This window comes from Daphnia pulicaria, chromosome 6 (assembly GCF_021234035.1).
Source record: "Daphnia pulicaria isolate SC F1-1A chromosome 6, SC_F0-13Bv2, whole genome shotgun sequence".
NCBI lineage: Eukaryota > Metazoa > Arthropoda > Branchiopoda > Diplostraca > Daphniidae > Daphnia > Daphnia pulicaria.
In genome coordinates, this window is record NC_060918.1 from 19,819,920 (window position 1) to 19,888,755 (window position 68,836).

Below are 68,836 nucleotides of genomic sequence, written 5' to 3' on the forward strand. Positions count from 1 at the left end.
TGGGTCCCATTTCGTTGATTTCTGTTTTGAGGAAAAAAACGCTGAGTTTGACTGATATCCGATTGCAATCCACGCAATCTTCGTCATGTTTTCTTCACACAAATGGCGTGTGGTCAATAGGGCAATGGTCTTCTTACTTTCTTCAATATTATCCCAAAAGCCGATAGAAAAGATCTATAACTTGACGGCAGAGTCATCGTGTTCTTTGTGATTATTTGCCCGTCTGATACTAGTGTTCCGAGATCACTGAGCTGGGTAGCAAGTTCTTCTATAGCCGTGATGTGGCTATTGATAATTTTTCCTTGATGGAAGATTTAAATTGAGTAGGGGCAAAGCCACTTTGTCGTCGGTCATAAGAGTCCAAGGTGATGACTGTCAACAGCCGGATGGCGCAATGCAAATCCGGAATGGTGGTATTTGGAGTGTTTGGCACGACACGACCGCCAACTGCTCGGTGACTTGGTCTCAATCGATTTTCAAAAGTCTAAACCGTCAATGGGTGGCCATTGGGTAAGGCGAAAAATTCAATATTTCTCGAATCGCTGTAGTGACTCTGATAGTGGAAAAGAGTGTGATCCCAAACCGGTTCGTCTAATACTCCCAAGACATCTAAATGTTCTGTCCTGCAAGGGAACTGCTGGTTTTGGGATTGAAAACCCTGCGGTTGAGCGAGTTTGAAGGTGGCCCTTGAGAATTACATGCTAAAAATGTTCCCAGTTCCCGTTGAAATAGACGGAATTCGGCAATGTCTATTACCCTAATACGGTTAATAATGATGAAGAGTCATCAAATCCATCTAGAACTTAAATAGTGCTGTGATATTACAGTCAACTTTTCATTCAAATTTACATCTTATTCATTTACATTTCACTTTGCAAAGGTTCAACCAGACAAAAATTCACAAAAATTGTAAGGATCTAGAGTACGCAAAGAATGAGTACAATAAACATCATCAGGAGTATTTTAATATTCCTAAAAGAGTAAAAAGGGAAACAAAAATGAAGTTTTTGTGTATGAAAGCATCTTTTAAGTTCAAAGTATAAGTTCAAAGTATGAGAGCATGCTACAGTGCATGCTCTCATACTTTTACTGTATGTTCAATTACCTTTTTTTTAAATTCCAGAGATCACAGGGCCACCTTTGCAAAAAAGATTGGGTTGCAACAGGAGATCTTCGAATGCAGAAGCCAAGTAGCCGTTGCTAGCGAGGAGAACTTTTCTCTCACATTAGCTACTAATTGTATTTTTGAAGACAACTGAATATCAATAGCTTCACTGATGTGGTGGATCCCAGATTTAAACATTTTCTTCTTAGATCAAAGATCCTTTACGAATTGATGAACGAATTTGACGGATTTCGGGATAAGATTTGCACTTCTACATTTATTAGAGCTACAAGAATTTGAACATTGGAATTTCAGTTTTGATATCCTGAAGGTATTAATGAAGTCCATCATGTTGAAAAATTCAGAACTTCCCGGTTCGCTTAGGGAAAGAACCCACCTGTGACGACGATGAAACAGGGACATCGAAGAAAATTATGTGGATTAAGGCTTTGAAGAAAATCTGCTTAGAGGACTTAGAATAATTTCTGCAAACTCCACTTTAATGGCAGAATTCTCGCTCTTTTTTAAGGCATTGGCCATAATTTAAAATAATTAGACTTTTATTGTGTCCTGAGCCAGCAACTACCTCAAACTGACATCATCTGCGAAATCTGACCAAATCTACTCAACCTCTTGCTTCGTATAAAGAACGACTTTGCAACTCCTTTAATTACTAGTAAATGACATTCTTTAACTTTAAAATTCGTTATCGCAATAGATTCTTGTTTTTCAGTGTTAGCAGTAGCTTTTATGTTTTTGAGTCTGCTGAGTGTAATTTTTTAAACTGTAAAAATAAGTCTTGCAAAGTTGAAAGAGGATATTGGTCATGCTCGACAAAGCCACATCACAGATTACAGTTCCTGTTTTGAAGAGTTAAGGATAATTGGATAGCAAATTGTAATTTAATAAACATATATGTTTAGTATATAAAACGAACTAACTGAAATTCAATAATGTTGTTCCAAAGGGGAAAGTTTTTAAAATACAAGGATTATCCGGTGGTCATAAGTGCTTAAAAGGACAGTGGAAAAACAATTTCCCCATCAATCTGCAATCGCCTAAACAATTGCAATGTCCCCCCCCTCCCCCCCCCCCCCCCCCCGAAACAGAGCCAACCATCCCCGAGTTTCAAGAGAAAATTTGGCTACTGCAGGCACAATTGCAAAGTGCAAAAATTATTCTGCCTGTTACGGATAGATGTTAAATCCACTTCTTGTAGAATAAGTTCAGGAATTCTAAATATATTCATATGCATCTTTTTTGATGGCATACGTCTTTATCTTTACCCTTTCTAGTTTCTTCTTTCATTACTCTCTATTTGTATTCTCTATTCTATTTGTACAATTGATATGATATGATCATCACATATGCCTTTGCTTGAATCTCGGCTTGAGTATGCAATGAAACCAATTGCCAACAGCGTGGGGTAAACGACGGTCTCTTCGTGGTATAATAGCTCAACGAGCCGAGGGAAGACTCTTGCGTTGATAACCTATTTTATTTACTTTGGATTGGTGTCGTAGCGTTGTAATTCGTTCGTTCTTGGTTTATTCATAGTGCATTATCTTATTTATTAGCAATGGATAGTTGTCTGAATCATATGATCAGCAAATCAGCACGATTGCACCTGCAATGGAATATTCTTGTAGAGTTTGGTTGCTAGTTTGATTTACCATATTTAGGTAAACATTCCAAATTGAAACAAATTCAATCATAAAATCGAAGTCCGACCAGCTGCAAGAAAATGCAAAACTAATTGTTGCCATTCTTAAAGTTCTAATGAAAGTTCCCAAACGGACACCCAAAGCGGCGAATAGAAGATTGAACTGGAAAAGTTCATAAACATCTAAGAGATCAAAGGTATTAACCAAAGCGCAGACATTTTTTTAAGCGAAATAGATGAAATGCCTAGATTCTGTAAGAAATGCAAGTTTTTTCAAATTTTTAGAAACAGAAGTTTCAAATTTAGCACCTTATTTAAAAAAGTCACCGAAGTCTGCTTGGAAATTTCTCGTGATGAAAAGTTGCATGATGCAATTCGAAATAAAGCTCTGATTCGTATTGCCACTCTCGTGCGACTCGGGAAGCAGGTAGACTTATTGCACCTTATTGCTACTTATCGCTATTCATTGCTTCTCATTGCTACTCATTGCTACTCAGTGATAACTGAATTTTAATTTTCAGTAAATAATTGACATTGAACTCGTCATTCAAATTCTCGAATACTTTTTCCTTTGATGACTGAGGTGAAAAATGAAGAAGACCATGACGAAAATGATGAATATGATCAGGTGGAATCGAGATAACGGCTCAGACCATCGGCCGCTGCAGCCCGGACCTGATGAAGACAGCCCAGACCGACCGGAAGATATGCTCATTCTTCTCGTTTGTTCTCATTGTTCTTCGTTCTCGGTTGAAAGAATAGAGTCTCCTCGTTAATTTCGAGTATTATCCCGTGGAGAATAATTAGAATTTGTAGGTCCATCGTGTCTTTATCGTGCATAATCTTCCTGAAGAAGTTTTAAAAAAGTAAGTTCTGGTAGAAATTTGTTTTGTGCAATGTGTCTTATGTCGGGGCAATGTCATACCATGTGTGTTTTTGCTGGGCCATGTCGGTTGCACGAGGTCCACCACAATATAGTCATAGGCAATTTTTTTTACCACTCTAGTTGGAACTTCATAAGAGGTTGAACACAATTTTAAGCTAAATGGTGATTTCCTCGTAAATCTACATTTTTATGGTAATTTTGCAATTTAAAATGGTTCACACATTTTTTTCAATAATTTACATTCTTTATGGAGATGAAAAAAAAATGTTGTTTTTTTAACAAGTGAAGAATATGAACTGGCAAAAGCTAACTGTATTGATCAATATATTGCTCATCTTATAAATTCTGGATACATGACTCGGTAATTTGTTTTCAATAATTACATTTGTTGTTGAAATAATATTTTTGAATGTGCAAATTGCTGATCTGGCGATCCCATTCGTGACATCCAGATTCGGTAATTCAGTTCTTTCCCCTACCCCCCCCCCCCCCCAATCAACAGATATTTGTACAGGGTATGAATACTGACAACATGAAAATAGAATCAACTGTTACCCTTTAATAGACGTATCCAACTATCCACTTTTTCGTAGCGGAGTCTTTAAGTAAATCGTCGCGTCTCCATATCGTCTGGCGCATAGAAAAATTACAGCGAGCTCACGTAAAAAAATGTTTAAATAAATGAAGCCAAAATGGCCAGCTTATACCACCGATTTAATAACACGTTGCGGCTGCGTGCGGCTCTGTGGAAGTCTGGTTGCCATTTAATGTCCACGATCAACTGGGTAGCAGTTCGTAAAGAGCCAATTGAAAAAAAAAACGGGCGGGATAAGGCTTCGTCATGATCGATGTTCGTGAAATGTTTCAGGCCGATGCTGCCATCCGTTTCCATTGATCCATTTCGTTCTTCATGGGATGGGATGGGATTCTGATCCTCAATAATTTTGAAGTGGTTCTTCATGTCTATGTGGCAAAATATGAATATGTAATTAATGTAATAATTAGCAAGGTGTACTTTATATAGCAGCTATCAAAAGCTTTCATACCTTCCTAACTCTGTCAAGTCCATTGACAGCGCTGATGTTTTCATAGTTTAGACCTCTTCAATAGCGTTGATATCAGCAGGATTCATCACAGTGATTCATCAAACTTACAGCATACAAGGTTTCCAAGTTTGGATGCACAGAAGAAACATTGATGGAAGGACTCGACCCATGACACTGCAGATGACTAAATGTATAAAATGTGTTTCATGTTTGAAAGTTATAAACTCATTGACCTAAATCTCCAAACACAACTTTTACCTGTCAAATATTAAATAAATGAAATATGAATAAAAAAGAAATTGAAGTAGAATAAAACGATGGCTATGAAATTAACCGGTGCTGTTGTTAGAAGATGGACTAACATGTGATTATGTTGTTGACATACTCTGTGAAACCAAAAAGGAACTCGAACACAGAAGCAGAACATAATTCTTGATTTCAACGGTAATGCGTCATTAGATTTAGCTTGATGAAAAAATTATCGTTTAATCGGAGTAAATTAAACACATGATAACAAGGGAGTGTATACGCCTGTAGCCCTGTACAGGAACGGCTCGTAGTCCTCGGTTTTCTCAGAACTCAGAACTCAGAAGAGGCTTTGTTTATCGGCAGACGACAAAATCTGTCATCAATTGATCGCAGTCGTGCACTACCAATACTTATCTGTCTATAATATCTGTCATCAAGTTGTTTGTAGGAGTTGTTGACTTGAGGAAAACTATTTAATAACTATTAAATACTATTAATAAGAAGTAAGACACCGCTTTCTAGAAAGTAGAATGCAAACAAAATCAGTAAGAGTCCGCTTTCTAGAAAGTAGAAAGCGGACTCTTACTGATTTTGTCTCTTACTTCTTATTGACTATTTCTAGAAAATAGAAAGCGGTTTCATACTAGTTTTGTTCGCATTCTCAAATTGAATTAAGAGACCGCTATCTATTTTCTGAGAGCAGTCAATAAGAAGTCAGAGCGGTCTCTTGATTCAATCTTTGAATGAATATTTAATTTTAATAAGAATTTTTAATTTATTTTATTCAGGTTCAAATGGAAAAAATGAGGAAAAGACGCTATGAAGAGCGCGAAAAACGTTTGGTATTTACTAATTTCATGGAGATGGTCAAGAAGACCTTTCCGTACTCCACCACGAAGGATGTCCTAATGACCTGGGAGGAGATGAACAAAAGTTTTCTCCTGACCAAAATCCCAGAAACGACCCAGGTAAGCGACATCTATTTTTTTTAAATAAATTTTGGAGCTCTTAGGGATTTTTGCATTGCGAGGCCGAACCGTCGCAAAAAGAAAAAGGGGACCGTGGAAATCTTCGTTGAGTTCCGGGATGACGAAGAAGGGGAGAATTTTTTGGCGGAATTGAAGAAACGTCCGACTGATAAATTTGAGGCAAGTGATTACGACCATCTCATTAAACCTCTTCCACGTCATAAAAAAGGCTGCTCTAGGGTAGGTTGGTCTTCTTGTCTATCTTCTCCTTCTTCCATCTTTCTTTTGTAGTCCCACTAGGGCACCGTTGGCTGTGGATTTAGCGTAGTTAGCCAACGGTGAGTGTTACTGAGTTGTCTGTGCCTGTGACATGGGCCAGCGATTCAGTAGCTACTTTCAGTTGGTTATATTGCAGCCAGTGGTGTGTATGTGTGTGTATGTACAGTGGGTAACGAAAGTATCCGTATGGCTGAGAGGATCAGCTAATGTAGCAAGAGCATGATTTTTCCAATTGTTTATTTCACTTTAAAGTAACTAAAATTCAATTGATTCAATCATCCACTCAACCCATGCAAAAGATCACCCCACTCTCCCCTACATTTGTTGCTCCTTTCCGCTCCTTTCCGTGGCTAAATTCGAGATCTCGTTCATGTGCGCTACCCGTTACCGAAATGGAATTACGGGGCGTCATGTAACGGGTCAGTGAGTGATATAATCGATGTAAAAGATCATCGCCCTATTGGGCTCTAATTTTCTATTTCAAATATGGAAGTGTGATTGATTGAAAATTCTGTCACGCTGACTTCATGTTTGACTGTTAAGACTGTTAAACGTATAAAAGGATTAATGATTTCACATTTACGTGATCTGCAGCAATTCCCGTATTATTGGGTGGATATTTGTGATAAAGTGAATAAACTAGACTTGATGTAGAGGTTACGGAATCTGTATTTGGGACGTTACCGTCGGCCGTCGTATGCTACAAGAGACTGTGAGAGACAGAGTGAAACCGTGAGACAAAGGTGGCTTTAGGGCTGAACTAGATTCTGTAAGGGGATGGGAGCTGTGGTGCCAGATGGCGTCATCACAATCTTAACATCATCATTTTCTGTCACCACTTTTGTTATCCACCAGCTAAGTGGTTTAATGATTCTGGCTGCTTCCGTTTCGCCAAATATTCCACAAATAAAAAAACGTGTTGTCTATAAATTCCTGTACGTGGATTGCAGAAACAAAGGCTCCCATAAAAATTATCTCTTACACTTGCTATTGTACTTGAAACATGTATTAATAATTCAGAAGTATTGTTCTCTAATTTGTTGTTTCTCATTTAAAAAAGTACCTGATACTAACGAATCTGTTTCCTTTAAAAACCTGTCATGTGTTCTACCTGATTATCAACAACAAAAATATTTTTCAGTGGCTAATAATAGACTGTCAACGAGTTAATAGAGTCAACTGGATGATGGGCCTTAGCACAAACACATATGAGGAAAAATAAGCAAAAAAAAAACCGAGAAACATAAGAAAAAAAAAACATCTCGCTTACATAAAAAAAAATATATATTTATTTTCCGTTGGTCAGACAACGCTAAAGATTTAAAAAATTCCCCAAAAAAGAGTCTGCTGACAAGGAGGAGAATAAATAATCAATTCTTATAGTGCGGATCAGGGATTGGACCACCACGGTTAAAATATACCACGGTACTACCGCGCGGTAAGCGCTACCGTAATAAGTACGGTACTAACGCAATCTTTTACCACGGTATGCTCAAAATTTTAACAACTACCACAGTACCGCATGTCATGTATACTACTGCATGGTAGTTGTAGTAAAATGCCATCTATCAGCCATAAAATTAACTATATTTCAATCAACAATAGATGGTAGCACGTCATTTCCTCAGCCCCTAACGATTACAGCTATAGGGCTTTTCGACATCTTTTTGACATTTGTTGCCATCGCGGCAACGCAACATTTGAGTAAAGATGATGTCTGCTACAATTTCCCGCCCCACCTGGTCTGCAGTGTCTTGTACCGACTTTAAAAAATCGATTTTTAGTCGACTCAGGTCGACTTTTTAGGTCGACCCGAATAATCTATTACGATTCGAAAAAAACGTGGACTTTGTAGTCGACTCTTTCGCAAAAGTCGAATTTACAACTTTTCATCTTCCAAAAAAAAATTTTTGTATTTGGCTTAAAAACACCTTACAGTCTTCATAAATATAATAACAGGTAATATTATTTTAGCTAGGAAAACGTATTTTTGCTTTCCTGTGTGTGTCTAAGCATCCACTATTATTTTTATTTGGACACGCCAAGCCTTGTGTGTGAAATGGAATTGTTTTAGAAAATGCTATTTATTCCTGATCCTTAGTCTGTTTTGTTAGATTTGTCTGGCGATATTACTTAATTCTCGTGTTTTTACATATAGATTCGCTGCTAGTTCTAATGAGAACAATGTAGACTTCAAGATATATTGGCCTATGATTCTGAGTCTATTCTTGCTGTTCTTTTGAACTTCTAACAGGCTTAACAGTTGGTAATGATTATTTGTCATATGTTTAGTATATTCATTCTTTCAATTTACACATTGCTTTTAGGTCAGTATTTACAGAAAATATACATGGAAGCATAATTTTATATCGATGAGCGACATCAAGTAGTGTTACCATACTGTATTTCTGTTATTCATGTTCTAAATCAGGTAATGTTTATGCACTTGTATAAATATTCGGGATAGACACTTATGAAATTCCGTGAACGACTCAGCTTTATTGGTTACAAAACGGGTTTTTACACACAATCTTGTAACTTGACTTATAATTCGGCAATCGGAGAAATGCGGGGCAAAGTGTTTAGTTTTTGAAACAAAGTGTAAACGCGAAAGGACTCGGAGGAGACGGTTTCTCAGCTGGATGGAACCATTCGACGCGTTTTTTTTATGGTAACGACCTGCCTGTTTTGCATGAATGGTCCGAGCGACTGTAATATTTCTTTTCTCAGAAAAAAAACAAATCTTGAATGATGGAACGACGTCTCACTTTATTTTCTCGCGTAACCAAAGAAGGGAAGTTACATTAGGATAGGCTAGAAAGATCCGCGGATGCGATAGTCTATCCTAGTATTATTCTGGAGGATAGAATCTCCCATCCACCGTAATAATAACGAGAACTATTCAACCCACACAGCACAGGCCAGATAAAAAGAGAAAGGGAAGCGCAAAGGCACAGAAAGGGAGAGAGATAGTAGCAACAGCACTGAAGAAGAATATTTTATTCTTTCAGTGTGTTTTTTCTCAAAAAAGTAACGGGGGGATGTGGATGGTGACAAATCAATTGATAGGAGAGACACTATGGTGTCGTCTTATCTATTTTTTTGCCTACCTCTTTCTCTCTTTCTACTTGACTGTCAGGACTATTAGCTTGGGCTCTTGCTTGCTTTGGCTAGTTCCTTTCCATAAATCAAAAACAGTAGAGAGAGAGAGAAAAACAAATTAATCTTTCCAAAGCCATCCGGTGGATTGTGTTAATTAGACCTACGTTTTCAAAAGAAGCCAAGACAAGAAAAAAAAATGTCAATCAAGAAAACGGCAACGCCATCATTGTTCCCTTGTGTGAGTGTTGGCGCCAATAATTTAAAGAAAAAAAGATTTAAAAAAAAGTTCTTTTGGTTGCAGAAGCCTTTGCGGTCGACTTTTTTGTTTTCGGCAACTAGTCGAAAAAAAGATCTCGGGTCTTAAAAAAAAGAAAATCTTTCTCTCTTGTGTTTTAACCATCCTTCAAGTCTGGTCTCTTTGACAGTGTAAGAAATCTCTTCATCTAATTTTGTTTCTAAAGGTATTAAATTTTTTCCTCCATCAAATTCTAAATTTAATAAACCTTTTGCAGTTAAACATTTCTAGTAATATTTGCCAGTTGATTTTTCTCACATTTTGTGTGTGAGTGTGTCCCATGCCTTTATGGCTTTGGACCGAAAATTCTATGTCTTAATTCACCAACAGTGAGAGAATTCCGTTAGCCGAAAAAAAGAGAAAGAATGAGGAAGACAAATTATAATAACACGTCCGTTTCTTTTTTTTTTTAGGAAAGAAACGCACAACAGGTATGTTATATACGGGGTTGGGGAGGGTGATGACTAGGTTGGATGGGACAAATCATTTCGGATGTTATAGACCATTGTTGATTATTCAAACGCGATACGGGAATTATATCCTCTTTTACGATTTTGGCCTTATTTTTTGGTTTTTTTCTCCTTTTTCTATTAGAATTTCGTTTCTCTCCCTTGATGGCCATCGCAATTATGCTATGTTAATGTCATCCGTTCAATCAATAAGGGTGCAATTTTTCAATTTGCCTCCACCCCACATCTAACGGAAAAAAGATTCACAGCGGCGCGTCATATCGGCAATATCGATTCGTTTTTACTTCACGCTTTTCCCCAAGAAAATCTGACGAACGAATCTCTCACCTAAAAATAGACTCGACTCAAAATACTACATTCAAGGCGTATGTAGGATAAATGGAAATGAATAATGCAAACATTCGCTCGATGTGTGAACGTGGCCATCTCTTTCCACCAATAAGAGGTTAAAGGCGCGGGTAAAATTTTTCTACCTTTTATGTCAGTGCTTTTAGTGCCTGCGATGAAAGGAGTAGAATGCGTTATTTATAAATCAAAATATAAAAGCGCCATACACGGAAAACTCTTACAAAGGAGGATGAAACTCTTTTTCGCTTTTTTTGTTCGTCTTACCACGGCATTACAGAAGATTCTTGAACATAAACAAAATAAAAGTACGGAAACCCTGATTTGCGTTGTCACTTACCGAACTAAGGTCTCTATGATGACGGCTTATCTCGCAACGCAGCATCTAGCCTACCCTAACCTATTAGATGTTTCCAACAGAGTAAAGAGAGGCTAACTCCCTTGCGTGGTCGTCCTAGGCGTCGTCCGAGGTTTGTCGTACTAAGAGCCTCCTAGCTATGGAAAACAAAATAAATGACTTTTAGGTTTTTTATACGAAAAAGTTTTCTTCGCCTTGCGTGGTCGACTTGAGCTTCATCTAGGTTTTGTTTAAGTAATAAGATCCTGTTCTCTGTGGGACCTAACATAAATGGTTATTAATTGCCTAAACATAAATAGCGCCGAACACAAGAAAAGAGAACGAAAGAGAAAACGACGGAATTTGTACTGTTGTATACATGGCAACGTCACATAAACAAAGCTCAAGCCAAATTTAAACGATCAATTTGATTTAAGCATTATTATGACTTGGCAACTTTGCCCCTTTCTTCTTAGAGAATGAGTAGTGCAGTTGGTCTTGAATTTTTGATCAAGCAAGTACACAATTTATGTTGTTCTTAAAAGAGTTCAATCTAACTTCATTCAAAGCATTTTCCAAGCAATAAAATATGGACAGAATGGACCAGTGTTTTATAATATCAAAATCTTTTATGGAAAGGTTATAAAAATAATTAGATTAAGTTTGGGTTTATTCAAGAGAGAAATGCAATGAGGGAATTCTTCAATCTTTTAATTTCTATCTACCAAGGCGTGAGTAACATCAATCCAGTAAACATCAGCTCTTTGAATTTTCTGTTCACCTGACTGATCCTGGGGGGACTGACGGCTGGATGGATTGAAATTAAAATTGTCAAAAGTGGTCCGCCGTGATTCTACTGGTTAAACTCGTAGCCGATGGGCAACATTGAAATATTCAGCGCAAACGTGCCCTCGATGTATTTGCATTTGAAAAATTCAGGTCAAATTTGAATTCACTTGCTTCTATAAGGAAAAGAATAATAAACCTTGCTCCACATGCAGACGACTTGAAACGGGATTTTAAAACCGCCCAGCCAGTGCCTCTCGTAGCGCTGGTGGACGCTGACATCCCTTTGACGGCCATCGTCCAAAATATCGAGCACAACCTTTTCCATAAATTAAGCATGTTTATCGATGTTTATCTCTTGTTGAATTTGACCATTTTTAATTTTGTTTTAAAAGTAACCTCGTCAAAAAGTTGAATAAACAAATCGTACCGGATTGATTGTAAACAAACGAATTCATTCCGCAAAACTATCAAATTCGATTTGTTGTATCAATTAGATTTAAGGAATTTTAAAAGTGAACATTTTTTTTAGACTTGGTTCCAGGTGGGACTGGTAAATGTCCTCACATTCTAGCCGTTTCGTTGGCATTGATGTTTTCTTGTGGAGATCCACAAAAAGAGGTGAGTAGAGGTCATTCAGAAGAGTTTTCGTGACAGCTTTCTCTGGATTTGTGTCCCCTTTTCTTTGAACCTTTACCGCCCTGAGATGTTTAATGACAGCATTGGTTATGAGGAATGCATCCTAAATAAACGAGTTGATTAAATTAGGTTAACAAATTTTTTTTATAAATTTAGACATCTCACCTTCAATGCCTTTAAGCCATTTTTCTCACCATTTTGAATTTCCGTTTCAGCCCTTGCAATCTCTTCTCGCAAGAAATTTTCAAAATCCAGGCGCTGAACGGTAACGCGTACGGAGCGCATCACGGGGAACGCATCGTGGATGTCAGCAGCGGCGGAAGGATCTTCATCAGAAGAAGATTCAGACGTAGATGATAACAACAATCTCTTGGCTGGAAGCTTTCTGCGTACTTTTGGAGAATCACAATCATCGTTATTTGCCTGTACGGAACAAACAATAAATAGTATTAGGAAAACACTGGGACGTGTAAATTATGTATATATGTATACATTGCACATTACCTCGGTGGAAGACGATTCAGGGGAAGGTACATTTACGGTGGAACAAAGCTCGGTGGAATCAGTTCTGCGACGCCATCTTCACTGCTACTTTCCTACATTTTTAAACAATACATTAAATTAAAAACCAAAATTTTAAAAGTATAAATACAGTACACATATGTCGGTTGCATACCAAACAATCCATTATGGTCGAAACAGTTTTGTCCAATCTCGTTGTTCCACTGTCGTCATCTTCATCGCTCTCATCCTACATTCAACAAATGACAAATCGAAATACAAATGTAGTTTCACACATATATAATTGTTGTCGCAAAACATGTCATACCGTTAATATGGCTTCCATTCTCGACGCAGACAAAATTGGAGGACCACTGCAATCATCGTCGTCGCTATTCTACATTCAATTGAAAATAATCAACTAAGAAATATTAATTTAACATGTATATGTAGCCAGTGGTGTGCTATACCTCGACGTCAGTTTCCAGTTTGGTTGGTGAGTCGCCATTTCCAAATTCAAGGGGGACACGTTGTGGTGGTGGAATAGGATCAACATCCATCGCGTTACCCTCGTTGTTGTCCGTGACGATGATGACTGCTGGTTGTGTTGGTTCCTCGACAACATCCTTCGATCAATACATGTAATAATACATAAGAATGAACAACAAATGTATACAACAAGCCTTACGGGAATGACTTAAACACTTACCATGTCTTCTTCTTCATCAGTGGTAGATTCCACATCCATAAAGTAAAGTCGAGATAAGCAGGCTTGGAAGTGAGCATGAACATCTTTTGAATGACTATTTTGTGCCATCTACCAAATTTAACACGAGAATGCATTTGAAAATCTATTTCAATTATAAAAGAATGAAAACGAAAATTTTACCTTATGATTTGGTGCAACAGGATCAAATTTAACTTTGACTTTCGACTATGTTAACAGCAATACTGTAGCAAACGTATACAAAAAAAAATGTTTGCGAGCCCTAACGGTGAAGGAAAAAAGTAAGCTCTACTAACGCAGCTGCTGGTTGGGTATCAAGCAGACGGCTGTCATTGATATCAGTTGAAGAACAAAAGAGTTATCTGCAACGATTATCTATTAATCACAGTTCATTAATGATGGAAATGGATAAGGAAACTCAACCCGTGTCGCAAAAAAAATAGAAGAAGCAGAAAATGTAACGACGACAGATTCCACCATATGAGGATTGTTAATTTGGGCATCTTCTCGCAATTTCGATGCTACTAGGCTCACGTATGTACTGTATTGTTATTGTGGTGTATTGTCAATTGATTTGAAACTTGTTGTTTTCACCAGGCAAGACAAAGATTTGTATACTGTTGGTCGTGGTACAAGTTGCGACATTGTAATCCAACAGGATATGACCAAACAAGGTGGACAATCTCAGTCGGCTACACTGTGATTTCAAAAGAGTGCAGGAGTCGACAGACATGAGTCGGATTTACCTAGAAGATTACTCATCAAATGGAACATTTGTTAACGGTGCCTTGGTTGGAAAAGGAAATAAAAAAATCCTCAGCAACGGTGATAAAATATACATGGCCTGTGAAAAAGGCAAGTTGTTTACCTATCTCGACCCACAGCAGCCCAAGACTGGATTTCCGTCAAAATCGAACATTTAATTTTCTTCTTTAAGCAAATCATTATTGAAAGGCCAATTCCACATGTTCTCAACCCCCACCCCATTGGCTAACTAGTAGGACTTTGCGTTTTGAAGGTTTTCATTGTCATCATTGTAATTTTTTTTTTAATTTTTTGCTGCTACAAGTGAAAGAATAATTCAAAAAAATTAACACAAACAAACCTTTTTTGATAACAAAATTTATTCTCCCATCATGCCATGAAATACTCAAAAATAAATACGAAAACGTAGTACCAAGAATAGGCTTCATTACATAGAGGCTAGTATAGTGCTTTAAAATTCGTTCAATGTTCGAGATCAACAGACTACTGTGTTTCATTTGATTTTACTATTTCGCCTCGTACGACTTGTGCATTTTTAAAGCAAATATTTAAAATTTCGTACTGTACCCATTTGGTAAACATTCCTGACTGGCTAGTAGTAGCTTTCTGCTGCAAGCTTCATACTGCTTGTGGAAAAAGCAACTTTGAGTGAACGACTTCATCTTATTTGCACATCTCGTCACATTTCTGGATTAGATTACTTTCCACACAACGACTTCAAGCTGGTTCCACTACAAGAATTGCACAGAGAAACTATCAGCTGGCTCATTGGGTAAGTTAACGTTTTTTTTGTTGACTATGTGTGCGTCAATCATGGCAGATGGCACACATCGCTCCCATGTCTTTTCATGTGCCAAGGAACGATGGCAATTTCAGATATAAAGGCCTAGCCGTTATTCGTCATGTTCAGCTTCTTTAATCATATTTCGAGTGTTTTTTCTTGCCCGATGACAAGGCAATACAAGTTTATTATTGGCAAATCTTTGTCTCTCTGAAACTTGCACACACATATGCGGGGGATTTTTTTGTTCCCGGTTTTGAATTAGTTGACAAATGCCCGAAAAACTTTTGTTTCACCATTCCCCCTTTCTTTGTTTCCCTCCATACCTTCGGGCTATGCCGCGGGTAGGGAAACGCTGAGCTACATTTCTCGTAGATGAGCCAATAATTGATGTCTAGCAAATATCTCCTTAAACCCGTGAATAATATTACAAAAAAATCAGAAAAATAAAGAAGAGTTCTTTATCTTTCTGATGAAAAAAAACCCGATGGCTCTACGATAAAAATAAGTATTTAAAAAAAATTCCCGTGCGAAACACTGTAGGCCCTATCTCGCACGGGTTAAAACACCACAATTGGCATGGGGTGAGCCAATATTTGTGGTGGGTACTGTACATAAAATAAATACGATTTCATTTCAACCGGACCAAAAACTTCAATCGATTCAATTGTTCATTGAAACTGATAAGTTACTTTATTTTTAATTATAACTATCTCATTTTTTGCTAACTACTCCCAATAGATAACCATCACCTATTTCAAAAAACGGTAATGTGGCAGGATGTCCTGTTTTGCTAGTGATCGTTTTAATTTCTATGTGCAATATCGGCTTGACTTCTCGTCGGAGTTGCGCATCGTTTGTGTTATCTCAGTGCAATAGAGAAAATTCAGATTTGGCTGAGGGTTTAAGCGACGATGAAATTGACAAAATCCTCAGTCAAATAGACCTCACTGTCTTCATCGCCCCTCCTAGCACGCCAAGCGCCTCCACTCCACCTTTTTTTACAAAATGATTGAAACATTTTTAGATGTGATTAGAAGAAGATCGCAAGCCTGGTTCACATTTCACTTTTTTTTAATTAAATTTAAAAAAAAGGCACAGAGCAAACGATGGTTTTATACTACCGATCTCAACATTCCCTGCTTGTAGGAAGTTGTCAAGAGTCATTTGGAGCATTTTGGTCCACTGGGATGAGGACAAAAATTACTAGTGGATTCGAATTCAACTAAGTTCGATTCATCGACTATGGAAACAGTAACAATGCAAAAATGCGAAGCCCGGCTCCGTTTGCGTAGTATGAAGAATACAACAAATGTCAATGCGGACAAATTCTTGTGAAAGAGTAAGGTAAAAAAATATTTTAAACAATTTAATTTGGTTTTATCTTTTATCGATCCTTCCAAGTCTTCTCTTCTAAAACATCGAATCATTTGATATTTCTACATTTCTTACTTTTTATTCGTACCGTTACGCCAAACAAATATTTACCTAATATCCTATCTTAGCATATCAAGTTACCTAGCCGCATAGACTTTTCTTCATTTCTATTTCACTTAGTTAAACTTGTGAGATAACACACGAAATAGATCCTGGAATTTGACGTGTTCGCTTCCACGACAGGACTGTACTTTAATGCAAATTTCTTTCCCTTGATTTACGTTATCTGATTTATTGACATTTGTCTCTTTTGAAACCCAACCAACGCTCTGCAACTCTTTTTTTAGATGGCGTTACTGGTCATGGCAGTGCTGCTTGTTCAAGTGGCCGTCATTAATTTGATTGTTTTGACGTCTTGGAAGTCGGATAATTAAAAAGTTATCGTATTAAAAGTCATCGTCTTGGAAGTCTTAATGTAAAATTCAGTAATTGTCCAGGAGGTCAAGTTATTTTTTGGTAGTCTTGTAAGACTGTTAATGCAACATTCAGTCATCGCTTTGGAAGTTTAGTAAAAAATGCTGGAAGTCATGTTTTGGAAGTCTTGTGTCTTATGGATGTCTTATTGTCTAAGAAGACTGTTAATGCAAAATTCAGTCATCGTCATCGAAATTTTTCAAGAATGTGAAGTTATGTTAGGAAGTCTTGTCGTCTGCCTCACAAGCATGTGTCAAATTGAAGAAGCTCTACTTCATTACCCCCGGATTTGTTCAACAGTTACTCCTTTTTTTCCCATGCTGATGGTTGAAGTGATGAAAGTTCCTGAATGGGTTCTCCCTAATGAATTTTCCATTTTTTGATGGCTTATGCGGATTAAAATACAAATTTTGGCAAGCTGTTAAAACTACTGCTCTATGCCTCAGTTAAAAAGCAGTGCTATCAAATTTCACAGGCAGAGGTCAACAGGGTGGCAGAAAAATTCACTATACCATAGTCACCAAATGAACATTCATTAAAATCAACACAGTCATATCCTAGATTCTCCTATACCACCGAAAGTCACATTGTCTTTAGAAATTTTAGAAGAAAAATTATTTCTTCCATCCAACAACAGTTGAGGAGGAGCATGTATCACTGCACAACGAGAAGATGAAGTATTTGGATCTTCGGTTTGATTTATCGTCAAACCCATTTATATGGTGCATTATGAGTCAAACTTGATGTTATTCATGTAATTTCTCCCAAAGCCGTAGATTAGTCAAATGTTTTATTTTGGAAGCTCTAATTTGCATATGTTTAGTTCAAACTTCTTTCATAGTAGAAAAGTTCAATCCGAAAAATTAAAAGATGGCGACATCTTCTGGTAAAATATCAGTTTCTGCTATATGATAGAGATCTTTAAATGAAAAATCTCTTCCAGGGTTTCTCATGTAATGTGGCCATCTTATTATGGGAAATTCAATGGGCAAGAAGCTAATAATGGATGATCAATAATTTTTCCTAGGGAAGAGCCCAAATTTACATGTTAGGACTGAACTTGACATTTAAACAGGGGCACAGCCGGTGCAAGTGGCCGTCATTATTTTGATTTCTAACTCACACATCTAATGTACATAATTTGTTTTTCATGTGAACAGTTAAAATCAATGAAAACAATTTCTAATACCTTTTGCTAGTAAATCAATGCTGTCAGCTTACACGTTTTGTTGGAAAGCAAAATGTAATGATTTGAATTCTTTAAATTTAAGCTTGGCCCAACTCTTAAGTGTTCCCGACAGACATCATTTCAATTAGAAAGGAAATAATCTCAGTCATTAAAACCTCCAATATTCCAAAGTCGTCTTTGACAAGTTGCAAAAGTCTATACTGAATCAATGTAAAGTGTGTCATTAAAATGTCATATTTTGTATTTTTAGCCAAAGGAATGCAAAAAACACACGAACGAGAGAAATAGAGAAGAAGTAACTCCTATATTAACCAAGTTTATGTCGTTTTGGCTTGGAATATCCCATGTAGCCTAGTAAATTGAGTTCCATCGAAATTTCTTAATTGCTTTATAGCATGCAAAGGGCCATTCTAATTCCTTAACAAATTTTGAGCAATTATGATATATTCGTTTACGGTATGGTTAAATCTGGGCCTATAACATGCAAGAATAATATAACGAGTTAACATTAAATTTAAAACTCAAGTAGAGTCTGTATTTTATTTGTCCTGGTTACCATAGGATTGACAATTCTTAATATTACTAACCAATGAGGAGATTTTTTGGATTTGACAAACAGTAATTCAAACACTTCTACTCCCTACTAGAAAACACACAGATGAAGGAATCTATGTCAAAGCCGATGTCAAGTTCCATACAGTAAAACTAGCGTCATATCTGTTCAACGTTGAGTACCTTCCGAGAAATCCTTACAATGCCATGTAGTGCTGAATATACGAACCACAAACATAAACACTTGTAACTAAGATACTTACACTAAGGTATTTCTACTGTTTTCTAACAAAATGTCAAATGTGGCAAACAAATACTCAGACATTGGATGGTGGAATATTTCATAGTCCGCATGAGTTCTTGTTCTATTATGACGTCAGATGACAATCCAGACAGTATCGATCTGATATTCGAATAACATGAAATTCACTTTGAATATTTCATGCACTGATGGATTTCAATTCCTTAAGTCTAACATGTCTTGAAGGTAGACGTAGATAGATTTTAGGTAATTGATGTTGTGCGTTGCATGAATCCATGCCATCCAGGTCTGGGTTGTTTAAACAAAAGTGATGAAAACCATAGCAAATCAAAATGTTTACTAGCATCCTCTGCATTGACAGGTAGATTTACTGTAAGTTATTGAAGATAAAATTTTCTGATCTATTTCGTTATGATGAATTTTTATCTGACTATGGTTTAGTATTTCAAAGTCACTCACCTAAAAAAATCGAGCATGATAATCAAATTTATTGTTCTCTCTTTAAAAAATGGTTATAACATATACTTTTCTTCATTGAAAAACGTAATAGCTACTTATTCGGTGGTGATGGTGTTTTACAACATTATTGTTTCCTTACTAGGCCTACCAGCAAGTCAAAGCAAGAAGCCTTCACACTTTCAACGATACTTTTCCAACATTGCAGTTTCCTTACTTCAAGCAAGTCAGTCCTGTTTAACAATGCAATGGTAAATGTTTAACAATACCGAGGAATTATATTGCAAAGAGAGTTAAGCCATCGGAAGAATCATTACACGGAGCGATTTCCAATGTTTTGAGTGGAAAATCTGCAATGGGGAAATCAGCGGATAAATTTAACCTAAGACTATCTACACTTGCATTTTATACAAACGATTCTCCTCAAGTGGGCTGTTTCCTCCTGCACAAATCAAACGTAAAAATCCTTCGCAGATTCCTTTTTCTTCTGAAATGGAATCTCAGTTGGCAGAATACTTGAAAAAGTGCACTCTTATTAATCACGGACTATCACCAAAGGAAACAAGAGTTATTGCTTCATCATTTGCTATCGCTAATGGCACACGAATTCCACCTTAATGGCATAAAAATGGACAACCTCAGAAGATTGGCTAAGAGACTTCCTGAAACGCAATCAGAGTTTATCAATAAAAAACACGAAGCAACGAGTCAACACGGGCAGCTGGGTTTAATAAGCCTGTTGTGGAAAATATTTATGGCACGTATGGCGGCTTACTTGTGAAACACAAATTCAAAGCCTATCAAGTGTTTAATTGCGACGAGACAAACAACTCAACTGTAATGCAACCACCAAACGTGATAGCACCAAAAGGAACTAAACAAGTATGCCCCTAACATTTGAAATCTTCATTGTCTTTCTATTAAACTAATTTCTTTTACACATTCTTGATTAGTTTCAGCAAACCGTATCTGCTGAAAAAGGCACAAATGTTACCATACTGGCATTTGTAAATGAGGCTTGTGGTTCTGTGCCCCCAGTATTTGATCTTCCAAAGAAAAAAAGTACTGCCAGTAATGTTTGAAAAAGGGCCTTCTGGATGCATAGGACTCGCCCATGAATCTGGGTGGATGACTGAGTCCAATTTTTTTAAATCCCTACAACATTTCCAATAATTTGTGAAATGTTCAAAAAGCAATCCTGTATTGCTTTTCTTAGATAATCACTCGAGTCACCTTGACTATCAGGCGGTATCCGTTGCGAAAGAAAATGGAATAATTTTGCTTACATTCCCTCCCCACTGCTCTCATGCTTTGCAGCCCTTGGATGTAAGTGTGTTTGGCCCATTCAAACGGGCATGCAAGAAAAGCCAAAATTATTGGTTAAATCGCAATCCAGATCAACGGATTTCTGTTAAGGAAATTTAAAAATTGTCGAATGGGCCACACCAAGAAACTATAACTAAAACAAATATCATTGCTGGATTCCAACCAACAGAAATTTTTCCTTTTAATCGGATCATGATAAACCCTTCCAGGTTTGCTCCCTCATTTGTAACCGATAGACAATGTAAGCCTTTATGTATCTTCTGCTATTTTATGTTGTCACTTTAATTATCTTTGTTAACGATTGAGTCCCGGTTGATTGTGCTACGACTTTTCCGAACGCTTCCGCTACTTCAGATCTGGATTCTTTATTGAATCCTTCAAGTTCTGCTCCTGCTTCATCATTGGATCCTTCAAGTTCTGCTCAAGCATCATCATTGAATCCTTCAAGTTCTGCTCCTGCTTCATCATTGGATCCTTCAAGTTCTGCTCTTGCTTCTTCATTGGATCCTTCAAGTTCTGCTCCGGCGTCATCATTGAATCCTTCAAGTTCTGCTCCTGCTTCATCATTGGATCCTTCAAGTTCTGCTCCGGCGTCATCATTGAATCCTTTTAGTTCTGCACCTGCTTCTTCATTGAATCACGCTAGTTCTCCTTCGTTGTGTTCTCCATTGGAATCCGTTGTTGGTGCTACTTCGTCATTGAATGACGCTACTACAGCTCCGTCTTATTTATTGCATTCCGGGATGGCCCCACAAATCGGTTGTGGAACCATTTGTGTTTCATTGGAGGAAATCAGACCGTTGACCCAAGTTAACCAAAACACCCCATTGGTCAAACGACCCCGGGCCAATAATCGTGCAGGTAGCACAAGGATTCTAACCGATATCCCAGAGAAGATGAAAATTGACGAAGACAATAGACGAAAAGAGAAAGACATAAAAAAGAAAAAACGAGAGCAAAAAAAGTTAGCATCGAAGAACATTTTCAAGCAAGTAGAAAAAAAGAATTGAGAAAAAGGCAAGAAAATAAAAAAGAAATGAAAACGAAGAAGAAACGATCAATTTCAACGAAGAAGATGACATAAAAACTGTAATACTCAACAACAAACTGTTACTCAAATAACACGTACTTGTTATTGTTAAAAAAAGAGCAATTACTAACCTATAGCTCGATGTTCCTTTCAATTTATTGTGTTTAGTTAGTGTATTTTCATTTTAAGTCAACTTAGTTCATGCACAATTGTAATTCTAAATCACTGTTTTGTACGGTGATGTTCATTAACAAGCGATCCACGAATCAAGTAGACCAAAATCCCGGAGCGGCTTTCCAGATCTAAATCCGGAAAAGGCCTTAAAAATATAAAAAAAATATAATCATGTTCGTCTCTGCACGCCGGATTTACCTGCGTTTGCAGAAAGACGAAATTCCCGCCCGTTTACGAGATATTAAGCGTTAAAGTGTGGGTTTTTTGAATTTTGTCAGAAATGGGGGGTGCTTTTACATCGCTTTTCTGAAAAGCGAAGGAGCTATAGAAAAAACTAATTGTATAAAAAGGTTTATTGCTATCTCAACTAACAAAATCCAAAAGGAATTTTCTTTCCGGATTTTATTGGTTGAGATATGGCAAATTTACTGAGAGGCTCATTTTTCCCTTTTCCCTCTCTGTCTGGCAGCCATTTTTTTGTACTCTCCGCCGCGCTCCTTGCGGAAGCAAGCAGAAGGTTTTATCTGTTAGCCTTCATTTTAGACCCATAGAAGTCATATCGGCCTTCATATTTAGTGGAACCAAGCTGGCTTCCGCAAGGGGCGCGGAGGAGAGTACAATAAAAATGGCTGCCTGACAGAGAGGGAAAAGGGAAAAATGAGCCTCTCAGGAAATTAGTCATAACTCAACCAATAAAATCCGGAAAGAAAATTCCTTTTGGATTTTGGTGGTTGACATAGCAATAAACCTTTCTATAAAATTAGTTTTTACTCTAGCTCCCTTGCTTTTCCGAAAAGCGATGTAAAAGCACCCCCCATTTCTGACAAAATTCAAAAAACCCACACTTTAACGCTTAATATCTCGTAAACGGGCGGGAATTTCGTCTTTCTGCAAACGCAGGTAAATCCGGCGTGCAGAGACGAACATGACTATATTTTTTTTATATTTTTAAGGGCGTTTCCGGATTTAGATCTGGAAAGCCGCTCCGGGATTTTGGTCTACTTGATTCGTGGATCGCTTGTTAAAATTACAACTTAACGTTGCCGTCCAGTCAAAAGAGAAACCTAGAAGATCCAATCTAATTGTGTTTTTTTGTGTGTTGTGTTGTGCGTAAATATTAAATTTAAATCAAATGTCAAACGGAGTAATGTTCCAGTTCAGGTGTCTTAAACCAGTTCAACCAGAAATAAAATGCATCGTTAATTCAACAAAATCTTAATCTTAATTAATTGTTATGAAAACGCACAGAGAAACATAAAAATTAAAAGTTATTGGCTATCTATCGTAGTCGCTTTGTCGTCGTAGCGCTACGTATCTGTTAGTCAACTGGAATTTTGAATTTCGTGCGTTAAATAAGCTCCTCTCTTTCCACGTCCATTGCTGTCCGATTTCACCCAAGTTAATCGTCCAACATTCCCCAAAAATAGCCTATTCCGGTAGAAGCGTAATAACTATCACAGTAAATCACATAATTTTTTTTCTTTTTTACAGCGTGTAAAGGAATGGCTACCAAACACATCCATGCACGTATTTTCATTTTCCAATACTAAATGAAAGAGTTAACTCAATAAATTGAACGAAAAAATTTGTAAATTTTGAGTGTTTTTTTTTATTTTGTATAATAACTCATAAAATAATATACATAAATGCATGAAAATTTAAACACATGAAGAATGCATAAAAACTAACATTTTGTTTACCCTACACACATATACATATACTACAACACATATACCTCAAAGTTTTCCACTTCAAAATTTGGCGAAATTGGGCGCCCTCTGCTGGCGAAAGTGCAAGTTTGTTGAAAAAAGTACAAATTTTGAAGTGGAAAACTTTGAGGTATAGGGAAGGGTTCTCTGAGTTGGTTTGATTGTAAATTATTCTTTATATTCGTATAGAGTGAAGAATTCTGCATCTTTTGGCACAAAGAAAAAGATTTTAGCTTGATTTTTAGTATTTTTTGTAAATTTTGGAAAACGCCGTATTTAACACGGCGCATATGGGGAGAAAACGGGTGTACCTAATAAACTGAACGATACCGTAGCGCCGTGGGGGTTAATCCTACGACAACTTCATGTGTAGAAAAAATGTAGATCATCATTAGATCTACTCAGGGCCAAAAGGAAAAAAATCTAGCCCAAGCGGTTCAAGAGTTATTGCATTTTTTCTAGGACACGTAGTGCCATAAGAATGCATTGAAAATAGGGGGGTGTACCTAATAGTTTGGTGGGTACTGTAAGTAGTAGAGTCGACCGACCATCCAACACGAACAATGTGGCGATTCGGCTCTGATACTTCTAGATGATAATCTTCAAAATTTTCCGTTATCTGGAAATAATAAACAAATAGTCGTACATGCATAACGAATGTTTTCAAAATATCCTGAATTTTACCTTTACTTCATAGCAAACTTTTTCCGTTATGAAAGCTATAGGTTGCGAGAGCACCAGCCGACATGTAAGCAAATCCAGTTTCAGTTAGCGGAGCGCCACCAACGAAATCATTGGCGTCTATGGTTAAGTTGAGATCTGAATTATACCAATCAAGCAAGACCAAACTTTCATCAAATTCGGGCTCATCTTCTGTAACATCATTTACATTGGCTGGATTTGGTGATCTACAAATAAGAACATTACAAATAATTATGCAATACATAAATTTAAAAAAGGCACAAAAAAATCACAGTTACCTGTCTCTTTGCCTTTTGTCTCCTCTGCCAGTCGTGTCTTGTGATGTTGCATCCTCTGCCGGGTTTTCCTGAACTACTTCAACTACTGCTATATCCACTCTATCTGCTACTTCAGCGTAATTATCTTCCAGTCCCTTTTATCCCAGTCCCAGTTCACGTCTCCTCCTTTCCTGCACTCTCTGTTCCTGCTCCGCGGAAAATGGCTTTGTCACTCTAAGTGGCACGGGTTCCCCTTTAAACCTGTAAAATTAAACTATGAATTAAACTAACGAATTTCTACATTATTTTAAAGCTAACTTACCCATCCAAAAATTCCTTGATACGATCGGGACACCCATCACAATCACGATCGTATACCCAGGTTGTTTGTTTATAACCCTTCCACTCTACTAAATACCAAGTATCCCCGGCTGGACTTTTTCTAAAACATAAAAATAAAGAATTACATTTTCTAAATAATTACAAAAATTAAAACAAACTTACCCAACGTTAAGAATTTTCTTAACGAGATACCTTTTCCGGTCATCCATGAGGAATTACGTTTAAGAGCTATCAAGAATATAAAGAAAAAAGAAAATATAAAAGAAGTTAATGAAACGAAATACCATTAGCAACTTGTGAGATTCACATTCATTTTCAAATTCTCCCCACTTCTGTCTCGAAATAATTTAAATAATTTTCAAAAAAAAGTAATTTCTTTATTTGAAAAAAAAATTGGATGATTTACGCGAATTCCCGCCGAGCGTACATCAAAAATCATCCGGAAATTCATATTCCTTTTTCTGATGATTTTTGATTGAAACACGGTATAAGTATGGAGAATCAAGAGAGGAAGAAGAAATGTCTCTATATTTATAGTATATTGGTATACACACAGACACAAGTCGCATGGATGGAATCTGTGGCGTACTTTATGTCTGTGTGTGCGAGTTGGTAACTCTGTACGCGCGCGCAGACCTCTCTCTCTCTCTCTCGGCCCAGCTCGCCCAAGCCGCGACTCTTCGTTCACCAAGGCGGCAAGGATTTATCGTTGCGTTACGTTGAAGGTTCACCAATAGCTCACCGGCCCCGGGCAACAAGACATACGGTTGACAATCAAAGATAAATTATCGTGCGAAAATAAAAAAAGAAGAAGAAGAAAAAATAAACCATCGCCGGCTTGTTATAGATATCTTCATAGACGCTGGTGCTCGCATATGGACTAGCCGACGATGAGGAACGATCCGGAGCTAAAGAATCCGCAGGTTGCGACAGATTCAATGCAAATTTTGACCCAAACTATCTCCCCACCCCCTCCGCCTTTTCATTCTTCTTCCTCGCTGAAATGGTCGCATATTGACAATTTTTCATACATTTTTCACGATTGAGGTACAAGAAAGAGTTCTCATCGACAATTTATGAATTCATGTTAGAACGTTTCGCTGAAACCAGAGTGTGTCATCGGATCGTTTTATTTTTATTTCCCCTTTTTATCTATTTTTTATTTTTCAAGGGGCCAATTTACTTGTGCCGCTGTAAATTCAACTACAGTTATTAGACAGCCGCTATCTCGAAACCGGTTCTGTACACACAAGTCTACTATTTTCAAAAAAAGAAAACAAAAAACAAAATTAATACACATTTTTTTGTTTTTTGTTCCCTTGTGTAAGGGGTCTCTCTCTCTCTCCGAGGAGATAGAAAAGGTGGAAAATGCCCCCCCCCCCCCCCCGCCGCGGAAAAGGGTTGTGTGTGTGTGTAGCATAATGGGAGTTAAAGGTACCGTACACAAACATACGTCCTACATTTCGTCACGACGCTGGCCCACCAGGAGGAGGATATCAATGCCCGCAGCTCATACATACACACAACACGGCGAGTTTTGAATAGCAGATTTTTTTTGGGTTATTTGGTATTTTATTTCAAATAGGCGCAAAAATAAACCGCACCGTCTGGGACGCACTGGTCCGGCAGCAGGCGTCTGAGAAAGTGTGCGACAGACACGATGACGCCCTAACGTCACCAGTCGCCCCCTTGTCGTCCTCATTCATTTTTTCTTCTCCATTTTTGAATGGGACAGAATAATAATAATAAAAAATTGTTCAAATGGTGTGGAAGCGACAACACCATGTTTTCCAGTTGCCATGGCGACGACGACGCCAAAGCGTCAAGAGAGATTAGGAATCTTTACGAGAGAAAAAAAGGGAGTGGCTGGTTATTCGTAGGTCCTTAAACGGCCGAGAAAAATGTCGATACGATTAGCGCTCCCTAAACAACCGGGAAAAAAAAGGATGGCCACCAAAATAAAAATTACTTTTTTTTCCACCGCAGGGAGATAAAAATAGAAAGGAGAAAGAGAAGAGAAGATTCACCTGTGTCTTTTTGATTATCTCCTCGGTTACGTCATAATAAAAACCGACCAACAACAACAAGAACACAACAACCCAAAAAACGTTTTCTAGGACCAATTTCTGTTTTGGAGAGTTTTGGTTGTGTTTGTTTTTTATCGGGTTCCCCGCTAATTGATTGATCGCCCACCGATAGAAAAACCGCGCCGGAGGCAAATAGGATAAAAGCGAACGAAACGATCAAACTGTTCCGAAAACGGCGAGATGGCTACTCAAATATAAATCAATGAATAGTATACATCCATCCAGCAACATGACGATGGCCAGAGAATATTTTCAGCTAGTTACGTCACCCATCAAACTAGCACCAATAGTCAACAAACAAAAAACAACAAAAAATCCCGACCTATTTCGTTCGAAATTCACCCGTGTCGTGTCTTGCCTTGGCATAAAAATAAATCAAAAATTTTCGGAGGTCGGAGGTGGGGCACTGGTTCGACATTTGTGCAATGACACATGGGAAACGTACAAACGTACAACACGACGCCAGAAAGAATCGTCAATAAATAACAAGAGTAGCCGAGTTGTGTGTGTAGTTGGTCTTACCTGTTGCAATCAATGCCATCGACGAAGGGAAGAGAAGAAGAAGAAGTGGTCGGTTGATTCCGGCGGAAGTAGATTCGGTCCTCCTTGTCAAAGAGACTGGAATTCCTGACCTTCACTTGAGTCCGACGTTGGGAACTGGTCGCACCTGAAAAGTATGAACGACAGACATTTGAATAACAGAGAGGGCAAAAGACAATTATGACAATGATGATCAAATAATACACAATCAATGGGAGAAGAAGAATACAATTTAAACCGTGAAAAAAGTTAGATAAATAGGTTATGATAAAACTTACCAAGATGATAAAGAAAACTAGATGGATAGCCCTGGATCAACCCCAACAGCAATATCCGGCACGCAATTCACAGTACACAGTTCACAAAAATCACAATCCAGCGTCCAGTCAACAACAACAACAAACAAACTCGAAAAACTAATCAAAGTGTCTGAACTTGAACTTAAACTCTGAACTTGAAGACCAGATGTTTGCAGAACCCGGCATCCCCGGATCATGGCAGCATCTCTCAACATCTGATCACCGACCAAATTATCTTGCATTTCAGAAAGTCAACAGCTTGAAGAATAATTACTGATTGAAGATCTTTTTTAGTTGTATGTTCTTTGTTTGTTTCTTCTAAACACCCCAAACTGGCCTCGTTAGTATCGGAAATTTTTATGTCAGTAGGTGAGATTGGTTTTAGGCTGCTGTTTTTTCAGAATTCACATTAATACATTACTCCATTTCAGGTCAATTTGAAAAAAGAGACTTGCAAACGGAATTTGATAAAGTCAAACGCAATATTGATGATGCAAAATTCCAGGTTTCCAAATTTGTTGTACCGCACTATCTGGATTTCGATACTTTGCATGTTCACTCAAGAGAATTAGTCAAAACATCATCCAAACTCAGCGAATAAGTAGAGGAACTAGTTGCCAAGTCAGAGACTGAAGTAAGTCCAAATTGCATAAACTTTATCATAATTTGAAGAATCTGTCCATTCAACAAACCTTTTCCGATTTATATTTGCAGCTCAAGTTTCAAATTGACAAGCTCAACAAATGAGTTCAATTCCATCGGCAGTTAAATTAATGCTGCCAAGCTTCAAGTGCAGCTATGAAACACTGCAGCATGAAACTGTTGATTGAGTAACAGTGATGAATAACAAATCGATTCGCCTTTTTTTAGTGCCGCCTAGTAGTCCCACCACCCCTCCTCATAACATGCAGCAGCAGCAGCAGGTACAACAACAGCAAGTGCAGCAACAGCAAGTGCAACAACAACAACACAGCATTCCCACACCTACTCCGCAAGGGAATGCTTCATCAAACGATCATCACCAAGTCTTTTTCGGAAATGACATGCCTCCAAGTAAAAAACAAAACAAAACCTTTTGGCTTTACAGGAAAAAACGTTTATGCGATGCTAACTTTCGTTTGTTTCTTTAGGTTCAGGGAATTTGATTCCCATGTCACCTCACAATCTCCAGCAAAACGGGTTCCCAACCGCTGACTACACAATACTCAGTTGGTTAGAAACAGAGTTATGTTCCACAGCAAAGTGTGCATCTCAATTTAATTTCAATTTTAATAATGTCGTTAGAACGGACTACTCTCGTCGATGTCAAACTTGATTCACTGTCAACGGAGTGTCAGTTTGCAGCGAATTTTAGACTGGATAACAACGAGTTCCCAAACAACTGTGAAAACATGCTTGTACCTTTCTCCCTCGAGGTAAGTGATTTATTGACATTTTCAAAGGGAAATTTCAACAAAACTATTTGTATTTAATAGAAGCTGAAAAAGCTAACTCGTGCAATTTCTAATGGAAGTAATAAACCAGACCCAACAGACAGATCCACACACTTGTTGAAGTCAAAGAAATTGTGGCCAATTAGTGGACAAGAACTGTTAACAGAACATGGATTCACTGCTCTTGCTGAACAGTATTCTGAGACTTTGCCAGCATTAACCAACAAAATGTTACGTCTAATGGGTCTGGACCCTTTTGCGTTCAAAGTGAAATCAAACCTTGTTAGTGTCATCATTTGTGGAACTGGTCATTCACAAGACAACTGGTCAGGCACTCTAAAGTGGGCCTTTGTTAATAACGAAGGTACAATTTTTCAAATCTTTCCATAATTTACTGTCCAAAACAAATAATTAATTTTCTCTTTAGCTAGAGGATCATTCATGAAAATGGTATTACAAATACCAGTTGAAGGTGGCCACGAAGGAGGTCGAAGCAAAGTGGAACTCGATGATCAAATTCGTTTGTTCAACGTTTGCGATGGAAGTGATCGTGATTACCACCTGACTACTTTTTACTCTGATTGCCATCATACGTTTGAAGAGGTCAAGTTTGGCTACCGATTGACCATGCAATTCGAGTTGGAACTCGAAACAACCCCTCTCCTGTCCTCCCTGTTGCCGTCTGTGGATCTCAACACCTTTCTAACGTTCAACGATGTTCAGAAGACTCTTTCCCACTGGGCCCCAACGGAGAGTAACCAGCCTAATATGCTGGTCCTACTCCTCGAGCATCGCTACGCCCCGTCTGAGCTTAATTTTTGCCGCCTGAAAGGTAAAGATCGCCTTCTGGCTCGGCTCCTTCTCTCCGTTGGCACTGTCGACATGTATCTGGCCCAATTACGGAAAACTGTCTTCGAACCGTATAACAAGACTCTCTCGGAAGAGGAGAGCGTGGAAACTGACGAGGAGAATTCGGTGGAAACCGACGAGGAGAATTCGGAGACGGAGCACCCCATTGCCAACTGTTTGTGCTGCATATAAAAACGTTGCAAATGTCTACAGCCAGAAACACAAACAATCTCTGACGTTGTCTCCCGAAATTGGAGTCTCTGTCGAGATTGCGTGTCTGACGTGTCTCGACGGTCGAATCGTCAAATGCAGACCCCCCCTAAAGGTCGATATCGATACAAATATCATCCCTTTCAATCACGGTATCTACACGCTCGAATATGATTGCCTGGAAATGGATGGTGACAGTCTCGACCAGAGTTACTTGCGCAATGCATTACATCCTCGATCTGTGCTTGTGATTAGCCCCAAAAATTCCTTGGAGCTGATGTTCAGTTGCAATTTAACTGCTGCGCTGGACCAACTGGAGGCCAACCCGAACACCAAAGCCTTGAATCGAGTGACAACATTCTGCCAGGATTTTCCAGACAAAGTTTGGCTGGAGGCCGTCGACCGAGAAGAGAGAACACGGCGTCTGGTGCCCATTTGCCTTCAACTCATTGCCAAATACAACAATTTGAAGTTACTACATTTGCTGTCCGACAACTTCCCCGGACATCCTATCCACCAGTACGAAGGGTTGAGGAGCAAAGCGATTGCCATCGGAGTGGCCCGTCTGATAAAAAAGGTTGGAGTGACCACTTCGAATTTTATGAGGGATCTGTCTGTGAGCGTCGGGCCGGTGAGCAAATCGAAAATTTCGCCCACTTGGTCATGGAACTTTATAACGTCGACTTGAAAGACGTTGCAGAAAACATCGGCAGCAAATGTGTCACTTTTCTCTACTCCAAGTCTAAAAATTTGATGCCCAGCTTGTCCGTCTCCACCCTCGTCACCTGTGCCGCCATGGTCTTCCGCATGTACGAGGAGAATCCCCAGGTCAGAGGCTTAGTTACGCTGCATACATTGATTACATTCGGCGATGACCTCGAGTTGCTTTCTCTGCCTATGCTCTTCTCTGTCATCGAGGGAATCCAGACGACTTGCCGATCCCAACTTGACAACATCCAAGAATGCCAGAAAATGCAACAGGGTCTGCACAGGAAGCTGCTCTCCTACTTTATCCCGAAAGCTTTGGCTGAAGAGGTCATGTTCTTTTACCTCAAACTGGACGACGCCATTTTACTCAAGAAATTTACTCAAGAACTTGTCAACCAGAGCAACTTTGACGCCATCAAAATGATTGTCGCTTCTGCCGACGGCTGGTACCAGGCCTTGACCACCATGGGCGGGAAATGGGCGCTCAACTTGCTGGTCTCTACTCGCATCAATCATCTCGAGTGGATGCGCCTACCCGTGTTCAGCTGGATCCAGGGCACCGCCGTTTTCGATGATTACGAGTTGAAGAAGTTTATTCATTCCTCTGAGGCCAGAGCAACTTTCCCCGGATTCCACAGCCAACAAGCGGCGGAGACTTGGTGCGAGAAATACTTTGGTCCCGATCAGCTGGACAGCGGATACATCGCCAAAACGGAAATCGAAGGAGAAATTGGGAAATATCATCATGGTTTTTTTTTTTAAATCGCGTAATTGCAAACACTTTGGAGCCACGAATTGATGAAAGTCATGACAAAGAAAATGGATTGGCCGATTATACCGGTTTATACTAAACCGACTCGAACTTCCACCTCGTGTTCCAGCTCATCTCGTAAAACTCCGCCTCTGGAACCTTCTCCTACAGCTGTTGACAAACAAGAGGATTCTACTCCGCCTCTGGAACCTTCTCCTACTGCGTTTGACAAGCAAGAGGATTCTACTCCGCCTCTGGAACCCTCTCCTACTGGAGTTGACAAGCAAGAGGATTCTCCGGCGATCCGCGGAAAGTTAAGTATAATATTCCTATTATACTTTTTATTCCGGTATGTCAGCTCAGTTCCTGCCATAGCCCTATTGATGACTGGGTGGTGGAACGCATGGTGGCCGTCTATTTCCAGCAATGGTAATGGTGGTCGCCAATGTTCTCACCACCCTATTGTTGACTGGGTGGCGGGATAAAGGGTTGACTGCCAATTTCGAGGTTTCCGATACTTTGAAAAAATAGTAACCCTGCTGTTTACCTGTTACTAATTTTTTTTTTTTCTTAGGCACCTGTCACGAGTCAAGCCACTGAAGCCACTGAAGCCAAGAAGATACTGGTTTTTTCTAAATTGTTATTTTTTCTTGAGCAAAAATTTCTCTCAGCCAATTTTGTTGTGTCAAAACATTTCATTATCCTATTTATACTCAGTTTGGGGTACTTTTCCGCCCATCACATTTTCTAATGGTGAAATCTCATCGTTGGTTTGCTAATTCCGGATGGCGGTCAAGCGTAGACGAATAGACAATATTTTATCTTATCTTTCTTTTGGGGCGTCTCAAACAGAATTCGTCAGTAGATGGATTGAATAACACACAATAAGTCGTAGTCGCAACACATCCAAATTATCGCAGAAATCTTCCTTATATTCAGTTAGAACGGAATTATAATACAGTTGGAGATCGTGAAGTGTTTTTCTAGGCGGCCGAACACAAATACGAGTCGATTAAAAGCATCAACGTGGTCTTGGATAACATATTTCGCCAATTGCGCCATCAGGTTGAACTTGTCAGTTCGTGTCAGGAATATTTTGGAATTGTTGGTGTAATTGCTTTTTGGCCCGATGATTACGAGATAAACCTAATCGAATTCCTGTCGCAGGAGAATTTCTATTTGACAAAATTCCACCGCCGAAGGCAGTACCTATAAAATATAAATTTAAAAACTTGGAAAACAATCGATTGTATCTTGATTAATTTACCTGGTGGTTTCCATTTTACTGGAAATGTTGTTGGAATAACTGGTTGTTTGAAGGTTAAAACAGCATCTTGTGTAACTTTTCTTTTCTCGGTAGATATCAATTTCAATCTTTTCTTCTTTTGAAGACAGTTCCACCACAGAGGAAAGAACTAATTTTTGGTATTTTGTGGAACCTTATTGTAGTAGTATATATATGTCTTACGATTTGATACTTGCTTTGTTGGGATCAAACTAGGAATCTTCTTTAACTTTTCTGGTAAACTGGGATACGATTCATCAGTGTCTGAAGAGTCACTCAGTTCATGGAGAGAAAGACAATCACACTCACTTGTGATATTAGTTTCTTGTGACCAAATTCTATGTGGTACCACAATAGGTTCTGCTATGAAAGAATTAATCACTTTCACAACTTTTGAATCCGCACTTATTGAAACAGGATTTGCCTTAGAAAAAAAGCAATGTAAAGTATACGATGTCATACTTAGAAAAAGAAAATTTAGATTCAAACCTTTGATTGTCGATCTGAAATGGTTTTTTGTTCAATAAGTTTTGATTTCTTAGACAACTTAATATCAATTAGTATACCTGGCTTACTCGATTTGGTAGATGTAAGTCTAGTGGGTTTTACTAGCTTATTGTTAACAAAATCGTTGTCACTAGCACCTGACGATGTATTGCCATCAATGGCAGCATAATTTATCAACTTCCGAGTTCCTCTAAAAGATATAACATTAACACATAAAAAGAAATTACTTTATTCATTAAGCATTACCTGGTTTTTCGTTTATGAACTTCCATTTCAATAACATCGAAAAATTTAACCATTAAACAATCAGAAAAATCAAAGAAAAACTTATCTTTTAAGAACTAAACTGACTAGATGAAGGGCGGAGCCTAATGCAGCATTGCCAGATGATTTAATATTCCTACTTTGGAATCGCAATGCAGTTGAATGGATGAAACAGGGAATGGGTAGGGAAAAATACCCCCAATTGAATTTCTGGTGGAGATTAGAACATCATACTTGTAGGTGGCTCGAACGACATCACATGTTTGCCACTCGTTGATACCTTCTTCTGATACAAGAATGAGAACTAAAGGAATGAATTCGACAGTTGTGCCTCCTAAAGGTAAGCCAATAGTTTGTAATCTTTGTTTATGGTGATCTGTAATGATTTATCATTTTTAAAAATTATTTATTTAAGAACCCGTTGTGTGGAGGCAAAATAGGAAACAGCCAATTGGATATATGGAAACAATCCAACATCGTGGTGGTTATGACTATGTTGCTTACAAAATGTAAGTTATAATTTTTTTTAATAGAAATGTTTGTTACAGAAAGACATCCACAATATAAATATTTATATGAAATGAAGAGAAAAAGGAGGAATAGGGTCTTTGCATGAAATTTCGATTTGTTTTTAACATACTTCATGAGAATCAGTTTTTCACGCTGATTCTCATGGTATTTTTTATTTATTTTTTTAAATCAATCGAAGTGTGTGTTTTTCTAGTTCAAAGTTCGAATAAGCGCCTCCCATTTCAAAACGGGGTCTCAGCCATTTTTGATGGGCGGTGCTTAATTTGTGATGAATTTGTAGACGACGCTCACCAAAATCACCCTTTTCGTATTTCGCCTTAAGGCCCTAAGGGCGAAAGAGGGTTGTATTCAGCCGTAGGCAGTACGAAAAGGGTGATTTTGGTGAGCGTCGTCTACAAATTCATCACAAATTAAGCACCGCCCATCAAAAATGGCTGAGACCCCGTTTTGAAATGGGAGGCGCTTATTCGAACTTTGAACTAGAAAAACACACACTTCGATTGATTTAAAAAAAAAATAAAAAATACCATGAAAATCAGCGTGAAAAACTGATTTTCATGAAGTATGTTAAAAACAAATCGAAATTTCATGCAAAGACCCTATTGGCCCAGTAGGGTAATTTATACTGATTTTTTTTTAATTTATAGGATACATGGAAGTGTGAAAGTATTGCGTAATTTAGCAGAAGTAAAGAGACATTTAGCACAACATCCTGATCCAGAAGTCGACATCAATACATTTAACAACCTGAAACAATATAGGTTAGAAACTGGACGACTTAAACTGGAAGAAAAACGTAGATTGCAAAACATTCAAAAAAAAACATGGAATGCAACCGTTGTTGAATATTCAAAACGATGCAGAAAAAATCGAACCAGATCAATCCTTTTCCATACAATTACAAATTGGATCGGGTGCCATTCGCGAAAAAGTTATCAAATCTACAAATAATCAATACCTAAACTTGATGGAAGCACCTAAAGTGTCGAAATGTGATGCGTTAGAGGTAAGCTACAAAACAATTTTCTTTTGGTTGAGGTTTTATGTTTTAGGGGTTTTACTTTTTAACCCCAGTTCAGTTCACCACTTTTCCCACAAACAACACTTTTTCCCTATATCTCTTTTTAAACAAACTAGCCACACGAAAATTTTCAAAATTCATTCTTTATCTATTAAAAGGTTTTTTAGGATGGAAATAAAAAACTTGATGCAGAGTTGATTAATCCGTGTGTGAAGACAATGAACGCAAACAAATTGAATTTCAAAAAATGGATAACTACACGCGATTCGTCGTCGTCCACATTGAACTGTAAGAAGTTATAATTAAAAATTATCTTTTTTCTACAAATTACGTTTTTATTTTCTAGCAATTGCATTGGAAGATGACAAGGAAATGGAAAAGTGGAAAAAAAAATTAGTTCTTTAAATATTGACATCGTAGACAAGCCAGAACTAATTCCTCCAGGAAACGTTAAATGCGAGGGAAACAAGGCATTCAAATGCAACTTGGGTTACCATACTAGTACGAAATGTTCCTATTGTTCGGAAAAATGTATTGCCATCCACAATGGACTTACAAATCACTCCAATCATCATGAATCAGTGCAAAAGCTTCTAAATGAGACAAATTGGTAAATCTTTTTTATTATCATCAAGACCTTTGTTTGTCTAAAATTATGAATATTTCTTGAAATTTGTTGATAATTAATTTCGTTCTCCTTTATTTTGATTTTCAATTATTTCAGGCAAGTTTCCGAAAGCGTCGGTGTTGGCGAAATTCTCTCTTCACCGAATGAGGTTGCAAATGAGCCGTACATTGAAATAAACCGACTAATTTGCTCTAAATGTGCTCGGAAAGTTTCACTGTTATTATCCGTTGATCCGAAAATTTGTATTGATTGCAAAAATTCAATTGTGTCGATATACCGAGATATTACAGACATCAACTATTTAAACTATCCCTTGAATGAAGTAATTTCGGGACAACGTGCAAAAACACTACTTTTTCTATGTGCTCGGAAATCAAACACAAGTCAACCTATTAAAGAAGGATACTTTGAAACACTTTTCGATTCTGTCATCAACAGTGGAATGTACAGTATCCTCAAAAAAAATACCAATGGATTTTCTTTCAAAAAGCCCCCTATCCATATTGCGGGGAACTGCGTTGGGCTTTTAACCCAAATTTAGGGGGTAAGGAACAAAGCGAAAGGTGGAAATAAAGAACCCTTTCCCCCTTCCAAAAAAAAATAGGGAACAGCCTTAGGCCCACTGTCCATTTTTTGAACAAGTGACGAGAAACCCCAAAAGCTTCCAAATCTTCCATCACAAACCGGGGAAAACTGGAAAAACTCAAAGGAATCGCTTTAAGTCGGTTCAATCAGTTTTTCGCGCCATGAAAATTCCAGACAGTCTGTCTGATTTCATTCATATTTAGGGGGGAAGGGAGGGGGAAGACATGGCCAGTGGCTAATTCATTCTTTTCCTTTCTTCCCACCTTTCGCTTTCTTTCTAGCCCCCCCCCCCCCCAAATTTGGGCTAAAAGCCCAACACAGTTCCCTGCAAAATGGATAGGGGGCTTTTTGACAATAAATCGCATTCGGATTTTTTTTTGAGGATACTGTACATATATTTTTATAATTTTTATTTAGTACATTAATTTTAATTCGATAAAACATATTTAGGAAAAATGGAAGATTTGGTGGACGCAATCGTCCTGGTTATCCAAGGAAGGTTGAGTTGGTGGGAAAATTTGCGAGTGCAGGAAGCGCAACAAGTCCTATTTCTTCTATGAACCATCCAACTTGTAAACAAGAAAAAGATGTATATACACTCAATGTTCATGCTACAAGATTCCACAATAAATGCCTACCGGCCGGGTCACATTATTCTGATAGCTATGAGCCAACCAGCCAATTTTTGTGTTTGTCACAGGGATTTGGTACTTATTTTTATTGTCTCCCATAAATATGTCATTTTAAATGTTTTATTTATCTAATGTAGGAAACTTTCATTAGAGAGCTTTTTGAAAGAGGCATTCCACAGGAGGCTCTCTTTATCTATTGTTACGGGCTGGATACTTCAACTGCAAAAACACTTAGCTACGAAACCATTGTTTTGGCAGCCGATTTACGGAATGCAATTTTGGCCAACTTACCACGATATGGGATTAGACCTGCAATTTCTGGCTATCTCTATGCTTGCAATAAAGGTGAGTTCTTTAGTTTTTATATGTTTATGAAATTTCTTCAACCTGCGTTCGATTTTCGTAGCATTTAACAAGAATTTTGATTTCATTTGCATGTAATTATTAGCTGAAAACCAGCGTTTTAATACACCAGAGAGAGGACGTTACACATACGAAGAAAAGGACACAACAACAACATCTCAGTGTTTGATACAGGTAAAAACATAAAATGTATTTTAAGAAATTACTCGTTAAAACATGTAAAAAAATTTCTATTTCGTGCAGAACAACATGAATTTAGCTTCTTCACAGTTAAGGTGTCAATTCCCAAATTGCAAACAAAAAATTTGATGTCAATTTGCCGTCAGCTGTGGTAAATGCTGTGGATGGTTCCATGGAAATTGCATTCAATTTTCCAAGAAAATGTCCTTAATTGTTGATGAAAATAACAAGGAATGGATCTGCGCAATGTGTGTAGGAATGTCTTTGTAATTCAATTTCATCTGCTTTCCACTTCAAACTTTTGTTGTCCCATTTCATGTCCTTTGTTACTGATTTTTCAGAGGAAGGAATGATCATGTCTCATAGTCTTTCGGTGTCTGTCACATCGTTTTGGACTTGGCAATAAACATCTTAACAAACACTTTTTTCCTATACAGAAATATCAAAATTTATTATATTACTATTCATTAGCGTAATAGCTACTTCATTTGAATAAATGCTTGTAAATTGTAATTTAAAGGCATGTTTTAAGTAATTTAGAAGCAAAAATATTTTCCAACTATCAATTGTCATGTAAATAGTATATCTAAGTTTCGGTGTAGCATAGTTTTTTTTTAAATTTATTTTTATTTATTTTTATTCCCCATAGCATAAGTCACATAGTACAAAAAACATACTGAAAGCAAACATACATATCTACTTTTATACAAACGGTGAAACGCCACAGGTTTTCAAATAATAAATCATCACTAAAACTTTTTCATTCAAAAACGCCCTTCTCGCTAGACTGATAACTGCTGAGTCTGTTCTGGAATCTACAAATAAGAACATTACAAATAATTATGCAATACATAAATTTAAAAGAGGCACAAAAAAATCACAGTTACCTGTCTCTTTGCCTTTTGTCTCCTCTGCTAGTCGTGTCTTGTGATGTTGCATCCTCTGCCGGGTTTTCCTGAACTACTTCAACTACTGCTATATCCTCTCTATCTGCTACTTCAGCGTAATTATCTTCCAGTCCCTTTTCTCCCAGTCCCAGTTCACGTCTCCTCCTTTCCTGCACTCTCTGTTCCTGCTCCGCGGAAAATGGCTTTGTCACTCTAAGTGGCACGGGTTCCCCTTTAAACCTGTAAAATTAAACTATGAATTAAACTAACGAATTTCTACATTATTTTAAAGCTAACTTACCCATCCAAAAATTCCTTGATACGATCGGGACACCCATCACAATCACGATCGTATACCCAGGTTGTTTGTTTATAACCCTTCCACTCTACTAAATACCAAGTATCCCCGGCTGGACTTTTTCTAAAACATAAAAATAAAGAATTACATTTTCTAAATAATTACAAAAATTAAAACAAACTTACCCAACGTTAAGAATTTTCTTAACGAGATACCTTTTCCGGTCATCCATGAGGAATTACGTTTAAGAGCTATCAAGAATATAAAGAAAAAAGAAAATATAAAAGAAGTTAATGAAACGAAATACCATTAGCAACTTGTGAGATTCACATTCATTTTCAAATTCCCCCCGCTTCTGTCTCGAAATAATTTAAATAATTTTCAAAAAAAAAGTAATTTCTTTATTTGAAAAAAAAATTGGATGATTTACGCGAATTCCCGCCGAGCGTACATCAAAAATCATCCGGAAATTCATATTCCTTTTTCTGATGATTTTTGATTGAAACACGGTATAAGTATGGAGAATCAAGAGAGGAAGAAGAAATGTCTCTATATTTATAGTATATTGGTATACACACAGACACAAGTCGCATGGATGGAATCTGTGGCGTACTTTATTTGTCTGTGTGTGCGAGTTGGTAACTCTGTACGCGCGCGCAGACCTCTCTCTCTCTCTCTCGGCCCAGCTCGCCCAAGCCGCGACTCTTCGTTCACCAAGGCGGCAAGGATTTATCGTTGCGTTACGTTGAAGGTTCACCAATAGCTCACCGGCCCCGGGCAACAAGACATACGGTTGACAATCAAAGATAAATTATCGTGCGAAAATAAAAAAAGAAGAAGAAGAAAAAATAAACCATCGCCGGCTTGTTATAGATATCTTCATAGACGCTGGTGCTCGCATATGGACTAGCCGACGATGAGGAACGATCCGGAGCTAAAGAATCCGCAGGTTGCGACAGATTCAATGCAAATTTTGACCCAAACTATCTCCCCACCCCCTCCGCCTTTTCATTCTTCTTCCTCGCTGAAATGGTCGCATATTGACAATTTTTCATACATTTTTCACGATTGAGGTACAAGAAAGAGTTCTCATCGACAATTTATGAATTCATGTTAGAACGTTTCGCTGAAACCAGAGTGTGTCATCGGATCGTTTTATTTTTATTTCCCCTTTTTATCTATTTTTTATTTTTCAAGGGGCCAATTTACTTGTGCCGCTGTAAATTCAACTACAGTTATTAGACAGCCGCTATCTCGAAACCGGTTCTGTACACACAAGTCTACTATTTTCAAAAAAAGAAAACAAAAAACAAAATTAATACACATTTTTTTGTTTTTTGTTCCCTTGTGTAAGGGGTCTCTCTCTCTCTCCGAGGAGATAGAAAAGGTGGAAAATGTCCCCCCTACCTAACCTATTCTAGACCTATTCTAAGCTAGGGTATTCGAAGCTGGAATATCCGTCGTAGAGGGTTAGAATATCCCCTGAAAACTGAGAGTGTACGAATAAAGAAAAATGTCTTATATAATTATAAAATTCATTTTTCTATGAATATTAGATTATTAATTATAGATTTTGTTTAACCTGTAACGGCAGTCCGGCGACAGCAGCATAGGCAATTCCCTGCGGAATGGTGGTGAGACCGACGGTGATTCCGGCAATGATAGCCTATCATAGACAGCAAAATCCCAATTGTAGCTTGGTAACCACTTGAGAATGGGGAACCTCCGTCTTAGTAATTCAACGGTGCAAGCTCCCTTGACTTTTGATCTTGCCTTACGCTTCCATTCATAACAAGTTCCCATCGATTTCAAATTATTGATTTATTTTGTTTTCTTCGATGGTCTCAAAGTGGAGTCTCCGGAGTCTCCATTATTGGAGTGTTCAACAGCTCTTTTCATTTCCCTAATATCGCAATGGTTTATGGAGATGAAAATCAGCTCTCGGCGAATAAGAGATTTTTCCCGGAAAAGACACAATCACTTAGGTGAATTAGGTTTCACGACCAAGTCCAAAGACCCACAATTGAGAATATGAACTGAAGGGAAAATTACGTATCGTCAGTTCGAAATAAATTTAGTGAGTGCTGGTTTTCTATTTTAAAATTATAGAGATGGAAGTGTCCGTGCTGGAGTCAGGGGGTCTAGCAAACACCGAATGATTTGTGTCCGGTACGGCGCTGGATTCTGTATTTATATCAGTTTCGGAATACGACAGTACGTGATTTTGAACTTAATCAGGGCATCGGGATTTTTAAATCATGCATAGATCAGCACTTTTGGTTTCTAATCGGTTGCATTGGCATTCATCAGTTCGTCTACAAGAGGTTTACATTCTGATTCCAGTCAATCGGTACGAATCTATTATCGGAACGACGGCCGAGAGTAATTTAAAGATTCTAAAGTTATACGTTTCAATACTATGTAGGCCTATTCTGGTGACGATCTCGTCAACAGAATTTCCATTAAAAGTTGTTTAGACAGAAAAAAATCTACTGTTAGCTGGCTCACTGTAACAGTCACTCTACGTGGCGAATATTTGAGGGTAATTTGGTACATTGTCAGATTTTCTCGATTAAAATGTTAAGAAAACTACTATAATCTACTTTGTCGTGTTATCACGGTGTTATTATTCCGGCTTTATTTATGATATAGGCTTAGAAATTACGAAGGCGGCTCTCAAGGCCAAAGAGTTTAATTAACTCAATGCACGCGGTGATATTCCTTGTATGTCCCGCAGTATCTTCTACTTTTTTTACGTTATCATTTAACCCCGTTTCTGATGTTTTATTATTGATCTTCCTTGTTATGTTATAAAGAAGCAGATTTTAGCCTGGACTGTCAATGTGACTAACAAAAAGAAAGTGTACTCCATATATACATACTCCCAGCATACTCCCATTCACTCTGAATTGAAACGCTCAGTTTTTAGACCAATATAGTGATAGTCCCAGTATATTTAATCAGAGGACTTCCCGACTTCATAGAAACGCGAGTGTAGTGGCCGCGTCTATCCTCCCACACTTGAATTCGATCCCGACAATAAAGATGTGACAAGAATTAAGCCAACAGAAACGATGCCATCAAACCGACCCGTTAGCAGGACAGAATGTTATGTAATTTGTAGAGTAAAATGTCTTTTCCGTCCTTCCGTTCTGGCATTCGTTGTTATTTAGACATTGTGAGCATCTCTTTGATTCTCTTTTCCTTTGCTTGTTTTAAATTTTATTTATCTTTTTTTTCCTAACTTTATCTTGAAAAAATCGTGCTGAGGCATTGCATAACAAGGAAAAGAAGGTAGATATTAATGAGGGCAGGATTCTCCCACAAATCTGCTTCAGGCCAAGTGAAAAACCTTTCTTTTTCAACCTAAAACAGGCAATGCTGTCACGCGGAAGAATCCATTGCAATGGAGATGAGTGCGCACAAAGAATTCATAAAAATAAACCTAATGTAAAAAACAAATGTTTTAATTTCTCACGTGAAAAATGCATCTGCCAGAAACCCACCCATCGGTCATCACGATGCATAATATATGTTCGTAAAATATCCCTGAAGAATAAATCAAAGTAAATTAATTCGAAACTTTGGACCCTGTTAGCGCCTTCCGCCGTTGTTATTCAATTATTCTTTCAGCCATGGCAGAAAGACGACAGCCAAAACCGCTCCGAGTCGGATGTTTCTTGTCTAACGTATTAATCTCAAGGAGACAAATCCAGAGCCAACCTGCTTCCGAGCTGTCATATGCTGATTAGTGTGCAGACAGCAGAATTTTAAGATTCGACCGTCACAACCGAGTTGTTCGTCTAGTCTCATGCGTCACAATTTTAAGCTTGACCATTTTATATATAACAGCTCTCAAATCGCAGCAACAATCATCTCATCAACTTTGTATTGAACAGATCATTTACATTTTTTACTAGATATAATTATGATTTCCAAACGATATCCTCATCGTTTATCGGCACCGCCATCACCATCAATATTTTTCTTGATTATTATCAGTTTCAATCAATCATCGTTACATCACGTTTTAATGACCCTCGCAGCGGAAAAACAGCACGGACCTACAGGATTGCTGATTATGCGTTATACGTTGCGTCCACTTGTGAAAATAAATTTCCTTTGGCGTGGAGGCCGTTGCCAGGTTTTGCAATTGGATTTAGATGATTTCCATAAAATCAATTTCCTGGAAAACTTGTTGACTGAATAAGTGTAAGATCAACAGTCGAAGTTCGCTCCTAATAACGGATCGATGCGCAGACCATCACCCTACAGGACTGTTTCCATTTCAGGAATTTCGTCCAATGGTTGGCTGTTTCATATTTATAAAAAAGTAACTCATTAGAATTGGTGCATACTCTACACGAATGACCATACAATTACTTAAGCGACGTATATAACAATTATGCAACACCAAAAAATATTTAGAAAAAATAACATAACCGCATCGTCGCTGGACATTCCATTGCGTTTCTTTCCTCGGCGATCGCCCGATGCTTATCATTCCCATTTCCACTTCCAGTATATTTACCCTCGTTTGACAGCTTAGATTCCGGCTTTGATTTCGTTGAGATTGTAGTTGCGCATGTGGTAGTGCATCTCCTTGTAGTGCCGGAGAATGTTCGCCTCCGTGTGAGTGTTGGACAATGGACACGGTGCCAAAGCGGAACGGCGGCTCGTGACTCTTGGGGCTCATCAGCTGTCGGCGCGGACACAAACACACACAATAGGGGAGCCGATGCAGAAAAAAATATCTCTCTGAATTTCCATTCCTAAATTCAAAAATACTAATACTACCCGCGGGTCTTCGACGCCACTCAGGTCGTAGAACTCTTCGCGAGTGATCATAAAGGCCACCAGATTGGCAGTGTAAATGGCCAGAAACACGACGGCGAATGTGGCCCAGACGTTGGAAATGAATCTGCGCCCAAAATAATCCAATATTTGCAAAGTCTGAAGCACACTGTATATAGTGTACATGGGGCGCATGCAAATCAGCTTTCAGGTCTGAGTCTGAGTCACCAGGTCTGTTTTCAACCTCGATGTGAACCCCTTTGGACAGTCGATGTTGACAGATGCCTGGAAAAGAATGGCCCAGACGAGCCAGTAGGTCCGGAAAAGCGAGAAACGCTGATTGGTCGGAGCGGATAACTGTGTATAGATGTATAGCATCAGCATCACAAGAAATGTCAATACTTTCCAAAGGGTAAGAGAGTCAACTATATAACTTGACTATACAACGTATAGCGGTATATAATACACGTAACTTTATCCAGAACTAGACACTCACCTGCATGTTGTATCCGGACGGAGAGAGCCACTCGAAGAGGAAGATGGCCAGGCTACGATACCAGGCTACTTGAATGGCAACGACGCCGACGAGAAGCCAAGACGCCGTATCGAACGGCTCTGTGTGGCCCAACCGAAAAACAACATCGAATTGTATAAACATCAAACATATACTCTGACATTTACTTTTGGTTGGCAACGTTGCACACAGTTATTATGACCTTTCGGGTTACTGTATATGTTTAGCTAGAAATGCAGTTGGCGAAATGATGCCGGTCCTCTTGGCCACCAAAATAGCGATGCCCGTCTCCATGAAAGGAATTGTGAAATCAGCGACGTGCTTCCCGCTCGGCGTTGACTGTCAGAGAAAGGAAAACGTTGACGAAGGAAACCGATGCAGCGCCAATAATAAGCCAGCAACTGCACCGAATGTTCTCTGAACTGATTTAAGCCCAAACCCCAGAACAAGAAATGAAAATCGACAACTGAAATGATGTCACAAAAACAGAAAGAAAACTGACGTTTTTTTCATTCTAAATGTTGTTGAAATATTTTACCAGGACATGAAAAATAACAAAAATAAATACTGTATTTTCATTCAGCCATTTCTTTGTTTGTTTGTTTTTTCTTTGAATTCTTAATAATGTTGATCGCGCTTCGTTCGGCTCGTCGATGCTATTCCCGAACCCAAAGCCCTGCCATTTCTAGGATATATTATCGAATTGAATTTTGATCACGATAGTATTCTATTTGCAATTAACGGGATGATTTTTTTGTTTTCTAAATCGTCAAAGAATTATTAATACAAGCATAGCTGCAAATGGGTTAAACAGCACGGAGGCATTTACTGAGTCTGAGTCACCCTCCACCCACTAGTATAGCCATTGCTGAACCCAAATTAATGGTATTACATGCCCACGGAAAACAATCCTAAAACAAAATATTTTTAAGTTGACCAAAATTACCCGTCCATTACCACATGACCACATTTGAAAAGCGATAGAATCATCAACAACAGGGTTGAGTACGAATCCTTCTATTCTATTCTTGGCCGTTGCAAATGGTGACACGTTTTACTTGCTCAACACTGTCCGCAAAGACGTTCGATTACATCTCTTCTTCTCACTTTCTTTTATCACACAGCTACAACTACAACTACAAAGATAAAAAAACAGAAACTCAAAACCTCATTTGCATAATTGAAAGGACCGGGACGAGGTGGTACAAACTGCGATCCAAGAAAATGTCGGCATTGTATTGGTGAATGAAGAGACAAGCTTTGGAAATTGTGAACATGACGCCGGGAGGAGAGAGGAAAAGAAAAGAAAACAACAAGGCGAACGTGTGCTTGTGTTAGACTCTGGGAGGGAACTTGAAAGGATTTACGCCGGTTTGATCGCAGTAAACTTTCATGATTCCATCGAGATCCCCCGATTGGACTAGAGTTCTGAGCTTCTCTTCTTCGGTCCATTCTGTGCGTCACTGCAGCCCAAAAAGAAAACAAAAAATAAATAAATAAAAAAAAACTATTATAGAACGAGAAATAAAAATCAACAACAACCAAAGTAAAGGAAGGAAACAGTGATTAACACTTTCGGAAATAAACGGGGTGGGTGGAGATATGGTTACAAATTTCTTTCAGTCGTCGCATAATGAAACTGTTATGAATGCTAATAATTTAAAGGAGAGCCGAATTTGTGATTGTACGGCAGCACGGAATCGAGTGAAAGTTGAATGCTCAATCAATTTTACCTTCTCTCTGAGTAGTTGGTTCTTTTCATCCCGCTGGATCGGCTGGACGACTTCGGCCAGTTTCGCCGTCTTACGCAACAGTTCTTGAGACGTCGAGGCCCTGAGTTCGTCAAACATTTCCATCAGTTTCAAAGCACTTTGCGGGTTCAGTTGCGGAGGAATGTTGCCCAGAAGAAAACGAAGATTAACTTTCATTCTGGTAAAAAAAAACTGAAATGTGTGATGTCACCTCTGAGAGTGACGACAGGTACAGGTAAATTGCTTTGTAGTCCACACCACCACAGGAGCTTGGTTTGGGGTGCTCCTCAAACAGGGCAATCCACTTGAGCATCACAGAGGGGATGAACTCAGATTGTTGGACTTCAACAGATTCCCTTAAAGCAGAGATCCATTCATCAATGGGAGAACGTGTAAGGTCGCTGCGCCTTTTCTCAACACTGCACCAACAAGCACAAAAATTAGAACAGTGTCACTTACACATTGATACAAATAAAGAATAACCTTTCGTTGGGATCCTCTTTCCCAGGTTCAGCCCATGTGCTCATCTTCATGAAAATTTGTTGCAGGCCAACTTCTGAAATCGCATTGATAGGGAACATTTTCAGTACTTCCTCATACTCTCCATGGAATCCATTTATTTGCACGTAATCAATGATTTTGCTCAAATTCGCTTCAGTCCAAAAGTTGGTCATGTTTTCGCATTTCGTGTTCCTTAATGTGGCTGGTGTTGTGACTGGAGCTTTTTCAATTACAGCAGAACGGCGAGAGACTGAAGAATCACTTTCCGAAGATGACGAAGTTGAACTATCTGACGGCATGACCGTTTTGCGTTAGAGCCGAAAAGCGTCTGATGATAAAGGGGGCGTTGAGGTCCTGAGGCGGACCATATCGTTATTCTTTTTTTTGTGTGTGCGTTGAAAGGGCTAAATACAGCGTAACATTTTGCGAAACAAAAAGTTTTCCTTTTCCCCACAGAGGTCCAAATTGACGGAGATTGCCACCATTTTTCATTGTCTCCCGCTATGATGAGGCATTAAAGGAGGAAGGGGGCAATCAAATTCGATTTCTGCGGCCACTACCCCTGTATGTTTTAATGCGCATTTTACGATTAAACTAATGAAAGACATAGAGCAGCATGGTATGGTGATATTTGTAAATAATAATATATTAGATAATGGCACAGGGATTACTATACATAACATTACATTAGATCAACTAGTAGGCTACGTGCACAAAGAAAGAATCGGCAATTACAGCATGAGTACCTTAATGAATCAAGCTAAAAATCAAAGCTCCCATGTTCTGAATCAAGCTAAAATTTAATCGGCTAAAACTTTCCTTAAAATTATGAATGTGAATTTGGAATCTGATTGTTACATGAAAACGAGAAGTTCCATTAATTTTTTATACCAATCTTCTAATTATGGTATTCCGTATTCATGGTCAACACACAAATAGACCAGCCGTAACCCGTAAGGTGCGCGAAACTCGAAAAATTGAAACTCTAACTATTTGTTTGTTGATGACGTCTATAGTCGTCTGCTACCAAGACGTTTATTACACTACGAAATTTCGCACACACCGATTTCGCAGTTTAGTACGGACCCAATGATTACAATGCAAAACAGGGTCTCAACTTTTGAGGCCGTTTCGCACTTTAGGGACGCCCTTCGATTACATCTCTTCTTCTCACTTTCGTTTATCACACAGCTGAGCAGTGGAAGAATAATCAACCTCTCTTCAATCCGGCATTCAGAGTTACAGCAGATACATGGACGCATTTAACGACAGTTGTTAGGATCAGACATTTATAAGAACTGAAGACATGGCTTACTAGCTAAATGCTAAGTAAATGTTGACGAGTAGTGAATTCACAGAAGGTGTATTCGGTTATCGGAGATGTGGTGCCGACATTGCAAAGCATAAAAAGTTATTTTAATAGGCTTTAGCTTCTTGACGTTGAGTACCAATAGGACGATGGTTCTTCATCAAGTAGTCGCTGTGTTCCTGGTACGGGGAGCTATTGAAAACAGTTTCGGTCCACAAATCGGGAGTCAAGTAGGCGTACGTCTTGGCAATGGCGGCGTAAGTTGCCTTAGCTGGAAAGGAGATATCAGAACGGTTAACGGCTGATCGCAATACATTCATGGAATATCTAACATACCGAAATTGCCAAGGGTGCCAGTGCTACCACGAGCAGCGGTGTAGCAATCCTCAATACCAGCCATTTGCAACAGCTTCTTGGGGACAGGTGCTGAGACGATACCGGTACCGCGAGGGCCAGGGATCAAACGCACCAAGACGGAGCCGCACTTGCCGGTAACTTTGCAAGGGACGGTATGGGGTTTACCGATCTTGTTACCCCAGTAGCCACGACGAACGGGTACGACAGAAAGCTTGGCCATGATGATTGCTCCACGAATGGCAGTGGCAACTTCCTTTGAGCACTTGACTCCAAGACCAATGTGACCATTGTAGTCACCAATAGCTATGGAAAAATAAACATGAAATACTTGTCGAACAAATTGTTAAATCAATGATCTTACCAACAAAGGCCTTAAAGCGAGTACGCTGACCAGCTCTAGTTTGCTTCTGGACAGGCATGATCTTCAAAACCTCATCCTTGAGAGCGGTTCCAAGGAAGAAATCGATGATTTCAAACTCCTGTGTTAACATAATATCCATTAATATGGATTCTAACTTATCACAAGTTTATTTGCTTGCCTTGATGGGGAGAGAGAAAAGGTAGATCTCTTCGAGGGTGCGAATCTTTCCATCACGGACTAAACGGCCAAGCTTGGTGACAGGAACCCACTCCTTCTCTCCTTCCTTTCCACGTCCGCGGCCACGGCCTGGACCACCGCGTCCACGACCACGACCACCTCGTCCTCCGCGTCCACCACGTCCACGATCACCAAAACCTCCACGACCACGGGCTGGAGCTGCATCCGCCATTGCTGAAATCACAGAAGTCAAGTCGTGTTACTTCAGTCAAACTGGCATTAAGTCTACATTATTGACTTCAACAAAATTAATTTAAGTAAATCTTTCGTGAAAACTTGACCAATAACAAGCTAAGGACTTTTACACATGTAAAACTGATATTCTAATGCAAATAAAATATAAAATAACGCAGATGTTTAACGATGAAATAAAATGTAGTTGCTCTCACCTGTGGTTTGAAATGTATACTGAAGCTGTTGAACTAAGCGAGGTACTTGGTAAAGAATCCCAGGGTTGCCATGTTTAAACTCTTAGTCAAATCATGTCAAACGCTGTTTATTAGTTTATTTTAATTTGTAATTTTGCTGAATTTTTCAAATGTGAAACCACTATTGTACTTGAAAAAATGTGTGAGATGCAACAAAAGGTAAAATGCTTTATTGAAAAGAAAGGAAAATTCTAAAAAAAAAAAAAATCTTTTTTGAACGACGTACGGGCCTTAAACGCACGGGCCTGGGCCCGTATGCCGTACGTCGGACACCCTTAAACATCAATTGACCGCTTAATTGATTTCAGAATGCGGTACTTTTTGTCATCTTCTGTTTGTTTTTTTGTTTTACTTTTCTTTATCTGCAACTGTGCGCACGGGTGTTTTCATGTGTGTACATTCCATCTGACTGTCTAGGAGTGCGATGTTTTGTACAATGAATGAGTGGAGACCTTCTTCAATGCCTTCACAAACTGTCACTGTATTTCGCGCGTTAGTTTATTTCCCCTTGATTGTAATCTTAGTGTTAACTAATGAAAATACACTTTGTAAATTCGATTATAGTATCTATTTATTTATAAAGCTTGACTTTTACAGCAATGCGACACGTTTTACAGACTGACAAGCGTCCTTTAACGTGTTGACTAAGTCTTCCAATTCCGCATGAGATGCAGTGAATGACAATAGTTCGCGGCGACCTTTATCCTCCAGAATCAAGTCTATGAAATAAATCAGTTTTTGAACAGGTCCTCTAGTGTTGGTCTTTCAAAAAGGAACAATTTTTAATTAATTGTCTTCCGATTGTAAAAAAAAAAGTAAATGTAATACCTCTACTTGATAATCAAGTCTCCAGTTTACATCAACTAGCTTTGGAGGGCTTGGCCCATACAGCTTGAGAATTGCTTGTATTTTACTTTGGTTGGTTGAGAACATTTTAAGAAGCCTAGTAATTTGTTCAACAGAACAATTTAGTGTTTTCAGTTTTGCTTCCAATTGGTTGGTTGAGACTTTTTCAGATGCAGCTTTGATAAATAGTGATGAAAGGCTTGTGTACAACTGTATTTTCTGTCGGCCTAATTTTTCTAAGGATTTATTCATTTATTAGAGATAATGAAATCAGAAATGAGATATTGCTCTTAGTTTGATAATATTTGAATGTTACCTTCCAACTTCTTGATTACATTAATTGATTGATGTGTGTTTGGAATTTCTGTTAAAGTATCACACACAATTTGTAATAGTACGTCAAATTCATCTAACGAAACAGGTGTCTTGGCATCGTTAAGCGATAAAAGGTCATTTTGAACAACACTCGAGAGTTCAAAAACTGAAATCTCATCCATTCTTTCTGACAGGCCAATTAGTTTCAAGTACAGAGCTACAGCCTATAGACAGTTAGAATTACCAACATTTAGACTGTGAACGCAAATGTATTGCAATTTGTAAATACTAAATACCAGTAAATATTAAGGCAGACGATATTTTGACATTTAAAGCAAGACATTCACTTGCGGCAATGCATGATATGTGATAATTGTGATATGGAAAAAACGGAAAGATTAATTCTTTTCTCTGACTCTGACCGTCTGACGTTGAAACTGTAGATTTTAAATTTTTTTTATTCTTTTCTTATTTATTTTTTTAATTCAACGTTTTTTTTTGCTTTCGTGGAGAAATTTTTATTCCTATTAATCGACTTGACGACGCCCATCCTTGTAAATGTGTACATACACGGACACACCAACTTGGCCGAAACAGCTGACCATGATTTCTTTGTTTTTTGTTTTATAAATAATTGACAGTTGGTTTGAAATATTAATTAAGAAATCCATAGGCCACATCTCTTCTTCTCCCATTAAATATCTATGATAAATGTGGTTTTGAAATTTTGGTATGGCTCAAATTTTTACAAATTCCAATATTTTTTTCAAAATATTTTTTTCTTTTCTAGTCGGTTGTATTTGCATTGTTGTATGAAATGGATCCTTTAAAAATACCAGATTCTATTCATAAAAGGATTCAATACCTTTTCACTAAACTGAGCTCTAGTCATTCATCAGTCTGCTATCGGGCATTGACAGAACTCAGAACTGAGTTTATCCCCAAACCTCAGTTTTTGACCATTTTTATTCAAGCTGGAGGTTTAAAACACATTGTTACACAGTTGGAAAAGTCCAACAGGAAGATTGTTGATGTCAGTCTCAGTATTTTAGGTCATTGTGTTTTGGAACAAGAACCTAGAATCATCGTAAGTTCAAGTTCAAAATATTTTATTGTTACGATTGCACAACTTTAAAGGTTTATTTGAATTTTAATAATTAAAAAAATCTTTTTTCGTTAATAGTTCCGCAAGGAAGGAGGCCTGCCCGTTCTTGTTCGAGTTTTACATTCGTTTGAAGACGATACTGCCATTCTTAGTAGGGGTTGTCGAGTCATCGGCACGCTTGCTCATGAGAAATATATTGCTGCTATATTGGTGATAGAGTTCTCAGTTTATCATACTGTAGGACAAATAATGGATCGTTCGGTTGACGAAGAAATTTTGAGCATGGCAATTCGAGCGATTCATAACCTTTCTGATTCCAAAGAAAACGTTGAAATTCTTGGAAAAAATTACATCTATCCGAAGCTTTCAAATTTGTTAATGAAAACAGAAAGCTTGAATATTCAAAAGAAACTGTTTTCTACTCTCTCGCACGTATATAGCTACATGAAGCGCTTCTCCGAAACTGCTGCTCACTACTGGACTGGATCTGAAAATGGAGGAAAACTAATTGCCAAGTATAAATCTTAAAAAAAATAAAAGTGGTTTTGGTTTTAAATGAAAATATTTAACATTTTGTCGTACAGATTCGTAGAATTAAGACTCAGCACTTCAGACGTTATTGCAACCAAGGCACCTCAGCTTTTATATCAGTTGGTTCAAGATAAAAATGTGCGGCCAAAATTAGCATCAAAAGATGCTTTTGAAGCTCTTATTCCGATTGTAAAAGAAGAAAAAGAATTGGGGAAATGTGGTAAGTACAAGAACAAAATGAACTATTCCCTTGAAAATAAAAATTTACTTGCCTCTAATTGAAACACAGGAACGACGGTTTATCTCAGCAGTCTTTTATTACTATGCCGAGAAGATCCACACATATTTTCTGAAGTCGGTGGTATCAAGATCCTTCTTGGATTGATTCGTGAATCTGATCCATTTTACGCAGGGGCAGAAGTATCATCACCTTTGCATTCTCAGCGGTTTCGATCCCAGCACAACAACATCTTTAGTACTTTACTGGCCTTTAAATACGATACGAGTGCTCTGGCAGAACTGGTTGAGGAAGGATTGGTGGATATTCTCACTTTAAGAATTATTAGGTGGTTAATTTCTATTTGATTTCCAGTTTTTTATTGTTGACTAATATTCTGTACATGTATTTTCAGATATACTGATATGTGTCGATCCGGCAAAGTTGAACATACATTATCCCGAAATCGCTCACAATCAATAGAAGATGAAATAAATCCTTCGCCCTTAGAAGTCACTTTTGAAGAGTCTGCAGTCTCTCGCCAGAGTCCTGGTCATCCCGGATGCAAAATGCGATGCCGATCAAGAAAGCAGTATCGCACCACTAGTCCCAGTTATCAAGCGGTCGAAATGGAGTATGACCAGTTTTTTCGGTTCAGAGAGTCAAATCAGGAAAATCCGGCTGCGCTCAACATTTTTGGGTGGAATCCTGATAGACCGATTGACAATGAAACCATAAGCCCATCTTCCAGTCCTAGATCCCAAAGCATTTCTTCATCCCCGACTCATTCTCTCTCAACGTGGTCAGATTCCGGGTCAGACTGCGATGGTGGCTCCGATTATTCATCGGGTAATGCCTCTCCAGCTTTCAGCTCTGGTTATCCAGCGAGTCCCGTCTCAGACAACTCCATCAGTCCAGTTGGTTCACCTCCTTCTGATTTTATGAGTCCACTTCGTCCTCCGACACTGCCTTCTTCGTCAGATTTTGAACAGTCAGACGAAGAAGAATTGGAAGATCAAGCAATTTGTTATTCTCCGGCCAATGTAGACTTCGAAATTGATTCCGAGAGCGATGTTGGTGCTCTTCCCTCTAGTCCCACATTGTTGCCGTGCAAGAAGCGAGCCAAACTTTGCCAAAGCGAGTCGACTGATCGGAGATATTGCTGCGATAAAGATCTTAAGATGTTGTGGCTAAAATTAGGACTAGCAGACAACAAAGATTTTTACGAAAATTGGCCAGATTTCGTGGGCCGGCAGTCGCATAATTTACACCAACAAGAAGTGGCCTTATATCTTTTACTCAAACTCAGCTGGCTGAAAAAAACACCAAAACAATTGACCAATCGGAAGACCGTCAAAGCAATCATTGATTATTTAGTAGAAACTCCAAGACCTACGTTTCGAGCCTGTCAAATCCTTTTCCGTCTAGCCAGGTAATATACAATTATTGAATTATACTTTTATAACATGTACATTTTCAAATGAGTAATTTTATAATTATTATAGCTGCCACAGCTTATTTGTGGATCTTCTTTTGCGGTCCCATTTCCCGCTAGAAATCTATCTAGGTACATATTTCTCACAAACATGAAACACTGCCCTTATTTTAAATTAATATTTGCTCAATTGGAAACAGGATTGAACCGACGACTTACTACAGTCCATTGCTGCCCACTACATTCGAGTCTTCGCAGAGTGGCTGAGCAGATCCTTGATCAAATGGCAGCTATTGTTGCACAGTTTGGTCGCGGTGAAATCGAGCATATTTTAATCAAGCGTGCGGACGATCTAGAATCATCTGGAGTTGTGGCCATGGCCGCTCCTTTGATTGTGAAATCTAGGTGTCTGTTGCGACGATATGTGAACGATCTCCAAATCCTTGATACCATTGGCAAGCAGTTGCGCTCACCTGATTCTAGAGCTTATGCAGCCGCTTCCCTTTCTTCCCTCGGTTCATTTCTTAAAATGGACGATTTTCTCAGTCCTCGCACTGTCCTCGGCGATCTTTTTAGCCATGAGCCTTGTCAAGTAGCCGATGCAAAAGAGGATGTTTTCTTTCTAATATCCTGCCAACAGATTGGTGGAATCAAGAGTCGCTTACAAGGTGCTAGTTTTTTCGAAGCTATGTTCCGTGGAGGATTCCAGGAATCTCAAACTAACGTTGTACCACTTGTTGACATACAAGCACCAGTGCTCAAGGTAATTTCTATCAAATACTACTTACATTATTCTTTTTTTACCTAATATTACTTCAAATTTTGTTTAGGTTATACTGCATCTTATTTACGGGTGTGGCTGCCAATGCAGTATTATACGAAGCATTGAGCGTTTGGTGAATTCTGACCGGTTGGCGTTAAGTCTTTTGGAATCCCTTGATCGTTTTCTGTTGCTTGAACAATTAGAAGGTATCAGCAATCTTATTGCCAGTCAGGATTGGATCAGTTCTCCAAACAATTTCATTGCCCTATGGACGTCGTTGGACAGCGGCTTCGCGTTCCTTGCGAAATTAAAAAATCACTTGCAATATTTTCCGTTTTCTAACGCGGCTGACTTTGATTCCCGATTTCAGTTAATTGATGCAATTCTTCAAACGGAAACAGCTGACGAAACCATCGGAATTTGGAAAAAAATGTTTCTTTCTAGAATCGAAGATAAATGAATTTGTCTGACAAGAATTCGCTATTATTCCTCACCAACAATTTCGGTCGTTTAAATCCGTGATTGTAATCTAATCTAATAATCTTGTTTTCTGTATGATACATAAAATAGACTGTTTCACAAAAAAAAAAAAAAAAAAAAATCCTAACCCTGGCACAAAATTGTATTTTTTATCTTGTATAATTGAAATTTATTTCACTAGATGGAACTATTCAACAAGCAGAAGACGAAAAGGCCTAAAATATTTCTGACACCGGCTAGTGGCGTTGCTACGTAAACAGAGGGGTAACGATCCCGAGTTAGGTAATAAACCGTAGTAAGTGATAAGCTTGGTACCTTGCCTTTTGATTGTTCAAATGGCCACTCCCTCGTCGTAAACGAGTGACTCATCAACGTGTGCTAATACTAATAGTGGTCTCATACATTTTAGGGGGCTTAAACTTCTCATTAGTCATTAGTCTCTAACATTTCTGACATTTCAGAGGTTTCAAGCATGGTCGTCCAATGGGATCTATACGAAATGTATCTTGCCTTGTTACAAGTAAGTGTTCTAATTGTTTATAATTGGAGTATTAAAAAGTTAAAAAGTCGTTCAGTGAATGTTTACTCATTTATATTTTTAAACAGGCTCCTTTGTATCACTTAATAATAGAAGGGCTTCTAATGGTTTGGGTTGCTTGGCTTCTCCTCAGGAAACCAAAGATTCGTAAACCCAAATTAACTGAGAAGGTTAACTACTTTACTTATTTTTTACATTTCAAATGGAATATAGAATTTGAAATTCATCACAGGAACAAGAAGAGCTTATATCAGAATGGCAACCTGAACCTCTTGTTCCAGATACACCTGAAGACCATCCTGCTCTTGATCCCTTTGTTGTGGAAGGGAAAGTATGGCTTTTGTAAAATAAACTCCAGTATTATGAAAATATTACCTATAAACATTTTTCCAGGTTGGAAAATATGTTTGTGTAAATGGCAGGGATTGCCTTAACCTTGCTACACATAACTACCTTGGACTGGTTGAAGATAAAACTATGGAAGACAGTGCAGTAGAGTGTATAAAAAAATATGGGTAAGAATATTTTATCTAAAATTAATTATTATCAAGAAAGGGACTTGAAGCATATTTAATTATTTATATTTTGTTTTTCCTTAGAGTGGGATCCTGTGGTCCTAGAGGCTTTTATGGAACTGTTGGCAAGTATTTCATTGGTGAACAGCAAAAATAAATTACTAACTTTGTTCACATTAGATGTACACTTGAATCTGGAAACACGGCTGGCTCAATTTATGGAACTCGAGGAGGCGCTCATATACTCTTACGGGTTTTCAACAATTGCAAGTGCTATTCCTGCGTACGCGAAGCGAGGCGACGTCATATTTGCGTTAGTGAAATTTTATTATAAAAACTATACAAAAAAGTATGTAACATTAAATATATATTTGATTTGTGAAACACAGTGACGAAGGAGTCAATTTCGCTGTGCAAAAAGGACTTGAAGCTTCCCGCAGCGATGTTCGATTTTTCAAGCACAACGACATGAAAGATTTAGAGCGGCTATTGGAGGCTCAGCGATCAAAAGAACTTAAGGTAGTGAGACTTTTCTTTGGAATATTAACAGTTTAATCACCTTTTGAATGTCTTATCAGAATCCTAAAAACGGGAAAAATGTCAGGAAATTTTTAGTAATAGAGGGAGTTTACATGAACAGTGGAGATATTTGTCCCCTGCCAGAGATTGTCGAGTTGAAATCAAAATACAAGGTTCGTTTATTCGTTGATGAGAGCATATCATTCGGCACTTTGGGACGCCACGGTAAAGGAATTACGGAATACTATGGTATCCCAGTAAGTATAAATAAAAAAAGTTGCGTTAATTAAACAATCGTTATTTAACAATAAAAACCTTTCAACAGACGGATCACATTGATTTAATCATGGGAAGCCTTGAATATGCCATTCCGTCAGTCGGTGGGTTCTGTGTGGGAACATCCTATGTGGTTGATCATCAGCGCCTTTCTGGACTAGGTAACCTGCCATCATTATGTAAAACGATTATCTTAGCAGTGCTGATTGATTCATTTTACTCCCCAGGCTATTGCTTTTCTGCCTCTCTACCTCCCATGCTTGCAGCGGCAGCAATTACTGCTATAGATAGCATGGAGAAAAATCCAGACATGTTTCTGGACTTAAACAACGTGTGTCGTCAATTACACAGTGCATTGTCTTCACTCCATCAACTACGCCTTGGTGGTCATAGAGATGCCCCAGTCAAGCATTTACGCCTTGCAAAGTCAACGGGGTGTAATAATCATGATGGTCAATTACTTCGACAAATAGCAAATGAAGTACAAAAGCTATATATGTATATTTTTTTTTTATCAGCAAGGATGATTTGTTAACATTTGCTTATTTTTCTCTTCATTAGTCAATGAAAAGGGGTTTAGCTGTTATTGTAGCCTCATACTTGGATCAGTCAGAACGCTTCTTACCGCAACCCAGTCTGCGATTGGCGGCCAACCGGCTGCTCACTGAAAACGATTTAGATAAAGTGATCAAAATTCTCGAGGATTCTTGTACTGCTATTCTTAGTTGAAATATAATGAAGTTGCCTTTGCATTCCAAGTGCTCTCCAGAGTCTAGAAGCCAATAAACAAATGTAATGGAGTCATTGAGCAATGAACTGATTTTTTTTGTTTTTTTTTTATAGACAAGTTCGGGATGCTGAGTTGCACAACCGCTAAATTAGGATCGTGCGCCAACGGGTCCTTTTAACGTTGTGGGGATAGTAGAAAGCGGGTTTTTTATTATTTAAGCATAGAATTACTTATCTAATCTTAGAAATGTTCAGGATTATCATTGTTTAGAACATTCTGCTTTTTATAGAGTAATTTGAAATGTACAATTCAGCTTAGTTTACCCATTAAAATTAAAGAAAGTCCAAGCCTGGGATGCTGTTTAGTCTTTTCTTGTGTTTTTTGACAGATCTGCTGACAAGTGACAAGCTCAAACACACAAGAGAGGAGAGGAGAGGAGAACCGACTGCTTGTCGAACAAAGGATCTTGAAGTACGCTAAGTGTCAAGCGTAATAAAAAGTTTAGTTATGCTATCTGCCGCTGTGGTGCGCATCGGCGTAAACTGCGCACGATTTTTTGGCATGTCTACTACTTTTTCATTGGTATAACATCTATAGATAGAAAAGCATAGAATAATCGCATACGCAGAAAAAAAAAGCCATGTCACTTTGTATGTATGTATGTATGTATGTATGTATGTCCCGCTCCATAACTCGGGTGTTTCACGACAGATTTCGAACTTTTTGGTCTTAAAAATTACAAAAAAAATATGCGGTGCGACCAGAACAAAAATAATTTTATTTACTTAATTAGTTCTCCCGTAATTAATGAAAAACTGTTAAAATAATTGTTTAACGACTGGTGACATCTTGCGGTGGCGACTACAACTTTTTCACTAATGACTGGTGACATCTTGCGATGGCGACTACAACTTTTTTACCTTAGGTTTAAATTCCACTTTCAATACTTAACGTGCTTGTCATTTACTTAACGTGTTAAGTTTAAAATAACATGTTAAGTTTAAAATTAATTCTTTCTTGTCGAATATTTTTTATTGAAATATATTCGTTATGGATGGCAAACATGGTTATTTTTAAAATTCAATCATTGAACTTTATGTGTAAAAATAGGAAAATATGACTTGAGCAAACTAGACGTAAATAACTTGCAAGGATATTTAACTGTGACAGAAAAATCCCGTTTTAAGACCAAAAAGTCTGTGAAGAAAAGTGTGAATTGTGAATAAGTCCGACTTAACAATATGCAACGAAATTTGTCATTTAAGACAGTTTTCAACTGACCATTGGTCATTGGGAACCACCTCTCCATACTACTGCCAGTGAATAGTGATGATGATTTCATTTCAATAGGGCTGTTCGACATCTTTTTTGACATTTGTTGCCATCGCGGCAACGCAGCATTTTAGTCAAAATGATGTCTGCTACAATAGCCCGCCCCGCCCATTACTAATTGACGTAGGCCCGTAGGGCACATGACGTCAGATTTTGTCCGACTAATTGTAGAATGTAGCCACACTGTGGCTCCACCTTTTTTTCGTAAAAAGCATTCTTGCACCGTGTTCCCGCAATAAAAAATTCAAAATTTTGCTTGACAATTAATTGTGCCGTGCCACGCAAATCACTGTAGTCCAAGAGCCTGCGTGGTTTTGGCAATGTTTTAAACATTTGGCAGACCCCGAAAAATATTTTAGTTAGAATATTTATCGTGGGAAATGAAAGTCTGCTGTAGCGCAAAGGGTTTATCTGGGCGGTACCGGCTCACGAAGTCGGCAGAAATTCTCCAAAGGGTAAAATTTTAACAGGGATAAACTTAACATCAATAAAAATAGCGTAAAAAGTTATTTAAATTCCCTCCAGACCAGACAAACAAATCGGGTTCCCAATAACGACCAGAAACACACAGAAAGAGGTATGTAACGATTTTTATCCTGTCAAATACCTCTATCAACCATGGCAACGCCGCATTTAAGCCGCCATAAATTAAATTTTTAATCCGTTTTTGTAACTAGCAGATTTAATTTCTATTAACAATGCGTCCACAACTCAACCAGGCTAGATTTGGGGGTTTGCATTTTTTGGAAATCGCGACTAGGAATCTGAGCCAATCGCAATGTAGACTATTCGAAACGGAATTCATCGGAAAATCATATGGCGTATAAACGGCGTTTTCTTAGCTGCTATTTTTTTAAAAAATATAAATGAAAACTAACCAGTGATAGCCGAAAATCGTGAATTTTTTTGTTTTGTTTTGTACAGCAGTTTTCTGCCAAACAAGACCAATAGAAAAAAATTAATTTCCTACAAATGTAGATCTAGTTCCCCTCTACAGTTACCTAAAACCGTTTGATTATCTGTGGCTTATTGCCGAGATATTTACGGTTTTTCTTGTGTTTGTGTTTTCTATTTTTTTCGTGTTTCAAATTGAATTGAACTACTGCGAGAAAGATGGCCGCCGCCATATTGGATGGTACCTAGATGAGAAAAACTACGAATCTTGGAAATTTTGAATGAAGTTAGCACTGCAAAGTGATGAGCTCTGGGGAGTGGTACGGGACTGAAGAAAAACCTGGTGTGATAAGTAATTGTTGATTTATCGGTTTTCTTACTGTGTACCTGTTAGAAAAATTTGTGTTCGGTAAGGCCATCATGCAGTCATGCTGTCAGTATGTGTACTTAGTGTTTCTGCTTGATAGTGAGCATCTAAAAGAAAGCTGATTGTTTTTCCATATTGTGATAATGTCAGGGGGATTCCACATTGAGATAATAAGAGACCGTCATGGACACCAGACAACTAACCAGCCTTCTATTCTTTAATTCAACCCAGAGACGAAATGCTGACCAGGAAATCGCGAATTTAGCTGATAAAAATAAACAATTTGGACAAGAGAAACACCAGGGCGATGCAAAATATGTTTGGAGCTATCAAATAAGAGCAATCAAGAATCCTGATGACTTGCAACACAGTCCGAGAGACGATGTGGGTAAAATTGGAAACCGAGTATGAGGAAGCTGCTGCTGATAGCGTACCTTTATTTTAGACCTAATTCTATGGGTGTATATTTTGGCAATGCCAAGGTGTTTCTCAAGCTTCTTGACCAAGTTGATCAGATTGCTTTCCACCTGAGAAGCCTCAACACAATCATTGATGATGTTTGATTAATGGCAAATGTCCTCATGTCAATCCCTCCAAAATTCCGTGTCTTTAGTTTTGCGTGGGAAAGTACACCCATCACTGAGAAGGCTCTCGAAAAGCTAACTAGCTGTCTCATTACACTGGACGAGCATGCGCAACGATGAAGAAAACCGATCAACTCCTGATGCTGCTTTCTTAGTCAGAACACAAAAAGGGCTGACACGCACTCTGAAGAGTCAAAAGAGCATGCACTACCTGCCCAGCATGATCGGGGGAAAGGAGGAGGCTCTTCTTCTCATCAATACTCTGGTGAACGCAAAGAATACTGGGAGTGTGGAACAACTATACACATCTCAGAGCTCAATGTCTTCAATGTAAACGCCGTCACGGAAAAAGAAGAAGATGAATCAGTTTGAAAAAGGAAGCGTTACGATCGATACGAGATGATGATCGTAGAAGAGATCGACGAAGAGTTGACAACGGTCATCGCTATTAAAGTGATAGATATCAAAAGGAGCACCAGAGAGAACGAAAGGGGTACAGCCATAAATCCTTAATGGATCTAGAAGCCAAGAAACCTGCAAGATGTACGCTGATTCTGGGGCTACCCAGCATATGACGTTCAACAAGTTATTTCTCACCTACTTTGTAACTACTGGACCAGAGAGATGGTCGGTATCCAAAATTGGAGAAGCAAGCCAATCAGTAGCAGGGCAAGGGGATGTTGTTCTTACTGCTACTGTAAATGGAGAACGTCTACATAGAACGATGAGAGGTGTGCTCTATGCCCCTGGACTGGGTATCAACCTTTCCTCGATTGGTGCCACAACGGACGCAGGCCTCAAAGCAGTCTTTACCGACGAGAATGTCTCATTCTCTCAAGAAGATGTTGTCATAAAAGAAGGAAAGAAAGCTGGAAAGTTGAAAGAAGACTATATAATCTCAAAATCTAAGCAAAAGAACACCAATCTACAGTTTCGAGGACACTGTCTGCTGCTCAAGTTTAAACTCTCTCTTTATGGCATAAACGTTTAACCACAAAACCGTCTTAAGGATGCTAACGTTGGGGAGTGTCTTCAGCCTCACTTTTTTCAATGACAAACTTACTGTCTTCACTCACTGTCGAGGACTCTGTTCTGAGGAAGATGCCACGCAACTTTTTTCAGTCTACTTACACCAGAGGGACTCACGTTGGAGATATCGTCCACTCTGATGTGTGTGGTCCTATATTCATATATGCACACCAAGCGAAATCTAATTGATGAAGCCAAAGTCTGAAGTGTCTGAAGCCTTTAAGAGTTAAATGCCAAGATGAAAACTGAGACTGGACAAAAAACTAAGATCTTGAAATCTGATGAAGATTTTGAAGATTGGCTGGTCAAAGATGGGATTGATCACCAAGTCACTCCACCGTATACCACTCAAATAAACGGAGTAGCTGAAAGAGTAAATAGGACGGTGGTTGAGTCTGCACGTAGCCAGATGTACGAAAGGAAAGTTCCCCTGGGTTGAGACTGTCAGTTCTATCTTTGCACTCTTCGGATTATACTTGCTCGGGGGCCCTCGTGATCTCGCCTTCATCCAACTAGATGTGAAGACGGTATTTCTTTACGGGTGTCTTGAAGATGAAGTTTACATGCGCCTGCCAGAAGGCGGTCTCTGGTCGCGAAAATGTTTTATGCTGCTTGATCAAAATTATCTATGTGCTTAAGCAGGCGCCACGTCTGCTTTTATGTGGAAAATGGAGCTTAATGATGCTATAATCAAGTTTGGCCTCACTCACTCTGAGCATGACCCTCGTCTATTTTTCCGTCTTCAAGGGTAGGTATGGGTTGTATTTCTTTTCTTCGTTGATGACGCTATTGTGTGCGGAACCAGCAGCAAAGCACTGGAGGACTTTGTGATTTATCTTTAGAAAATGTTCTGGCTGCGGACTCTTCTGCAAGCTGATTCCTGGGCCTCATAATTAAGCGTAACAGAAGCAAAAGCATGCTGAGTCTTTCCCAGCTGGATTTTTGGGACAGTATAGTGAAAAATTTCAAAATAAAGAGCTGTCATCCTAATGTGATTCCTGCTGAGCCTGGTCTGCAACTCAGTTGTTCCATGGCGCATAAAACTAAATGGAGGAAGCCAATATGAAGGAAGTAACGTATCAAAGCGCAGTTGGAGCTCTACTGTACCTCTCAACCATAATACGCGCTGATATTGCTTATGCATGTGAGCAAAGTAGCACGATTTAATCAAAATACAGGGGCCCAACACTGGATTGCTGTCAAACGCATCATCCGCTATATAACTGGAACCAGGGAGTATGTTATCTCCAACAAAAGAAGAAGGAGCGCATGGATTCACTGATGCTGACTATAGCGGAGATCTTGACAACAGGAAGCCAACATCAAGATGTATCTTTCTACTTCAAGGTGGACCTATCTGGTGGTTCGGAAGCAGGAATGCACAACTACTTTTACGATCAAGGCGGAATTTGTAGCCAAGAGTGAAGCCTCCAAGGAGGGAACAGGAATCAAGTCACTGCTGGAGGAAATTGGGCAAGAAACATCTGATCCTATCTAATTATTCTGTGACCATGAAGGGACAACCAAATTTTACAACCAGGAAATGCAACGGAGGTTAGTTGTTGGTGAAAAATATCGCCATCTGATACTGCTACATAAGAGAAGCCCAAACCAGCCGATTGATACAAAATACCAGCAATGTGAGCTCCTAGGAGCAACTAGCAGATACCTCCACGAAGCCTCTTCCTGCTCAACATTTCAAGTATCTTCGTGACCAGAATGGTGTTCGTGGTGTAAGCGATCTGTTATTGGGGCAGATTTCTTGTGATTAGCTCATAATCGTAAGGAGTGTGGGACATACGCATTTTCCTTATTTGTGAGTGTAATATGCTGCTTACTTGTATCGTATGTTTGTATGTCCTGATATGCTACTTTTGTTGTTGTGTTGTTCATCAGTTTGAGGGGAGAACAAACCGAGAATGTGTCAACGCGGACTTCTAGGTGGAAGGGAGGGAAAAAACCAGAAGGGAATTAAGAGAAGAAGAAACTGATATTCTGACTGTACACCGAATGAAGATTACACAGTGATTAAGTTAGAAAGATTGTCTGAAGGTTACTAAACCTGCAGGATCCGCCTTACTCCCCTGTTAAACGGCTCGCCGCCGATTATGTGAATTGGAGAGCTTTGATTGAGTTAAACAACGTTATTTCATCTGGAGACTTCGAGGTAGACGATGGCATGTTCATGAAAAATGTTGACAAAACCATCAGTTTGTTTTCCTGCGTTGTAAGTACTGGGACCCATTTTCCATTTTTGACAACAAAAAAGGTGAAATATAGTCCTGTGTCATACCGTTAGTGAATACCAGCAGCGAAAGTAAAGTTGTAAGCAGTTTTTAAATTAGCCCCAACTGTTTATCACATTACTTGGTTTTAAAAAATATTGTAGTATTTCTAGGTGAAGGTGAATTCAGTAAAAGCTCCCTTTTAAAAAATAGATTTGTCTGATCTCGAGTTCCAAATTTCCCCCAAAATCTGTTGAGAATTTGGGAATTGAATTTTTTCCTTAAAAAAGTGGAAATTGTGGTAGTGCTATTATATTGGACGTTGGTTCTTCAGATTTGAATGATTTAAAACTAGTTGGAATTGCCATATGAAGTTTCTTTAGATACTTTTACTGTTATTGGTTTTGTTACATACCTACATATTCTAGAAAATTAATTATAATTATATTTCATGCTTGAAATAAATTTTTGTATTGGAATCGTTTAAATTGCTTCAGTTCATACAGGGTCAGTCCACATGAAACCAACCAATCAAAGTGACTGCCATCTCACTGATTTTTTTTATTTTTAATGTTTTTTTTATATAACTCCTCACAAAAGTTGCTGAGAAGAAATCAGTTGGTTTTTCACAAAATCCTTCCTCTATCATACCGGCTATTTTGGTTGCTACTTCACCGCCTATTATGAGTGCTACCCTGCCCCTTATGCCCCTATGGCTCCCACTCCGCCACCAGATTTTGATTCTGTATCAATAGCTGACACTTCACAAGAAAAAGTTCATCCATGTTCTCGCAACATTTCACAGACTACAAATGTCGAGAAGAAATAAAATTTTTCTTCATGAAATCCGGCTTCCAGCCTGTCTGCTTTTTTGCTGTTGCTCCGCAGCTTATCATGGCTCCTTCTTCGCCGTCTAAAGTGGCTCCACTCCACCACCAGGTTTCGATTCTGTTTCATTACAGATGACAACGTCAATAAGAAGAAGTCCCATGTGCTCAAAATACTGTTGGATCTTTGAGCGGTAAGAAGAAAATATGCGTAAGAGGAAATCTTCTGCATCGTCACCAATTTCGGCTTCCATTTCACCGCCAAAAATTGAAAAATCGACTGGAAGATCAAAGGAGAAATTGAAATATGAAATATGATGGTGAAAGTAAGAATAGGGAGCAATATCAAACGCTACCGTGCAAATTGATAATGTGAAAATAATAGATTTGTTAATTGAACTATTCTTCATTGTTTATTATTTATATTAGCCGAAGGAAACAAAAACATGGGTGCAATTTCGAACCTTATTGTGAAATGCGGTTGTATATTCGGTTGGGGAATAGTTAAAAAATGTTCGATGGTTTTTCTAATCTAATTTTTTTTCTTTAGTTTTCAGGTGTTTGGGCTTGAGCAGCCAGATGAAGGTCAGATGAACTAATTGATTGCCAACCTATCGAGCAACCTCCAGAAAGCAATTTAGTATGTATTGCATCTACCTGTTATCCAATTGTCCGTAATTATGTTTTAGAGCTGTGATACTGCACTTAAAAATGTGAGAAGAGCTGTGGAGACCACTAACATAGACACGGACATGGAAGCTGTTAATCAGTGCAGAGGAGAGAGACAGAAAAAATCCCCACAACAAAATGATCCATCTACTCTTGTTGGGCCACCACAGGAGTCTTCGGACAGCGATGATGAAAAAGAAGCAAGCATGCTTCTTAAACGTTCTTTGTTACCTTGTCTTCTTATCCTTCTTTTCATTCGACATTGGGTACATTTCAAGTAAAGATGTTCAGCGATAATTTTTTTAAATTTCTTTGTTATATTTCTAGGTTGGTTCGCAACCTCAACCCAATACCCTTCACAGCCTTCACCAAATCCTGACAGTAGCAGGCTTTCTGTGGTTTGTCCTTCCCCTAAGTAATTCAATAGTAACGAAAATCATTTCTTGAGTTTTAATAATTTGATTTATTTTCTCAGTGCAAGATACAGTAAATATGACACTGAATGGTAGCCCGAAATTCATTAGCAGTTGAAGTTTGAACGACAGCCAACAGTTAAATGGCTCAAAACAGTCTCACATCAATATGGAATAATCTAGAAATACTGTTCCTATTTCTCAGCCATCTCGTGCCCTCATTACCTGCCCAGTCTACCCCTATACTGAATTCTTCTCAGTAATCCCGTGCACCAAATGAAAACCAACGAGCTACACTTAATGTTACTCGACCAACTTTTCCATGTATTGCTGTTCAGTCAAGTGTTCAGCCAGCGTTTCGGTTAAATGTTGTCCAGCCCAATGTTGTCCAGCGACCTCTTTAGCCCAATGTTGTCCAGCCACTTCTTCAGTCCAATGATGCACAGCCTAACGTTGACATTCCTAGGCGTCAACTAGCAGTTGTTGATAATAATCAGCCGTTTCTTTGCAATTTAATTAAGTTGGTGGATGAGGTCAAGGAACTTAGAGAGGAAATCGCCATTCTAACCAGAATCTGTCTTCAGCAAATTGGAAACCAAGCCACTACATCGGAAACATTTGAAGATCTTCCAGTGTCTACTGTAGCGGATTTCCAATCACTATAAATTGCTAAAGCTCAAAGCTCTCTATGCAAGGTGTGAAGAGGGGACAACAGAAAAACCCCGAAAGGTTCTATAGTTATCGCTGTTGTCTTTGGTAAGGGAATCCAATCCAAATACCGTATTATGAATATAATAATTTATTTTTATACAACTGGGAGAAGAACAAACCCGCAGTATGCTGCGTGCACCGATGCCATGCTAGAACAAGAGACCACTCGAACGTTTGTCCGGGCACCGGGAGCTGTAAGGCGTCGGAATACTGTTACAGCAGGGACATTGAAGGAACGGCGCCACACAGCTGCGGCTGATGATGCAGTCGACCGCGAAGAAAACTAAACACCCCCGTATCTTTTATCGTTCATTTCTTTATTTTGAAGATTGGTATTACTGGAATGCGCTGGTGCGTTTTGTGAGAATACGTGCGCGGATAACTTAAGGTTTGTTTTGTGTGTTTTTTTTAAGTGCGCGCACAATTCCCCTGCATATTAGTGCCCTCACCCACACTCCGCAATCTAGTAACACCTCTTCAGTTTTATTCACAATTCATTTTTATTACTCACTTTTTGCGTGACCAGGAACAATTTTAACTGAGAATTTGATTTTGTAAATGTGTGCTACTTACGCGGAACGTTTCTCCAATAAAGTTTTATTCCGACATTAATAAGCTTTTTATTATAGCCAAGAATTTTTCAGTTAAGACATTCATAAAAATACAGACATCGTGTGAATTTGCTTCCCATAACAGACGCCGGTTGTAAAAATTTTGTTCTACTTCGACTACAACATCTTAATTCCCGTCTGCACAGCAAACCACTGGTTGCTAATACACGTTTCCAACGACAAGAAGTCCCAACGGTAACTGGAGTTATTAACATTCTTAAACTAGTTTCCAATAGTTTGCGTCCCACAATTTCCAGTGTGTCGTTGAACATTAATGACTCCATTGCAAACAGTAGCACGAAATGCAAGAGTATGATCAATGGTTTAAATAAGTTCATAGGATGTGAACTGCTGCGCAAGTACGACAGAAAAGTCGCCAAACTTCTAGTACCCGTGCGGAAAGTCAAATACTGGAGTTATGGCTGGTAATTTTTTCTTGCTTTCCAAACCCAATTTAAATGTAATTGATAGTTACGTTTTTTTCGATCTAATGCGCGTTTTCCATGATTTTTTAAATATAGTCTATGAACGCAAACGAAAAATCATTATGGTACAGTGAGAAAATGAGAAGACGGCAAATTAAATTGGAAAAAACAATCTGTCGTAGACTTGCAAATTCGCAATTCGAACCGAAAAATTTCGAAGACCTCTAAAAACCTTTCAGCGGAAGAATCGAATACTGTTTACCATTATTTGACTGTTGACAAGCCCAAGAAAGGGTTACGAAATGCTATTGTTAGTACCCAGACTGCAAAAAGAATTACAAGAAACCATATGATCTATTACGACATGAGAAAAATTGCAACAACAATGCTTTTAAACCGAATTACCCTTGCGAAAGTTGCAAAATCACAATATAACTGAAGATGGTTTCAAAATTCACACGGCTAGATTTCACCCAGACTTACCTGTTTCAGAAATGCCACAATTGGGTAAAATTTAATTCAATTTACTTTATGTAACTCACTTTCATAATGTTTGTTAATTTTTTCCAGGAAAAGAATCTGGGAAAAAGATTCCGTTGCCACTACCAGTTGACGAACTGTGTCAGAGTGTTGTGTTTGAAATTCGTTACTACATTCGTGCTTGCATCGCCTCAAGATGTGATATCACAAAGTTTATGGAATATGTAAACAAGGAAGTCAACAACACATTCAGTTTTCGAGACGTTACTTTATCAACGGAATCCAAATTACCGGATACACAGCTACCGAAACAAGGAATCATTTCCAAGCAGCTGTGATTCACGCAAGTCCAAAAGTGGGGCATATTTTCGTTGTGCTACAGAGAATCTCTGTTGTGAATGACGAATGTGTGGAAAGCAACATGACAAATGATCCATCAATCTCCCCTTCTGACAACCTACGGGGATCTCCAATGTCATCGCTTGCAACCACGTCGGTTTTTGTGCAACCCGGCCAAAAAGTTGAAGAAAATGAAGGGCCACCACGTTCCAAAGCACGAAAGATGACAGAATCCGTTAATGGAAAAGTTGTATTTTGGAAGGGCCACGACAGCAAAGTAACTGTTCTCTCCATGCTCAATTTCGCATCGAGATATGGACGCATAACAAATATTCTTTTGCACAAGTCAACCGCGGAATCGATGTCTTCGTTTATGGAATTGTCAACGCCAGAGGCTGCCAAACTGTTGGTTTCCTCTTATTCCAAACGATTCAAGATTTCAAAGTACAACACAATCACAACAAAGGATCCCATTGTTTTGGTAGTAATTTTTTTAAAGTTTCAATTTCAGGGGAAATGCTAATGTTTATTTTCTGCAGAAAGAAATTTCAGATTT

At 38.5% G+C, this 68,836-nt stretch overlaps 8 protein-coding genes across 10 annotated transcripts; 3 read left to right on the forward strand and 5 right to left on the reverse strand.

Moving 5' to 3' along the window:
* Positions 1-32,604: 32,604 nt before the first annotated feature.
* LOC124342021 lies at positions 32,605-33,794 on the reverse strand. Its single transcript, XM_046794991.1, has 4 exons — positions 33,710-33,794; positions 33,446-33,653; positions 32,939-33,380; positions 32,605-32,880 (listed from the first exon to the last, which is right to left on the reverse strand). The coding sequence occupies exons 1-3, from the start codon at positions 33,760-33,762 to the stop codon at positions 33,087-33,089; spliced, it is 555 nt and encodes a 184-aa protein (XP_046650947.1). The 5' UTR covers positions 33,763-33,794; the 3' UTR covers positions 32,605-32,880; positions 32,939-33,086.
* A 3,176-nt stretch (positions 33,795-36,970) lies between these two features.
* LOC124342029 lies at positions 36,971-38,062 on the forward strand. Its single transcript, XM_046795000.1, has 4 exons — positions 36,971-37,199; positions 37,262-37,469; positions 37,573-37,661; positions 37,731-38,062. Exons 1-4 carry the CDS (start codon positions 37,080-37,082, stop codon positions 37,794-37,796), a joined length of 483 nt encoding a protein of 160 aa, XP_046650956.1. The 5' UTR covers positions 36,971-37,079; the 3' UTR covers positions 37,797-38,062.
* Positions 38,063-42,540: 4,478 nt separating this feature from the next.
* LOC124342181 lies at positions 42,541-44,843 on the reverse strand. Its single transcript, XM_046795145.1, has 5 exons — positions 44,829-44,843; positions 44,143-44,194; positions 43,650-44,003; positions 43,296-43,551; positions 42,541-43,164 (listed from the first exon to the last, which is right to left on the reverse strand). The coding sequence occupies exons 1-5, from the start codon at positions 44,841-44,843 to the stop codon at positions 43,122-43,124; spliced, it is 720 nt and encodes a 239-aa protein (XP_046651101.1). The 3' UTR covers positions 42,541-43,121.
* A 532-nt stretch (positions 44,844-45,375) lies between these two features.
* Positions 45,376-46,749, reverse strand: LOC124342367. The gene is made up of 4 exons (XM_046795337.1): positions 46,395-46,749; positions 46,123-46,330; positions 45,894-46,061; positions 45,376-45,623 (listed from the first exon to the last, which is right to left on the reverse strand). The coding sequence occupies exons 1-4, from the start codon at positions 46,709-46,711 to the stop codon at positions 45,621-45,623; spliced, it is 696 nt and encodes a 231-aa protein (XP_046651293.1). The 5' UTR covers positions 46,712-46,749; the 3' UTR covers positions 45,376-45,620.
* A 1,010-nt stretch (positions 46,750-47,759) lies between these two features.
* On the reverse strand, positions 47,760-49,146 carry LOC124342366 (40S ribosomal protein S2-like). Its single transcript, XM_046795336.1, has 5 exons — positions 49,066-49,146; positions 48,618-48,850; positions 48,440-48,557; positions 48,058-48,381; positions 47,760-47,992 (listed from the first exon to the last, which is right to left on the reverse strand). The coding sequence occupies exons 2-5, from the start codon at positions 48,846-48,848 to the stop codon at positions 47,829-47,831; spliced, it is 837 nt and encodes a 278-aa protein (XP_046651292.1). The 5' UTR covers positions 48,849-48,850; positions 49,066-49,146; the 3' UTR covers positions 47,760-47,828.
* A 511-nt stretch (positions 49,147-49,657) lies between these two features.
* On the reverse strand, positions 49,658-50,659 carry LOC124342368 (COMM domain-containing protein 3-like). Of its 2 annotated transcripts, XM_046795339.1 has the most exons (4): positions 50,562-50,659; positions 50,267-50,489; positions 49,933-50,186; positions 49,658-49,866 (listed from the first exon to the last, which is right to left on the reverse strand). In XM_046795339.1, the coding sequence occupies exons 2-4, from the start codon at positions 50,445-50,447 to the stop codon at positions 49,696-49,698; spliced, it is 606 nt and encodes a 201-aa protein (XP_046651295.1). In that variant the 5' UTR covers positions 50,448-50,489; positions 50,562-50,659; the 3' UTR covers positions 49,658-49,695. The 2 variants fall into 2 exon arrangements, with proteins under 2 accessions (XP_046651295.1, XP_046651294.1); XM_046795338.1 differs by lacking the exon at positions 50,562-50,659 and having other exon boundaries at positions 50,267-50,555.
* Positions 50,660-50,810: 151 nt separating this feature from the next.
* Positions 50,811-54,902, forward strand: LOC124342364. The gene is made up of 9 exons (XM_046795333.1): positions 50,811-50,995; positions 51,056-51,352; positions 51,449-51,885; positions 51,955-52,121; positions 52,191-52,467; positions 52,534-53,550; positions 53,624-53,685; positions 53,754-54,316; positions 54,384-54,902. The coding sequence occupies exons 2-9, from the start codon at positions 51,083-51,085 to the stop codon at positions 54,774-54,776; spliced, it is 3,186 nt and encodes a 1,061-aa protein (XP_046651289.1). The 5' UTR covers positions 50,811-50,995; positions 51,056-51,082; the 3' UTR covers positions 54,777-54,902.
* Positions 54,903-54,985: 83 nt separating this feature from the next.
* On the forward strand, positions 54,986-57,444 carry LOC124342365 (serine palmitoyltransferase 1-like). 2 transcript variants are annotated; one of them, XM_046795334.1, is made up of 12 exons: positions 54,986-55,078; positions 55,206-55,316; positions 55,403-55,504; positions 55,567-55,665; positions 55,728-55,849; positions 55,934-55,974; positions 56,030-56,162; positions 56,239-56,368; positions 56,428-56,625; positions 56,694-56,805; positions 56,872-57,125; positions 57,206-57,444. In XM_046795334.1, the coding sequence occupies exons 2-12, from the start codon at positions 55,269-55,271 to the stop codon at positions 57,371-57,373; spliced, it is 1,407 nt and encodes a 468-aa protein (XP_046651290.1). In that variant the 5' UTR covers positions 54,986-55,078; positions 55,206-55,268; the 3' UTR covers positions 57,374-57,444. The 2 variants fall into 2 exon arrangements, with proteins under 2 accessions (XP_046651290.1, XP_046651291.1); XM_046795335.1 differs by having other exon boundaries at positions 55,025-55,078; positions 55,258-55,316.
* Positions 57,445-68,836: the final 11,392 nt, after the last annotated feature.

What these genes read in the sequence shown, in the direction of transcription:
- LOC124342021 (XM_046794991.1), bottom strand. Translation starts at nt 33,762, where the DNA reads ATGGTTAAATTTTTCGATGTTATTGAAATGGAAGTTCATAAACGAAAA. An exon ending in GTTCATAAACGAAAAACCAG is followed by an intron (nt 33,654 to 33,709) that starts GTAATGCTTAAT and finishes TATATCTTTTAG; the next exon opens with AGGAACTCGGAAGTTGATAA. An exon ending in TTTCAGATCGACAATCAAAG is followed by an intron (nt 33,381 to 33,445) that starts GTTTGAATCTAA and finishes TTTTTTTCTAAG; the next exon opens with GCAAATCCTGTTTCAATAAG.
- LOC124342029 (XM_046795000.1), top strand. Translation starts at nt 37,080, where the DNA reads ATGTATATACACTCAATGTTCATGCTACAAGATTCCACAATAAATGCC. An exon ending in GTGTTTGTCACAGGGATTTG is followed by an intron (nt 37,200 to 37,261) that starts GTACTTATTTTT and finishes TATCTAATGTAG; the next exon opens with GAAACTTTCATTAGAGAGCT. An exon ending in TCTCTATGCTTGCAATAAAG is followed by an intron (nt 37,470 to 37,572) that starts GTGAGTTCTTTA and finishes TGTAATTATTAG; the next exon opens with CTGAAAACCAGCGTTTTAAT.
- LOC124342181 (XM_046795145.1), bottom strand. An exon ending in CGTCCGGATACAACATGCAG is followed by an intron (nt 44,004 to 44,142) that starts GTGAGTGTCTAG and finishes ATCTATACACAG; the next exon opens with TTATCCGCTCCGACCAATCA. An exon ending in GAATGTCCAGCGACGATGCG is followed by an intron (nt 43,165 to 43,295) that starts GTTATGTTATTT and finishes AATATGAAACAG; the next exon opens with CCAACCATTGGACGAAATTC.
- LOC124342367 (XM_046795337.1), bottom strand. Translation starts at nt 46,711, where the DNA reads ATGCCGTCAGATAGTTCAACTTCGTCATCTTCGGAAAGTGATTCTTCA. An exon ending in AAAGAGGATCCCAACGAAAG is followed by an intron (nt 46,331 to 46,394) that starts GTTATTCTTTAT and finishes TTGTTGGTGCAG; the next exon opens with TGTTGAGAAAAGGCGCAGCG. An exon ending in ACCTGTCGTCACTCTCAGAG is followed by an intron (nt 46,062 to 46,122) that starts GTGACATCACAC and finishes CGTTTTCTTCTG; the next exon opens with GGCAACATTCCTCCGCAACT.
- LOC124342366 (XM_046795336.1), bottom strand. Translation starts at nt 48,848, where the DNA reads ATGGCGGATGCAGCTCCAGCCCGTGGTCGTGGAGGTTTTGGTGATCGT. An exon ending in TCGCTTTAAGGCCTTTGTTG is followed by an intron (nt 48,382 to 48,439) that starts GTAAGATCATTG and finishes ATTTTTCCATAG; the next exon opens with CTATTGGTGACTACAATGGT. An exon ending in TGGCACCCTTGGCAATTTCG is followed by an intron (nt 47,993 to 48,057) that starts GTATGTTAGATA and finishes TCTCCTTTCCAG; the next exon opens with CTAAGGCAACTTACGCCGCC.
- LOC124342368 (XM_046795339.1), bottom strand. Translation starts at nt 50,447, where the DNA reads ATGGATGAGATTTCAGTTTTTGAACTCTCGAGTGTTGTTCAAAATGAC. An exon ending in TGTAATCAAGAAGTTGGAAG is followed by an intron (nt 50,187 to 50,266) that starts GTAACATTCAAA and finishes ATAAATCCTTAG; the next exon opens with AAAAATTAGGCCGACAGAAA. An exon ending in GACTTGATTATCAAGTAGAG is followed by an intron (nt 49,867 to 49,932) that starts GTATTACATTTA and finishes CCTTTTTGAAAG; the next exon opens with ACCAACACTAGAGGACCTGT.
- LOC124342364 (XM_046795333.1), top strand. Translation starts at nt 51,083, where the DNA reads ATGGATCCTTTAAAAATACCAGATTCTATTCATAAAAGGATTCAATAC. An exon ending in CTCACTTTAAGAATTATTAG is followed by an intron (nt 52,468 to 52,533) that starts GTGGTTAATTTC and finishes ATGTATTTTCAG; the next exon opens with ATATACTGATATGTGTCGAT. An exon ending in TACAAGCACCAGTGCTCAAG is followed by an intron (nt 54,317 to 54,383) that starts GTAATTTCTATC and finishes AATTTTGTTTAG; the next exon opens with GTTATACTGCATCTTATTTA.
- LOC124342365 (XM_046795334.1), top strand. Translation starts at nt 55,269, where the DNA reads ATGGTCGTCCAATGGGATCTATACGAAATGTATCTTGCCTTGTTACAA. An exon ending in CGAGGCGACGTCATATTTGC is followed by an intron (nt 56,163 to 56,238) that starts GTTAGTGAAATT and finishes TGTGAAACACAG; the next exon opens with TGACGAAGGAGTCAATTTCG. An exon ending in CGGAATACTATGGTATCCCA is followed by an intron (nt 56,626 to 56,693) that starts GTAAGTATAAAT and finishes ACCTTTCAACAG; the next exon opens with ACGGATCACATTGATTTAAT.